The following is a 72089-nucleotide window of genomic DNA, read 5'->3' as shown; positions in this document are numbered from 1 at the left end:
GTTTTATACTTTTTAGGGAGACATGAGACATCAATCAATATATGTAAGAAATACATTGGTTTGATCTGGAAAAAGCAGAACAACTTGAAGCAAAGGCTGGAAGACCCAAAGTGGGGAGGGGGCTTCCAGGTCACAGATAGGTGATACACAGTTACATTCTTTTGAGTTTCTGATTAGCCTTTCCAATGGAGGCAATCAGATATGCATCTATCTCAGTGAGCAGAAGGGTGACTGAATAGAATGGGAGACAGGTTTGCCCTAAGCAGTTCCCAGCCCAACTTTTCCCTTTAGCTTAGTGATTTGGGGGCCCCAAGATTTATTTTCCTTTCACAAATATTACTAAGATAAAATAATAATAATCCAGATTTTCATCTCACTTTGGAAAAATGGGAGAATCTGACCTTCCGCCTGCCTTCTCACTAGGCAGCACTGCCTGGCGCGGAGCCCAGCCGTCCCCTTCGGCCTGGCCCATGCACTGCACCTTACCACTGCTCCGGCCATCCTCTCGGCCTTCCCAGGCCGGGCCTGACTTTCTGGGGGCTCATAGAGCATCTGCGTTAGGCCCTAGAAGTGTTTGCAGCAGGGAGCCTCCAGGGGAGGTGGCTTGCGTCCCATGCTGTCCCGAGTCCAGGAAGGGACAGCCTTCTGAGTATGGCTGGGCAGGACTGTCAGCAGCCTGAGTGGATTAACTCCCCGACTCAGAACTTGGGGCATTTGTTTGTGTTTTAAGCAGAAGGAGGAAGAGTAGGAAGAGTTTGGAGAGAAAGGTCAACTGAAATCGAAACATGCACACACCTTGGATTCTTCAGAAATGGGTGCAGCTTGAAACGTCTCACATTCCAAATTCTGGCAGCCAAGTGAGCGGTTTCCTACTTCTGTTCATAACGCCCCACTGAAGAGACCTTGTGCAACTGCCAGCTGCCAGATAGCTTCAAGCTAAACAGGACGGAATCCCTAATCCACTTCACTGTTCTTAGACACAATCCCTGATGACTCCTCTGGCACTTCTGACTTGCATTTTAGGGTCGTCTTTTTCTTTCCTAATCGGATGTCTGGTTGCAGGGTTCAGTTGACAAAGTGGGACGAGAGAGTCAAGCAGTGCTACCGGGACACACTGGGGCCACGCTCACACTTTGCCCCTGGGGATGTGCTCACCAGCACACACAACAGGGTACTCGCACACGCTGGGGTGCACACACAGCCGGTGCCCCAGTGAGTGAGCCCAGACACTTCCTACAGCCCCCAAGGCATGTTGGTCTCGTTTCAGGTAGGGTGGGTTTAGGGCAGCTCTGTTTCTTGTCACCAGTGTCTGCACTTCCATTTCTCCATTTACCACACTTTGCTCTTTTGATGATAAGAACAGAGCATAGGCAGACCTTGGAATCACCACACATCTGCTGTGCAACAGACTGCTGGAAGAGCTGCTAGAAGAGCCCCTGGCCACACCAACCACAGTGGCCTCCTCTGCCCGCTCAATCACTGAGGGGCAGCTATGTCAGTTGGGCACCAGGGAAAGTGGGCTAGGGGTATTGGGGTCAGGTGTACCAAGATGCGGAAGCAAAGACAAACTAAAGCTGCTGTCTCCCAGAAAGCGGGTGTCCTGGGAACATGCTTGAGAGAAGACAGAGCATCCTTGCATGGTGGCAGAACATTATCCCAGGTCTTGTGGAACCCAGACAAGTACAAGCCAACGTCCTCCCCCTTCCCCAGCTGCCTCCCCTCCTCCCTTCTGCTCCCCAAATCTACCCCTGCATGGCAAGCTCCAGTTTACAAAGTCCATCTCCAAATGCCACCTCATCTTGCAAATGCAGTGTCATCACCTCCATTGAAGGGATGAAGTCATCCAGGACCAGAAGATGCACCTGGCTGGCCAACGACAAATAATGGATTGATGGAAGGGGTTGGAGTTAACCAGAACAAGATGCCCCAAGCAAGAGCCATGTCTCCATGGACATTGCCAGGCCGGCCTTCTTTCATTTCTCCTCCTTGGAGGCAACACAGATACCCAAGGCCCTGGCACCACTTCTGTGCCCAGCACTGTGGTCAGGAAGATGCACTTGAAGGTGAGAGGTCACTCCCTGCCATGAGCGTCTTAGGGCCTCTAGCCTCATCCCTTCCAAGCCTCTCCACGGATAGAGACCCAACCTGGGATCCTGCTTTCCAGGAAGGTTTGCCTCTTTCTCCCAGTACCCAGGGTCTGGATCCTCACCTCCTGGGGTGACAGGACCCCCTTATAAGAAGGAGCTGCCTGTTAGGTGTGGCATGTCCCCAAATCTTCAGTACTCTGTGAGTCTCTTTCCCTCCCCTAATTTCCTCTAATTTCAAGAGGTGGCCCTAGTGCCACAATCTTGTCTCTTCTTCCCAAAGATGCTGTGTAGATGGTGTGAGCCCAGAATCGGGCACAGACATTTTGGGTGGATTCTAGTTCCTGTTGACCTGAAAGCAAGGGGCCAGGAGGGACATGAGTGTGGCAGGACTCAAGCCAACTCACTCTACCTATGCACAGATGGAAAAAAGGGGACTTACCAGAACTCCTCTTGGGACAACACCGTATTTGTTTGGAAGAAATAACACCTCTGGGGCTGGAACATCTCTAGGACTTGCCCAAGTCATGGAAGTTGGTTGATAAGGCCCTTCCAGGGAGGGCAAGTCCTCTTAACACAAGCATTGTGTGCATATGGGTGCCATGATAGATGCGAGAATGATTGTGAAAGTAGAGACCAGAGTGGAACTGAATTGCTCTACGTAATAGAGGGAAGTTTCTCCTAAGGATGAAGAGGAGGAAGAGGAGGAGGAAGAGGAGGAAGAGAGATAAAGAGGGCTAGTACTGCCTGGAGGGAAGAGGAAACATTTGATGGTACCGAGGGAATTAGGAAATGCTTCTAGGGATCTGAAATGAAGGTGAAGTGTTCAATATACACCTATTCCCTTCCCCCGCAAAATATGCATTTAGGCTTACATCATTTCTAGATGCTTTGTCCACTTGGTTATTCAGTGCAGTGGGCGGGGGAGATCTGAAAGGATGCTGCCTTTTCAATTTTGGTTGGGCTGCGGTTAAACCTTAAGCTGCTGATGGTCAGCCCTCTGTGTGGTCTGCAGATGAGGCTAAATCCCAGGCCTAGTGTGTGCAGCTGACCTGTGCACCGCATGCTGTCCTGGCCACACCCTGAAGGAAACTCTGTCATCTATCTGCTCTGTGACTTTGGATAACTCCCTTGCTCTCTCTGAGCCTTAGTCTACTCATTTGTAAAATGGGGAGTGCATTAGTTTCCTGTTGCTGCAATAACAAATAGCCACAAACTTAGTGGCTCCAAACAACACACATCCACTCTGTAATGATCCTGGAGGTCAGAGGTCTACGGTGGGTCTCACAGGGCTGAAATCAAGTTGTTGGCAGGGCTGAGTTCCCTCCCGGAGGCTCCGTTTCCTTCCCCTTTTCCCTTCTAGAGGTTGCCTATACTCCTTGGCTCCTGGGCCCTTCCTCCACATCACCTCATTCCCACTGACTTGCCTGCTCTGGTCTTTCATATTTAAGGACCTTGGGTCCACCCGGGTCATCGAGAATGACCTGGCTACCTTAAAGTCAGTTGATTGGCAACCTTAATGCCGCCTGCAACTTTTATCTCCCTTTGCCGTGTAAGGCGACATATTCCCAGGTGAGGGAGATCAAGACACGGACGTTGCTGGGGAGCTGTAGTCTGTTTCCCACAGGAAGGAGAAGTGAATCAACAGCAAAATGTTTCTCATACACGAGACAGAGTGCAGTGTTAGCTCGGAGAGGGCTGGACTCATCAGGCAACGCTGTGTGGAAAGGAAAAGCAGACTCCATCTACAAAGACAGCTGAAGGGAATGACGATATTGTCAGCAGATGCTGGGGCAAGGACATACCTTGGCAGTAGATAAGCCAGCTGGGACACAGGCTCAGGAAAGGGGTGGAGGTCCCTGAACTGACTGGGATTTTGGTTAAATTAAAATGGGAAATGGAGACAGATCAATTTGAGCAACAAATTGCATTTAAAATGGCATGCACACCTTTGTGGGCTAAAAGTCATCCTCACTGCATATAGGTCTTTGGTTTGTGAAAAAAAATCTAAGTTTGAAATGTGACCATCTTCTAGCTTATTATATTTTGTTTATTTTGCCTTATGTTTTGAGCACAGGGCCTGGATTTGGGGGCATTCAGCTTAGGGGTCCAGAGGGCTCATCCTAGAGAAGCTGTGGAGAGCTGGTCTTCATGGGCCTTTTCTGCTGGGGCCTTGCTTGGGAGCCCCTGGCTCTGAGAGGGGGTGACCCAGGTTGGGCTTGGTGGGAGTGAGGAGAGCACAAGAGGAGGTGACAGTGGCCACATGCTAGGGGCTGAAAAGAAAGCTCTGACAGCTTGAGGCGTGCTCTTGGAAGAAGGGTCTCAGACCCCCCAGCCCCACCTTGCCTGCCAGAGAACAGTTACTCAAGAGGCAGCAGAAAGCCCTGGGGTGTGCTGAGTTGTGTGTTGGCCAGGCCCCTGAGATGATGCAACTCCACTCTCCGTTGTGCAATGAGATGAAAGGGCCACCAGGGAGGGGGCACACACAGGGGCTTTGCATCATCCACACATTGAACTGGGTCACAGTCACAGTTATACACACAGAGAGTCTAAGATTCAGAAGAAAAGGAAGACATAAAACTCACACCCTGAGTGCCCAGGAGAGACCAGTGAAAAGGAGGAGGAGGGGGGGAGAAAGAGGAGGAGGGGGGAGAAGGAGGAGGAGGGAGGGAGGAGGGAGAGGAGAGGAGAGGAGGGAGGAGGAGGAGGAGAAAGAAGGGGGAGAAGGAGGAGGGGGAGGGGGAGGAGGAGGGAAGAAAGAAGGGGGAAGGAAGGAGAGGAGAAGGAAGATGAAGATAGGAAAGAAGGGTAGGGGAGGAGGGGGAGAAGGAGGGGAAAACAGAGAGAGGAGAAGGAGTGGGAGGAGAATAGGGAGGGAGGAAAAAGAAGGAGGACGGGGGAGAGAGAGGAAGGGGAGGAGGGAAGAAAGAGAGGGGTAGGGGGAGGAAGGGGAGGAGGGAAGATGTGGAGAAGGAAGAGGGGGAGGGAGGGGGGAGAAGAAAGGGAGGAAGAGGGAGAGGAGGGAAGAATACAGAAGGGAGGAGGTTAGGGGGGAGGAGGGGAAGGAGAAGGGGGAGGAGGAGATGGAAGAGAGAGAAGGAAGGAGGGAGAGGAGGACAAGGAGGGTTTGGGTTAAGGTTAGGCTTGGATTCGAGTTAGGAGGAGGGAAAGGAGGACAGGGAGGAGGGGAGAAGGAAGAGGGGGAGGGGGACGAGGTGAAGAGAAAGAGCGATGGGGAGGAAGAAGAGAAAGATGTGGAGAGGGAAGGGGCTAGAGGGAGGATGAGGAAGAGGAGGGAGAAGGATAGAGAGGGAGGAGGGAGATGTAGAGAGGGAAGGGGGAGGGAGAGGGAGAATAGAGGAGGGAGGAGGGAGGGGAGGAGGGAGGGAGGAGAGGAAGAGGAAGCAGATGTGGAGAGGGAAGGGGGAGGGAGAGGGAGAGGGGGAGGGGGAAGATGGAGGACAGAAGAAGAGGGGAAAAGGAGGAGGAGGAGGGAGGAGGGAGATGTGGCACTCATGCTAGGTGCTCTGCCACAACGGATGGAAACCTGGCACCTCCTGCCCCACAGTAGGTCTCCGTCCTGGATCTCCACTGTCACCCCGCGGCTGACGCTAGTGTATAAAAATAGGTATGGCTCATGCAACAAGGTCCTGAAATTCTCAGCTGAGCTAAATAAACAGCAATCTGATTGGAGGGTGGAGGAAAACCCAACTGCACTGACTTTGTGAGGCCCATCGCTCTCTGTGTGGCAAGTTATTAAGATGTTTCTCATGGTCTTGGGTTGTCTGTGCCCCATCTTAGAACCTGAGACATGGGGGCACAGCGGTATTCCCCCACCCCATCTGCAAGTTTCCAGACCAGGATTGGGGCCATCAGCAGCCCTCCACTGCCCCCCGCTGGTCAGGCTGTGGACCCCGTGCAGGACCCGAAGGCCATTAGACAGGCACCAGGATAACCCAGTCCCTGGGGTGCTTGGGGGCTGCAAGCTTTGTCCCGTCTTGGAGAAGACCCCTTTCCCCTCAGCAGATGATGCTGGGACCTGCCACTGTGAGACCAGCCAAGCCACGCCCTCCCAAGGGCCCCGTTTCTCCATGCATAAAGTGGGACTTTGGGCAAGGAGGTCTTTATGCTCTTCCAGCTCTGAGATTTGGAGTTCTGAGATTAAGAACACAAGAAAAACCTTCTCCAACCCAAGGAAAAGATGCACAAATGGCTGAATTTCCCCCTGTGTGGAGTGTGGAGGCACAGGGATCCTCAAGGCCTGTTTCTTTTTGATACCTTTTAATTTCAAAATGTAGATATCTTTGTGTATTTTTCTGGTTATTGAAGCAATATGGACAGATGAAACCACCCTCACCTTCCCCAGTACCAAGGAACTAAAACCATAAATTATATTATTGTGTCACTTGCCACTCACCTGACTGGCAAACACAGAAAAGCCCATGAGTTGTTGAGGGCAGAGGAGAGGAGGACCTGGGGCCTTTCGCACTGAGGTGCAAGTGGGAGGGGCACACGGTCTGGAGGGGGAGGGGGTGTCAGTAGCACCCATCACAGGCAATGCAGCTGCCTGGCCTCTGAGCATCTGAGCAGCTGTACTTCTACGAATCTGTCCTGCAGAACGGCTTGCCCGAGGCCGCCACGCAGGCCCCGCCAGGAGCATCCAAGTATTCTTAGAGCAAAAAATGGAAAGTGAACTGAGGAAGGGGAGCTGGCTGATGGTGCACATGAGGATAGATGAGTCACACCCACTGTGGCCACACCCTCTGCAAAGTGACTTTGCTGTCCTGCACGGGAGGCCGGGGATCTGGTTGGGATCTGGTTCCCCAACCTCCCACAGGGGCTGGCCTGGGACACACAGAATGTGCTAGAGTGGCCTTGTGCAAGTCCAGGGCTCAGGCCTCGAGGGCCCCTTCACCTTCTGAGAGCCCTGAGCCCACTGTGCTATAGCAAAGATCAGTCTGGCCTTCAGAGGGCAGGGGCCATGTGGAGAGAAATTAAGGTGCCCCAGCCGACAGCCAGCACCAACTGCCAGACACACCAGAGAGGCCATTCCAGCCTCTCTAGCCCTACTGAGCAGACAGGTGACAATAGCCATGCGAATGACCCCTGGAGGGACCAGCATAAGGCCCACCCCTGCTGGCACTCCACAGAATCATAAGCAATAATAAGTCATTGTTTTCAGTTGCTATGTTTTTGGATGGTGTGATGGTTAATTTTATGTGTCAATTTGGCTAGATTGTGGAACCCAATTTTGAGTTAAAGTCAGTCTAGCTGTTGCTGTAATATTTTTAAGATGAGATTAACATTTAAATCAGTAGACTTTAAGTAAACCAGATGACCCTTCAAAATATGGGTGGGCCCCATCCAATCAGTTGAAGGTCTTAAGAGAAAAGATTGAGGTCCCCTGAAAAGCAAGGAATTCTGCCTGCAGACTGCCCCTAAACTTGAGCTGCAACATCACCTCTTCTCTGGGCCTCTGCCTGCCACTCCGCCCTGCAGATTTCACACTTGCCTGCTCCCACAATCACATGAGCCAATTTCTTTAACTTTAGGTAGGTACATGTCTATTGATCTATACACTCACATATCCACACATACACACACACTCTCTCTCTCCACACACATACAGGCACACACACACACACACACACACCCCTATAGTTCTGTTTCTCTGGAGACCCTAACACAGATGGTTCGTTATATAGCAGAAGCTAGTGACTACAAATGCCACCCAGTCATGAAAAGGAATGAGGTACATATCTATGTGCTACTGTGATAATAGCTTCATGATATATGAAGGGGAAAAAAGAGCTACTTGTAGAATAATATGCAAGTCTTACAAAATAATCAGTGTGTGTTCATGCTTGTGTACACACGTAGCATATGTTGTGAGTGTGTATGTGCTGTAGCACATAGAAGTGGCTCCAGTAACTCACGCTGTATTGTTCCGTGTGGTGCCCTATGAGGGGTGGTAGTGATTTTGCCCTGTGACCTGCTGCAGTTTGGAGCTGAGTATGGATTCCTCTGTGATTTTCATGATAAGGCCCCACTGGGACAGAAGGGGTCTCTCTATGGCTTGGGGGCCATCAGCTCAGTGTGGGAGTACAGTGTGCAGGTTTGTGTCAGATGTGGGTTCCAATGTCGTTTGTCACCCGTGACCATGAACAGGGAGCCCCACGCCCAGCACTCAGCCCTGGTCTGCACTTTAGTCTTTGCATCTCCAATGGGGCAAAGACCCTGGCTCCAAAGGGTGTTGCAGACCTTGTGGAAAAGGGCTGGTGCCACTCCCAGAAACCAGCATGCCCACCCCACGTGGCGTGGCACTCACTCACTGTCATGGGTTTTCTCCACCACCCCTGATGCAGGGGGAAGGGCAGAGTGACACGTCCACTCCATGAGTTGAAGTCTAGCTTCCCGTGGACCACGTGGCAGCTCAGGCCCTGTGAGTTCTCACTCTGCTGCCTCCTATTACAGACTAAACATTTGTGTCCCCCCAAAACTCGTATGTTGAAATCCTCACCTCCAGTGTGATGGTGTGAGGAGGGTGCTCTGGGAAGCATCAGTCACGAGGGCAGAGCCTTTGGAGTGGGATTCGCCATGTGAGGACACAGTGAGAGGGCACTTTCTGCAAACTCGGCCTCTTCAGAGCCCTGCTGTGCGGGCACCCTGATCTCGGACTTCCAGCCTCCAGCACTGTGAGGAATCAATGTCTGGTTTTTACAAGCCATCCAGTCTACAGTAGTTTGTTACAGTAGTCTCAACGGACTGAGACATGTTCCCATCTGCGGACAGGCAGTGAGGCTGCAGGAGGAGGCTGAGAAGGTGGGAGATGCCAGGAAGGCAACTCCACAGAGATGCACCACCTACCCACAAAACCTCCCCCTCCCCAGCAGCCAGTTCCCATCAGCAGGGAGACAGGTCTTTACCTCCTCAGCCAGAGCCTCTGAAGGTATCTAGATGCTCTGCTTCCCAGATCCCGTTCCCTGTTCCCTTCTCCTCTGGCCCCAGGCCTCCTCCATCTCCTTGGTGAGCTCATTGGTCCCTCCCCATACCCGTAGCACTACTATCTTTAGTCACTACCATCCTGGCCGTTTACTGAAGCCACTCACCCAATAGTTGCAAAGTCGAACACTGGGGTCAGGAAGGCCACACACATAGCAAAGCATAAGCATTACAAACTATGGCCCCCATCAGGCAAAGACGATGGATGCCTGGCTGCAGTGTCAGGGACCCAGGAGCAGCAGAGGCAGTGGTGGACAGAGGGCAGGAGCCGGGGCACAGTGGCAGCCACACCCAGCCACTATAGGATGTGGCCCCTGGACAGTGGGAGCTGGTGGGCCACATGGGGGTCTTGGTGGGCCCCTCCACACTGCAGGCTTCTGGCACATGATCTTTAGACTAGAGAAGTCCCCCAAGCATTGGCCTTTAGTCCTTCAGAGCACTGTAGAGAGGTTTTTATCGTTGTTTTCCTCTTATCTGGTGCCACTATGCCCATATATAATTAAGGAGTTGGTAGTGCTGTGGCCTAATCTGTGACTTAGAAAGAAGAGATTTTATTCAAACTTTATTCATTGATGTCACTATCACTATTGTAAATGTACTTACTTGGTGTCAATACCCACTGGTAAGTAGCAGAACAGTGGGTTTTGTGAGGTGGGAACAAGGACCTCAGGTTATATTTTTTAAAGGTTAGAGTAGAGGTATGTTCTTATGCTGCAGTCTCATTTGTGGGGGCGGGGTGCGGGTGGCGGGAACAAAAACTGGTCTGTTCTAGGATCTGTTTCCTTAAAGTCTTAGTTTGATTACATCACATTTAGCATGAGTGACTCCATTTTGGTTTGGTCTGGTCTGTTGGAGTCTAGTGCATGAGCTCAGTCCAAAACAATGGCCTCTCATAATGTTGATTGAAAATTACTCCCTTTTGGTCAGGTTCTAACTTAGGTAAGAGTATGACTAAAACTTTGGACCTTAGCACCACTCTCAGTTACCATAATTGGGGTTTCGGCCTCAGCATGTCATAGGTTACAGTGCCTTCGTGGTCACACAGTTTTTTCAGCTCTTGTCATTCTAGTTGAAGAGAGACCATTTGACATTCTAGAGATGGCGGCATGCAAACATTTAAAACTTTTGAAAGAATACAGCACACCAGAGAGGTTACTATTATGATTATCAGAAGGATAACACCAAGAGTTTGGAGTATGCTCCTTAGCCAGGGTCCCCATAAACCAAACCAACTAAAATCAAATTGATCAAATAATGAGCTATATAAAAAGTCTACTTGCTTTAACCAAGCAGCCTGTTCATTAATCCCCTACAACTGACTCTCTATAATATCTGATTTATTCCTCCATGGGCAACAAGAAGTGCCAGCAACTGTAAAGATACTTCTCTCTTTGGCTGGTAAGAAATCTAGAGCAGTTTTTTTATTATTTAGCATAATTTTCACAAGGGAATTTAAAGCCTGCTATGTAACCATAGCCTTTACAGTAGAATCTGCTATACAGCCTATCATGAAGGATACATTTCTAATAATTTCCTAATTTACTTCAAGCCATGTAAAAAGGTACCTAACAAATGATGCCCATCTAGAAGAATGAAGACCTCCTGGCAATGTTCTCTCTAACCCATGAGCTAGGTTAAGAGGAGTAACAAATGTTCTGTTTCTGACTGATTATGAGGTAACAAATGTATCATTAAAATTTGTCACCTATGTTGGACCTTCATCGTCCATCATATCAAGGCATAGGCTCTTGATGTATAAAGCTGGCACAAAATCCCCTGCAAATAAAAGTATATTCCATAAGCGCACAAAACAGACCCCCTTTCCACGTCTAGTGTTTATAGAAGCATAAGGAAGGAACAAATGGAAAGATAAGAGTCTCATGATAGCAGAAAAATCTTGATCCCTGATCATGGGAAAAAGCTGTCCATGTCAAGGATGCTGTCTTCTTCTGGGGAGAAACATCCCTGGTTAGTTTTTCCTTAAGGTTTCCAATAGGTGTACAGTTCCAAGAGTGTGGAGGGGCCTTTCTGAGTTGTGAGATTACAAACCCAAGGTTCAAGGTCACCAAATTTTACTGCAGTATGTATGGCAAGGGCAGTCTTTCTCTAATGTTCTCAGAAGATCCAATTTTCAAGCTCTAGACTATGAAGGGGTTGGTTGTCTTCAGTGAGTGGACCATAAAAAAACATTCCTTACCTGTGAACATACACTTTGACATAATGAGCTACTGTTATAACAACAGCCCTCTTGCATGAGAAAGCTTTTATACAACCAGAAAACATGCATTGAAAATGACAATTAAATGAAATCCCTCTATAAATGTTAACATGGCCTATCAGGTAGTGAAAATATACTTGAAGTTTTTATTGTCCTCCCAGGAATATGGATTTGACAAACTAAACGTTGGTCATAAACTATTTTAGCGATTTAGAACAGTCACTATATATATATATATATATACACACACGCATGTTTAATTTGGATCATTTTGTCTCTTCCATGATGAGTCATGGAATGCAGAGCTTTTAATATAGAAAGTTTGAAGGACTCAGGAAGGACAAGGTGGCTATCTGGGTTCTCCATGAGTCCACATTTAGCATTGGACTTATGTCCTCTTAAATACCATTTTCTTCTCCTATTTAGGTGCATAGTACTGATAACTGATGGGTTATCATAGGTAATTTGACTTGGTCCATAGAGTTTATTCAAATAGTATATCAAATCAATTTTAGTACTGGCTGATTTAGCATGAAAATCTGGCAAAGGATTTTCTTGGTATTCAATTAATTTTTGTCCCACTTGGGTTAGTAGTTTTACAAACCAGTTGTGTCATCATTTGCTCAAATCAATGAAAAAAATGGTGCTCACATAAAAGTTCAGTGAAGACAAGATGGCCAGGAAAGCACCTTAGACAAAAGTATGATTTATTATGTAAATTTAAAATAATGGTAAAAGTTTCTAATGTACATAGGCAGACATCCTTAAAAACGGAGATTCCTTAATAGGTGTACATTTCTTTTACAAAAGGGTTTCAGGATAGCCAATCAAATTCCAGAAAGGTGTATTTTAGTTAAATAGGTGTTCTGTTTGACTTTGCTACTGTTTCTTGGCTAAAATTACTGAGTTCACAGTGGACTCCATTAAGGAATAGGGCAAAGAAAGCATCCTTTATGCCTGGACTCAGCAGGGAGAGATCTGAAAAAGAAGATTTTCCTTTTATAAATACTTTATCTAGGCTAGCTTTCTTTTTGCTGTTAGGGCAAGATGGTGACAAAACTAAAAGATCAGCAGATTCAATTTTTCTTATCAATTGGTCACCTAAGCTTTTTATTTGCCTTTTATAAAGAGCCTTTTAAAATATTAAGTCTCTTTAGAAGCTTCTGCATATCAATAGGCATCCCTAGATGAGACTAATTTGAAAGCCCTCATTTTCAAATGCACTTCTTCAAGTGCAGTGTTGTTCATTTGGATTATTCTACTGTAACTTATCTTTAATAAAATTTCATAATTTCTGTAAGTCTTTGTTGCTTCCAGGGCCTAATACTTATCCATCGATAAGCCAGAAGGTACTCAGTTCTTCAGAAATTAAGGATCCCATTTTTACCTCAAACACTGACTTTGGCTCTCAGGCCCCCTTGATCAACTTAGCCAATGATTTTTCCTTACCAAAGAATCCAAGAAGAAAGAAACAAAAATCTCCGTCAATTTCCAAAAGTCAAAGTTTACACCTCCTACAGCATTGCCATTTACTACTGGTTTCTTTCTGGCCCAATTAGAGGTCTCTTATAAACCGCTAACTAGATCCAAGTCAGTTAATTATTGAATCCAATCCGATTCTGAATCCAGTTCAGTTTCTGTCATGCCTTCCAAACACAGTTTGGATCATAAATTTGCTCAAAGAAACTTGAAGAGCTCAGAACACAAATCCATGGAGCTTTGGAATCCTGGAGAGAACTTACCAGGATCCCCAGTCACTGCCAGAGAACAATGAACACAATGGGCCTGGAGGGAAGCTTGCTTGGCTACTTGATGCTCCTGGGGGTCACCAGAAGCTCTACTTTGGATCTCACTTCTGACACTATCTGTTAAAAGGGAAACCTTAGCCAAATTAAATTTTATAGAGTTTAATTGACCAAAGAATTATTCACGAATCAGGCAGCCTGCCTTCCAAGTTATAGTAGGCTCAAAGACTCCAGTGAAGCCACGAGGTAGAAGATGATTTATGGACAGAAAAAGGAAGATGATATATAGAAAATGGAAATAAGGTACAGAAACAGCGGGATTGGTTACAGCTTGGCATTTGCCTCATCTGAACACTGTCTGAACAGTTGGCCTTCTTCGGTTGGCCAAAACTCAGTGATTGGCATAAAAGTAGGCTACAGTCTACCTACATCTCCATTTAGGTTATAGTTTACCATGTACAGATAAACCTTTAGGCTGAACTTAAAATATGTAAGGAAGTGACTTTAGGCTAAACTTGATTTACCAATGCCCTGCCTGGGTATCCTTTACCAAAATATACAAGAGAATATCGTCCTTTCTCAATAGGGAGCTCTACTAGCCACCATCTTGAGTGTCCACACTTGGTAGCATTATTATTGATAGTGGGGCAACTTTTACACTGAACTCAGTTAAGCCCCAAAACCTAATTTTCAGTTTACAAGAGAATGGGGGATTGGAAGGGCATATAGGAACAAGTTAAATAACCTCATTAAAGAAAGGTCAGTCAAGTTAAAATGTGAAACATTTTACAAGAAAACTGACGTGGCCTTCTTAAGAAGTCAATGCCATTAAAAACTTTTTTTTTTTTTTTTTTTTAAGAAAAGCAAGGCAACTATTCTAGACTAACAGAGACCAAAAGGCCTAATAACCAAATGCTTTGTGTGAACACAGACTAGATCCTACTTTAAGAAAAAGCTACAAAGCCATTCTTAGGATAACTGAAGAAATTTAAATAGGAATGGGATAGTAGATATATGGAATTATTGTTAATTTTATTGGTTGTGACAATGACATTGTGTCTTGTAGGAGTTTATCTTTCTTCTCAGAAGATGCAGACTTAAGTATTTAAGAGTGAAGCACCATGATGTCTGCAATTTACAACCAAATTGTAAAGCATAGGTAGATAGAGAATAAATATGACAATATTTTGACAATTGTATTGAGATAGGGGATACACAGATATACAAGAGTTTGATGTATTCTTTCAACTTTTCTGTCTGTTTGAAATCTTTCATAATAAAATGTCAGGAAATATATTTAAAATGGAATTTGTCTGTAGAAAAGAATAAGAATCAAACACTGTAAAACATTTGAAGAAATTTATTCTGAGCCAAATCCAAGCGACCATGGCCCATGATGCAGCCCTCAGGAGACCCTGAGAACATGTGCCCACGGTGATTGGGCCACAACTAGGTTTTATACATTTTAGGGGGACATAAGACATTAATCTATACATGTATGATGTACATTGGTTCTGTGTGGAAAGGTGGGACAACTGGAAGTGGGCAGGAGACTTACAAGTTATAGGCAGATTCAAATATTATGTGATTGACAACTGGTTGAAAGAGTTTATCCAAAGACCTGGAATCAATAGAAAGGAATTATGGAGACCAAGTTTCTTATTATGCAGATGAGGCCTCCAAGTAGCAGGCTTCAGAGGTAATAGATTGTACACATTTCTTACAGATTTAAAAAGATAACAGACTCTTAGTTGATTGTCTTCTGGATCAGGAAAAAGACCCAGAGAAGGGAAAGGGGATTCTGTACAGAATGTAGATTTTTCCCCACAAGAGGCAACTTTGCAGGGGAATTTCAAGATATGGCAAATAAACATATTTGAGGTTAAACTATTTTGATTTCCTTCTTTATCTGTCACGTGATGTTATGTCAGAGTCAGGTTGGAAAGTAAGCTGTGTTATACAGGGTTACCTAAATCCCCTTGGATGAGGCTTTATGGTTTGTGGGGCATGACTCCCCAAGCCCCTTAGATAGGAATTTGGGCAAGAGAAGGAAAAATGTCCGAGTTTGTCCTCAAATTAGTCTATATACATACTGTTATGCCACCTGATTTTTTAAACTTATCAACATGTCAAGTGTGTGTTTCCATGTCAGTGCATACCTCGTCCTCTTTATCCATATTGTATAAATGTCAACGGAAAGGCTTGAACTTCAAAATCCCTACTAGAGAGTTCTAACTGTTTCTCTGCAACAAACTGTTTTGCCCTAAGGTAAATAAAGAGAGAGAAAGGGAGGGCTTCAGATACTTTAAAAGGTTGATTCTTCTTTCACCTAGTTGCATTTAAAAGAAAAAAAGGAAGAAAATAAGGAAGAGAAGAGAAAAGACTTTCCACTCCACGCACTCCCGCCCCCACAGATAATGTGGCATATCTGAGCATCCTTCTTGGGCTGGTCTAGATTAATGAATAAGTGGTGAATTCTGAGTTCAAGTGATCATTGAAGCTCTGGCCCTCATGGGGCTTGTGCAAGGCTTCCCTTGTGCACTTTGACTCCTGTGATGACAGGAGCCTGCACTGTGAGCAGCTGCAGCTTCAGCCTGAACCTATGCTGACACCATCCTCCATCCTCCAGGATCCTGCCTTGAAATTTCCATGTGAAAGAGTATACGTGTGCACATTTATAATTTTCCATACGTGTGTAATTGCAAGCATATTATAGATAATTATTCTTTCTTTCTCTATTTTTAATTTTTTTTCTGGATTTCTCCCATACCTTCTCCCATTTCAACTCCACTTTATCCATTGCAGTCCCTCAAGAATCCATGATAACCAGGTTTCCACATGAATATAATATTTTCATCAATGCTCAAATAATAACAGAGCTAGAGACATTCATATATATATGTATATGCACATACGCAGTTTCCTTATCATTGCTCATTTTTTCAAAAATGGAACCATATTGCATGTATTTCTCAAAATCTTGCTTCTCATTCAACAATACTTTGTGGAAATTCTTCCAAGGCAACTGGTCAGTCCTGCTCTAATTCAGAATGTATAATTTCCATTGTGTGGCTATACTGTATTTTTTTCAACCATTCTTCCACTGATAGACAATTCTGGGTTTATTTATTGATCAAATGAGTGATGTTACAATAAAGGCTATCTATACTTACATTCATATCTATGCAACCTCTGATTGTGGCAGATGCTGAACAGATATTGCCCAATTGCTTTCTAAAGATGCTCACCCAGCACACTTCCACCAGCAATGTCTGATTGCATTATTTTCCTTGCATTGACCTATTTATGAATGTAAAATAAAATCTTGTTCATTTCATTTTCTTATCTACTAATACATCTAACCATCTTTGTATATGTTTGCTGGCCATTTGGATTTGCTCATCTGTAAATCTTCTATTCATATTCTTTACGCATTCTGTTGTGGGATTGTTCAGACTTACCACTTTGTGAAAAACACCATGTCTCTTACAGATAGGCTTCATTTTCTGTAATATAAACCTATCATTTATCTGCTGACTTCATGTAATATTTTTCACTCTACAGAAAATGATTTTCATCTTAAAAATACTTAATAATATTGATCCAGGCAGGAGACAGGGAAATACTGGGTAGAAGAAGACAACACCCTGGCAAGGGCCCCACCCTCAAGCCTGGAAACTCAAGGCCCTAAATGGGAACAGGCAGTCCTGTTTTTGGCTCAAAGGTTGCCTTTTGGCCTGCCATGCCCATCTATTTTGTACCCACATAAACCCCAAATCCTGGGCTCCAAGAGCAGATGAATGAACAGAAGAGCAGAAGAGTGGCAGAACTGAGTGGCAGAGAAGGAGAGAAGAGAAGGAGCATCTGAGTGTCAAGAGGAGTTCAGGTGGGGACAGTTGGAGAGGAGATTGGCTGCTGGATGGCCAAATTCCAGGGGAAGATCATCTTCTCACTCTATCCCCTCTCCAGCTCCCCATCCATCCCACTGAGAGCCACCTCCATCATTCAATAAAATCCCTGCATTCACTATCCTTCAAGTCTGAGTGTAACTTGATTCTTCCTGGATACCAGACAAGAACCTAGGTACCAAGAGGGCACTGATTGGTTAACACTTAAGTCACTTATGAACAGTGTTACACGAGTCCATGTGAAGAGACCACCAAACAGAATTTGTGTGAGCAATAAAACTTTTTAATCACCTGGGTTCAAGCAGACTGAGTCCAAAAAAGGAGTCAGCAAAGGGAGATAAGGGTGGGCAGTTTTACAGGATTTGGGTAGGTAGTGGAAAATTACAGTTAAAGGTGGTTATCTCTTGCAGGCAGGGACTGGGATCACAAGGTGCAGGGTGGGGAGATCATGAGACTCAGTCCAAGAGAAGGAATGTCACGAGATCAATTGATCAGCTAGGGTGGGGCAGGAACAAATTGCAATGGTGGAATGTCATCAGTTAAGGCTATTTTCACTTCTTTTGTAGTTCTTCAGTTGCTTTAGGCCATCTGGATGTATACGTGCAGGTCACAGGGGAATATGATGGCTTAGCTTGAGCTCAGAGCCCTGACATTCTTGTCTTCTTATATTAATAAGAAAAACAAAACAAAATAGTGGTGAAGTGTTGGGGCAGCAAAAAATTTTGGTGGGTGGTATGGAGAGATAATGGGCGATGTTTCTCAGGGATGCTTTGAGCAGGATTAGGGGGAGCTTGGAAACCTAGAGTGGGAGAGATTAAACTGAAGAAAGATTTTGGGGCAGGGGTGATATTGTGAGGTTGTTAGAAGGAGCATTTGTCATATAGAATGATTGGTGATGGCCTGAATGCAATTTTGTAGGAATTGAGAGATTAATTGGAAGACACAAGGCCTGAATAAGAGAAGGAGGAAGATAGGTATTAGAGAAGTAAGGATTGGAAGAAGCCAGGATACCCAGTTAGAGAGTGGCCAGGTGGGTCTAGTGTAATTAGTTGCCTGATTAGCGAGTTTTTGAGCTTTGTCTTTGAGTTTTTTGATATTATCACATGCCAGGCCCAATTGATTTAAGTAAAAACAACACTCTTCATTAAGAAAAACACAAAGTCCTCCTTTTTCAGCCGTGATAAATCGAGGCCTTGGTGGTTCTGGAGGACAACTGCAGCTAAAAAGTCAACCTGGGCTTGGAGGACAAATAAAGTTTGTGATATATCTGTAATGCTAGCAGAGAAGTCATTAGAGAGGCTGGGATGAGGGGTGCAGGGGAATTGTGAAAAAAGCATCTTTAAGATCAAGAACAGAATAGTGAGTTGTGGAAGAAGGTATTGAGGACAAAAGAGTGTACGGGTTGGGCACCACAGGGTGGATAGGCAAAACGATTTGGTTGATAAGGCGCAGATCCAGAACTAACCTGTAAAACTTGTGCAGTTTCTGGACAAGTAAAATGGGGGAATTGTAAGGAGAGTTTATAGGATTTAGAAGCACATGCTGTAGCAGGCAAGTGATAACAGGCTTTTGTCCCCTTGAAGCCTGTTGTGGGATGGGACACTGATACTGGTATTGAGTGGGGTAAGGGTGATTAGGTTTTAATGGTATAGTAATGGGCACGTGATCAGTTGCCAGGGAGGGAGTAGAGGTGTCCCATACTTGTGGATTAAGGTGGGGGAATATAAGAGGAAGACATGAAGGAGGCTTTGGGTCGGGAAGAAGAGCGGCAATGAGATGTGGCTGTAGTCCAGGAATAGTCAGGGTAGTGGAAAATTTTGTTAAAATGTCTCAACCTAATAAGTGAACTGGGCAGGTGGGGATAACTAAAAAGGAGTGCATAAAAGAATGTTGTCCAAATTGGCACCAAAGTTGGGGAGTTTTAAGAGATTTAGAAGCCTGGCCGTTAATACAACATTTAAGGCGGCAAGGGAAACAGGCCCTTGAAAAGAAGGTAATGTGGAGTGGGTAACCCTGTATCGATTAAAAAGGGGATGGACTTACCCTCCACTATGAGAGTTACCCAAAGCTCAGTATCTGTGATGGTCCAGGGGGCCTCTGAGGCAATCAGGCAGTGTCAGTCTTCAGCCACTAAGCCGAGAAGATCTTGGAAAGAGTCAGTCAGAGAGCCTTGGTCCAGAGCTCCAGGGGCTCTGGGAGTGGCTGCCAGGTGAGTTGGACAGTCTGATTTCCAGTGGGGTCCTGCACAGATGAGACATGGCTTAGGAGGAATCCCAGGCTGTGGGCATTCCTTGGCCCAGTGGCCAGATTTCCAGCACTTGAAGCAAGACCCTAGGGGAGGAGGTCCTGGAGGAACACCTGGCTGCTGTGGTTTAGGTGTTTTGAAGTTCTTGTGTGCTGGAGATGTGGCTGGGGTTTCTCTCACAGAAGAGGCAAATAATTGCAACTCAGAAATACGTTGCCACTTGGCTGCCTCTTTTCTATTATTGTACACCTTGAAAGCAAGGTTAATTAAATCCTGTTGCGGGGTTTGAGGTCCAGAATCTAGCTTTTGGAGTTTCTTTCTAATGTCGGGAGCAGACTGAGTGATAAAATGCATATTGAGAATAAGACGACCTTCTGGCCCTTCTGGGTCCAAGGCTGTAAAGCATCTCAGGGTTGCTGCCAAATGAACCGTGAGCTGGGCTGGGTTTTCATCTTATCCGTGGGTAGTTTCTTTAAGTTTGTCATAATTAACAGATTTGTATGCTGCCTTTTTAAGCCCTTCAACTGGGCAGGAAATCATGTAATCTCGCCCAGCTACACCTGGGGAATGTGCCTGATAGTTCCATTGAGGATCCTTGAGGGGAACTGCTCTAATATCTTCCTGGAGGCCTGGCTCATGAAGCTGGCAGTTGTCAGTGTGAGATTGGGCTAGAGAAAAAATTATTTCCTGTTCATCTGGGGAGAATGTAAAAGTTAGGATGACATTTAAGTCACTCCAGGTTAAATTATAGGGCAGAGTCAGATATTGGAATTCCTGTATATATTTCGTGTGGTCTGATGAGAAAGAGTCTAAATTCTGGCTGATTTGGGAAAGGTCTGATAGAGAAAAAGGCACATGTACCCTGACTAGGCCTTCAGCTCCAGCCACCTCTCTAGGAGGAAATTGTTGGGCAGGTGGGGGAGAGCTAGTCACGGAATGAAACTGTAAGCCAGACCGGGTATGGAGAGGAGAGGTGAGAGAAGGGTTGTAGGGTCAGGGAGCAGAGGCTGAAGAAGAGTTGGAGCCTGATTCAGCCTGGTAGGGAGCGACATGAGGAGAAGCAGTCTGGGGAGGAGGGGATAGGTCAAATGGGTCGGTAGAAAAGGAAGATTCAAAAGACTCAGCAGCGCTTGGGGTTGGGACTGAAGGGACAGGTGGGAGGGAAAGAAGGAAGATATGGGATGAGTTGCACTGGGAACAGAGACTAGGGAGGGAACGAAGTGTGAAAAATGCCTGAATGTAAGGCACCTCATACTATTTGCCTATGTTTCGACCAAACTTATCTAGGTCTTGTAGGATGGAGAAATCAAAAATGCCATTTTCTGGCCATTTAGAGCCGTTATCAAGTTTGTATTGGGGCCAAGCGGTGTTGCAGAAGAAAATAAGATGCTTAGGTTTTAGGTCAGGTGAGAGTTGAAGAGGTTTTAAGTTTTTTAGAACACAGGCTAAGGGAGGAGAAGAAGGAATGGAGGCTAGAAGGTTGCCCATAGTAAAAAGGTAACTTTAGAGAACAGAGAGGGTAGAGACACAGAGAGAGGGGAGGTGATACTTGCCACCCAGGGGAGGTGGTACTTGCCACCAAGGTGAAGGATCAAGGCAGGCACACCAGCTGTGATCAGACACCTCTGAAATGTGGGTGAATAATCAGGCAGGCGTCCCTGCAGTGATTAGACACCAAGGGAAGATTGTCTTCCCGAGATGATGACTGGCACTGGAGTTTTGAGTTCATGGATAAAACATGTCTCCTCTGTCTCTACCAAAAAGGGAAAGGAACCAAAATTAGGGAAGGGAGAGATCGAAAGGTGGAGGGATAGCAAGAGAGGTCGGAGAAGAGAATAAAAAGAGGCCACTTACCCATTTTAAAATTGGTGAGATGTTCCTCGGGCTGGTCTGAGGACACGGGATCATAGGTAGACCTCCTCACAGAGAGAGGGCGAGGACAGGGGACTGATCTCCCTAGGGAGGTCCCCTGTCCCGGGATTTTCAGCACCAAATATTATGAGAGTCCATGTGAAGAGATCACCAAACAGGCCTTGTGTGAGCAACAAAACTTTTTAATCACCTGGGTGCAGGCAGACTGAGTCTGCAAAAGGAGTCAGCAAAGGGAGATAGGGGTGGGGCAGTTTTATAGGATTTGGGTAGGTAATGGAAAATTACAGTTAAAGGTGGTTATCTCTTGCAGGCAGGGACTGGGGTCACAAGGTGCAGGATGGGGAGATCATGAGACTTATTGTCTAGGAGAAGGAATATCATGAGGTTAATTGATCAGTTAGGGTGGGGCAGGAACAAATCGCAATGGTGGAAAGTCATCAGTTAAGGCACGAACTGCCTATTTTCACTTCTTTTGTGGTTCTTCAGTTGCTTCAGACCATCCAGATGTATATGTGCAGGTCACAGGGGATATGATGGCTTAGCTTGGGCTCAGAGGCCTGACAGACAGCAGAGCTAAAAGAGCACTGGAGCACACCCACTGGGGCTTCAGGAGTCACAAGCACACACCCCTAGATGCCACCATGGGGTCGAAGCCCAAAAGCACTGGCCCTGGCACCTGCACCTGCCCATCTGCATGCTCCCCCCGTCATAAGGTGTTTGAGCAGTGGTGGAGGGTGAACAGACTAGCCACACCCCTGTGACATATCCTGTGAGGGGGTCAGGGAACTCTCCCATTTCATCTGGAGTCTCACCCGGGATCGACAAGGGGGAATGCAGATGCGGAACTGTCACATCTCCCTTTCCTGCAAGTAAAAAAAATACTGGCTGTTTCCCTTCACGGAGGTCTAGCTGTTGCCAGGGACTGGACTAAAACCCTGAGGCAACCGAAGGCATCTTTTGTTGCTGGAAAGCCCAAAGACTGAACTCTGTTGGCCAACCTGCAGACTTTACTGTGGTATCTCTTCTTTCATGGTTTGAACTGGCTCTATCTCTTCTTTTATAATGTTAAGGGTTTTGCTACTGACTGCAACAATGATGTTAAATAGAATGAGCATTTGGCCTAGCCATCAGAGGCGCAATTCAGAACAATGTGGTTTCCCTTTGGTGCAACCCCAAACCCCACCTCTATGGCCGCAGGGTCCTGGCACAATGGCTTCCCTTCTTACCCCCTCCCATCTCGTCTCCAGCGCCTGGGCATGTCCATAGCATACACAAGCTGCACTCAATGGCAATGAGAGGTGGGAGAAAACTATGGCTGCCGCTGGAACCCTGCACGGCCAGCTGGCTGCCTGGCGTCCCCTGCTCGCCATTGCTGTGCCAGCAGAGCATTTCCCCCGCCAGCAGAGCCCCAGTGGCTGAAGGATCCTCACTAGTCTGAACTGGGGGAAAGATACAATAATTAAAGGAACCCATTTTCACAGAGCAAGAGGTTCTTCCCCCAGCATGTCCCCCCCGCCCCCGCCTTTTGCCCCTTAAGCTTTATTTTTCCCCTCTTTTCTGTGCAAGACGCTTCTTTTCCTACCCCAGCCCTCTGCTTATGCTAGCCAAAACAACGGAGAAGCGACCCCTGCTGGCTGATAACTGCAAATCTGGCAGGGCCCTTTTGAGACAATCTAAACAGATACAGGCAGCCCCTGAAATACTTTTTTTTTTTGGTCTCAAACTTAGTTCCAAGCTTCAGACTGAGGCCCTAGAAAGGAAAACCAGATCTGAGGGATCCAAAGCCAGGCAACAGGCACAATGTAAATGGGCAGGGGCAAATTCCTGTTGACTAAAGCCCTGCTTCATGGAAGGAGGTCATGGTCCATGGCATAGGTGACCCAGGGAACCCAAAGGTTGCTGACAGTAGGGGGGATAGAGACATAGATGAGGATGGATAATTCCTGTTCTCTAGGCCCTCCCTACGTCACAGGTGCAGACCACAATAGCACCCATGGGTGGCACCTAAGGTTGCCAGAACCCAAGGATAAGAAGACAGAAGGGAAAGGGGGGATGCCCTGCTTTCTCTCTATCACATCCTAAGTTTTCATTGGAAGAAAAAAGGGAAATGAGGGATGCCTCTATTTCCCTGTCTTTCAGAATAGGCAACTAGCTCTATTCACCACCCCCAGCTTATACTCCTCTGGAGTGCATCCTGAACCACTGGGACTGCTTTGACCCTCAGAGTCTGGAAGAAAAATACCTCATAGCCCTCTGCACAAAGGTTTGGCCAAATTATGAAGGATTGGCTTGGCCTCAGGAAGGAACTATTCATTTCAATACCGTCCAGCAGTTGGAACTTTTCTGTAGATGTGAGGACAGATGGTCTGAGGCCCCATATATGCAGGCTTTCTTTACCTTGCAGGGTAATCCAGACCTTTGCCAACACTGTAGGATTGATCCAGACCTCCTGTTTGCCATCTCAGGAGAGGCTGCAAGAAACAATCCCAGGGAACTTAAGAAATGAATCCCAGAGGTGCCCCCAGCAGAGGAGCCAGCTCCCTCCAACCCTGCTCCTCTGGGTCCACCCTTATCTCGCTATCCAGCTTCAGTCTCTCACTTACCCCCTCCTACAAATCCCCACCCCAGACAAGCCCCAGTCTCACTCTTGCCCCTCCAGCAGATGCCTGGTGAATTTGACCCCAGTAAGGTCCAGGTCCCCTTCTCTCTACAAGACTTAAAGCAAATTAAGGAGGATCTTGGCAAGTTTTCAGATGACCCTGACAATATATAGAGGCTTTCCATAATTTCACCCAAATATTTGAACTCTCCTGGAGAGACATGTGTTACTTTAGAATCAGACCCTGATGGACACTAAGAAGCCGGCTGCTCTGCAAGCAGCAGAGAGATTTGGGAATGAGCTTTGCATCACATATAGCTCAGCGAATGGGGCAAACTTTATACAACTGGAAGAGGAGCAGTACTAGTGACTGACCCTGGTTGGGATGCCAGTGATGAGATGGGAGACTGAAAGAGGAGATACTTTCAGGTGTGTATAATGGAGGGCTTACATAGGACTAGGACCAAAACTTTCAATTATAACAAGCTATCCATGATAGACCATGGATTTAATGAAAATCCCACTGCCTTCTTGGAGAAGGTAATAGGGCCTTGGTAAAGCATACCTCTCTATCTCCTAATTCCGTCGAGGGACAACTAATCCTAAAGGATATATTTCTTACTCAAGCAGCCCCTGATATTAAAAGGAAGTTGCAGAAATGGGCCCTGAGACCAAATAGTACTTTAGAGGACCTCCTGAAAGTGGTCACCTCGGTTTTTCACAATGGAGGTAGGGAGACACCTCCCTAAGAGGAAAGAGGCAGAAGCTTTAATGGACACCATGCAAGTCCATAAACCCCAGAATTCCCAGGGTGCACCTGTTAACTGCTACAGATGTGGTGAGAATAGTTAGTTCTCTCATAAAGTTTAACTGCTCCCATACAAGGTTTAATTTCTTTCACCAGGGTGAGACAGATTGGGGTACAATGTTGTTAGTATATTTCATTTATTATTTCTGTAATCTTTGGCACTAGATTTTTTCCTTGTGTAGTACACATGTTTAATCCATGTATACTTAACCTTATGAAACTTGTTTTTATCTTCTCTCACTTAAAGGCCATCAAAACTCCAAATGGTCAGGCAACTGGAGCCTCGGACAATGGCTTCCTTTTGCTGGGGATCCTTACATAGACCTCTGGGAGGACTCTGACAGTCATTTTCTCCAAACAATGCCCTTGTCAGCAGGAAGTAGCTAAGAATGGTCATCATTCATATTCTAAGGGCAGTTAGGGCAGTTAGATGTGCCTCTTCAGAGTGGGGAAACGATATGGAAAGGCGACAGGGAAATACTGGGTAGAAGAGGGTGGCTCCCCAACAAAGGCCCTACCCTGAAGCCTGGAAACCCAAGGCCCTAAATGGGAACAGGCAGTCCTGTTTTCATGCCCAAAAGTTGCCTTCTGGCCTGCCATGTCCCCCTATCCAATAGCCATATAAGCCCTAAACCCTGGACTCCAAGAGCAGATGAAAACAAGAGCAGAAGAGTGGCAGAACAGCGAGGCAGAGAAGAGAGAAGAGAAGGAGCATCTGAACATCCAGAGTTCAGCTGGGGACCATCGGAGAGAAGATCAGCCACTGGATGGCCAAACTCCAGGGAAAGATCAACTTCCCACTTCATCCCCTCTCCAGCTTCCTATCCATCCCACTGAGAGCCACCTCCATCATCCAGTAAAATCCCCACGTTTACCATCCTTCAAGTGCATGTGTGACCTGATCAAGTGCATGTGTGACTGAGAGGGCACTGTGCTGGATAACACTTAAGCTGTCGCAAATGGTAGGGCTAAAAGAGCACTGTAGCATGCCCACTGGGGCTTTGAGAGTCACTCCACATGTCTAGGCAAACATCCCTAGATGCCATCCTGGCACTGAAGCCCAAAAGCACTCACCCTGGCTCCTGCACATGCCCGTCTCATGCTCCTCCTCCTATAAGGAGTCTGAGTAGTGGCAGCAGCTGAACAGATGAGCCACACCCTTGTTGCACCTTCTGCAAGTGGGTCAGGGAACTCTCTCATTCTAATACCTTTTATTTTTAATTAACCTCTTGGTTTCCAGTATTGATTAAGAAGTTCTTGCCCTCTAGGGTGGTCATGTAATCTTAGAGATTTTTCTTCCAGAATTTCCGTTATTTTGCTTTTTATGTTTAAGTCATTAGCATATTTGGAATTTAATTTTGTATATGGTATGAGAGTCCAATGTAATCGTTTTGCAAACGGACAGCCAGTTGTGCCAGTACTGTTCATGAAACAATTTCCCATTTTCCCACAAAATTGAACAACGATCTCTGTCATGTGTGAAAAATTCCACGTCTGTGTATACAAGCACACATACACACACACACATATATGTATATATGTATATTAGTATCTTACTTGCTGTTTCATTATCTTTCATTGACCCATTTGTCTATTCGTACATTAAGGCCATATTGTCTCAATGACTATGGTTTTATCCTATGCTTTGGTTCCTAGTTAGGCAAATCTTCTCATTGTTATTGATCTATTTTACAACTTTCATTTGCCATCCTTGGTATTTGTTTTTCCCCATAAACTTTAAGATCATCTTATCCAATGGAGAGAAAAATGCTGCTGGGATTCTAGTTAGAATTGCACTGAGTTTTAATATTAATTTTAGGACAATTGGCATCTTGATGCTATTCAGTCTTCCAATTCAAGAACATGGTTGTTTTCTATTAGTTCAGTTCTTGCTTTATGTCTTTCAATAAGACTTATTAATTTTCTTTATAGTTTCTATACTTTTCTTACAAGTCCCTTCCTAAATTCTTGAAATTTTTTAAGCAAAAGAGTTGCTTTATTTAATATCATATTCATCCATGTTAAATTTTCTTATTCCACCTAGAAGTTTTTTTATAACAACTTTATTGAGGCCTAATTTATCTACCAAAAAATGTACTCATTTAAAATGTACAATTCATAACTTTCAGTAAATTTACAGATTTACGCAAACATCACTCCAATCCAGTTTTCATTTCCTGATTCCCAACTCCAGTATAGACAAGCACTGATTTACTCTCTGTCTCTACAGTGTTACCTCCTTAATAGATTCTTGGTTTTCTATATATAATTGTATCATTCTGAGCAGAGGTTATTTTACCTCTGCCTCCAACATGTATTAGTCCATTTTCATGCTGCTGATAAAGACATACCCAAGACCGGGCAATTTACAAAAGAAATAGGTTTAACGGACCCACAGTTCCACATGGCTGGGGAGGCCTCACAATCATGGCAAAAGGTGAAAGGCACATCTCACATGGCGACAGACAAGAGAAGAATGAGAACCAAGTGAGAGGGGTTTCCCCTTATAAAACCATCAGCTCTCATGAGACTCACTTTCATGAGAACAGTATGGGGGAAACCACCCCATAATTCCATTATCTCCCACTGGGTCCCTCCCTTAACACGTGGGAATTATGAGAGCTACAATTTAAGATGAGATTTGGGTGGGGACACAGCCAAACCATATCACAATGTTTACTGAAATTATTCCTTGTTCTTATTTCATTGCCTTCATTACAACTTCCAAGACATTGTTAAATAATGGTGAGAATGAGTATCCCTCTGTAGTCAATGGTTTTAATTAAAATGATGTTAGTGTTTGTAGTTTAAAATAATATTTGATGTTAATTTTGGTGGGCCATGTTTATTAAGTAGTTTTCCTTAGTTCCCGGAGTTTTTATTAAAAACAACTGATGAATTTGGTTAACTGCGTTTTCAGCTTGTGCTAATAAAATAATATGTATTTTTTTCTTTAGGTTTCCTGATATTAAGCCACTTTTTCATTCTTGAAATAAATCCTGCTTGATAGTGTACCATTTTTTGAAACATTACTGATTTGTTTCACTAATATTTTATTTAGAATTTTTACATCTATATTCAGAAGTAAAATTAGTGTATAGATTTCTTATATTTCTTTTATACAATTTGGGTGTTAGAGTTCTGCTGACTTGTTATAATGAATAGGAACATTTTCCCTTTTTATATAGGTTGACATAGTTTAAATAGCACTAGAATTATTTGTTTATGGATCCTACCTGGCTCTGGTGCTTTATTCAAGGGGAGATTTCCTATCACATTCTCGGTCTCTCCTATGGTGGTTTTCTATTCAACATGTCCACTTCATTTGTATGAAGTTTTATAACTTATTTTTTTTCTAGGAAATCATTCATTTCATCTAGATTTTGAAATTTGTGCCATGGGTGTATATTTAGCTTTCACCTATAATCATTTTTCTCTCTCCTGTGACTGTCTTCTTTTATTTTTGTTTCTATTTTATGTTTTAATAATTTTATCTTTAAATTAAAATGTTTTGTAATGATAAGGTCTCACGATATTGCCCAGGCTGTTCTCAAATTCCTGGCCTCAAGTGATCCTCCCGCCTTGGACTCCAAAAGTGCTAGAATCACAGGCATGAGCCACCATGCCTGGCCTCATCTTTTATTTTTACCAATTCTCTCTTCCTTATTTCTTCTGTTTTCTGGAGTTTACAGCTGAGTCCTTCTTTACTTCCTTCATTTTCTGAGGTTGTTATGAAGTGCTCCCCTTTGGGTTGCTTTTCTTTAGTCTGCAGTCTTTATTCTGATTACCCCCATGATCCAAGGTCAACTGAGAGCATGTTTTTAATTTCTAAATATATATTACTTTTGGTCCTTTTTTATTAATTATTTCTAATATTATTGAGTCCTGATCAACATAATTTCTTTTTTATTTTTGGACACAAGTATTTCATGGTAAATTTCTATAAATGTTTAAGGGATTTAGAAAAAGTACATTCTCCACTCTAGAGATGTAAGATTATTTATATATATAATAGACACACGGGATGCAACACACGCATATGTATGTATAATCACATTTGATTCCTCTATTTTTTATTTAAAAAATTGAGATGAAATTCATATAGCATAAAATTCACCACTTTATAAAATGTACAATTCAATGGCATTTAGTATGTTTAGTACAAGTTTCAAAACATTTTCATCATCCCTAATAAAACTGTGTACCTGTGAGCAGTCACTCCTCGGCTGCCCCATACTCCCAGCACCTGGCCACAACCCATTTGCTTTCTGTCTCTATAGATTTGAATATTATACCTGATAGGTTAGGCTGTGTCCCCACTCACATCTCATCTTGAATTATAGTTCCCATAATTCCCACATGTCATGGGAGGGACCAGGTGAAAGTACTTGAATCATGGGGGAGGTTTCCCTCATCTTGTCCTTATCGTAGTGAATTAGTTCTCATGAGAGCTGATGGTTTTATAAGGGGTATTTTCCCCACCTCTGTTCTACATTTCTCCTTGCTGCCATCATGCGAAGAAGGACGTGTTTTCTTCCCCTTCCACTATGATTGTAAGTTTCCTGAGGCCTTCTCAGCCGTGTAGAATGGTGAGTCACTTAAATCTCTTTCCTTTATAAATTACCTAGTCTTGGATATGTCCTAGCAGCATGAGAACGGACTAATACAATAAATTGGTACCAGGTAATGGGGTACTGCTGTAAAGATATCTGAACATATGGAAGCAATTTTGGAACTGGGTAACAAGCAGAGGTTGGAACAGTTTGGAGGACTCAGTAGGAGACCAGAAAAATGTGGGAAAGTTTTGAACTTCCTATAGACTTGGAGGGCTTAGAAGATAGGAAAGTGTGGGAAAGTTTGGAACTTCCTAGAGACTTGTTGAACGGCTTTAACCAAAATGTTGATAGTGATATGGACAATAAAGTCCAGGCTGAGGTGGTCTCAGATGGAGATGAGGAACTTGTTGGGTACTGGAGTAAAGGTCACTGATATGGTTTGGCTATGTCCTCACCCAAATCTCATTTTGAATTTTAACTTCCATAATCCTCATGTATTGTAGAAGGGATGCAGTGGGAGCTAATTGAATCATGAGGGTGGGATTTTCCCATGCTGTTCTCATGGTAGTGAATAAGTCTCACAAGATCTGATGGTTTTATAAAGGGCAGTTTCCCTGCACATGCTCTCTTGCCGAACAGCATGTAAGATGTGACTTTGCTCCTCCTTTGCCTTCTGCCATAACTGTGAGGCCTCCCCAGCCATGTGGAACTGTGAGTCAATTAAACCTTTTTCTTTATAAATTACCCAGTCTTGGGTATTTCTTCATAGCAGTATGAAAATGGACTAATCCAGTCACTCTTGATATGCAAAGAGATGGGTAGCATTTTGCCCCTGACCTAGAGACCTGTGGAACTTTGAACTTTAGAGAGATAATTTAGGGTATCTGACAGAAGGACTTTCTAAATGTCGAAGTGTTCAAGAGGAAGCAGCCTGATGATGCAGCAGAAAAGAAAAACCAATTTTCTGGGGAGAAATTCAATCTGGCAGCAAAAATTTGCATAAATAATGAGAAGTCTAATGCTAATCATCAAGACAATGGGAAAAATGTCTTCAGGTCATGTCAGAGACTTTCATGGCAGCCCCTCCCATCACAGGCCTGGAGGCCTAAGAGGGAAAAATGGTTTCCCGGACCAGGTCTGAGGCCTCTTGCTGTGTGCAGCCTTGGGAGTTGGTGCCCTGCATCCCAGTTGCTCTAGCCATGGCTAAAAAGGGCCAATGTACAGCTCAGGCTGTGGCTTCAGAGGGTGCAAGCTTAAGTCTTGGCAGTTTACACGTGATATTGAATCTCTGAGTGCACAGAAGTCAAAGACTGAGGTTTAAGAACCTCTATGAAGATTTCAGAGGATATGTGGAAATGCCTGGATGCCCAGGCAGAAGTTTGCTGCAGGGGTATAGGCCTCATGGAGAACCTCTGCTAGGGGAGTGTGGAAGGAAAATGGGGGGGTCAGAGCCCCCACACAGAGTCCCCACTAGGGCACTGCCTGGTGGAACTGTGAGAATGGGGCCACCATCGTCCAGACCCCAGAATGGTAGATCCACTGACAGCTTGCATTGTGCACCTGTAAAAGCCACAGACACTCAAGGCCAGCCCATGAAAGCAGCCAAGAGGGGAGCTGTACCCCACAAAGACACAGGGGCAGAGCTGCTCAAAGCCATGGAAGCCCATCTCTTGCATCAGCACACCTTGGATGTGAGACATAGAGTCAAAGAAGATCATTTTGAAACTTTAAGGTTTAATGACTGTCTTACTGGATTTTGGACTTGCGTGGAGCCTGAATCTGCTTAGTTTTGGCCAATTCCTCCCATTTGGAATGGATTTATTTACACAATGCCCATACCCCCACTGTGCCTAGGAATTAACTAACTTGCTTTTGATTCTGCAGGCTCATAGGTGGAAGAGACTTGCCATGTCTCAGATGAGACTTTAAACTTGGACTTTTGGGTTAATGCTGGAATTAGTTAGGACTTTAGGGAACTGTTGGAAGGGAATGATTGTTTTGAATTGTGAGGATATGAGATTTGGGAGGAGCTGGGTGGAATTATATGGTTTGGCTCTGTGTCCCCACCAAAATCTCATCTTGAATTGTAGTTCCCATAATCCCCATGTGTCATGGGAGAAACCAAATGGAGACAATTGAATCATTGGACAGTTTCCCTCATCCTGTTCTCATGACAATGAGTTAGCTCTCATGAGATCTGATGGTTTTAAAAGAGACTTTTCTACCCTCTTCATTCTGCACTTCTCTTTGCTGCCACCTGGTGAAGAACATGTTTGCTTCCCCTTCTGCCATGATTGTAAGTTTCCTGAGGCTTTCCAAGCCCTGTGGAACTGTGAGTCAATCAAACCTCTTTTCTTTATAAATTACTCAGTACTGAATATGTCCTTATAGCAGTGTGAGAATAGACTAATACATCACCTATAAATGGAATCATACCATGTGACATTTTGTGTCTGGGTTTTTTCACCTAGCATAATGTTTTTGCTTCTTATCCACCCTGTAGCATGTACCAGTATTTCAATCATTTTTAGGCCAAATAATATTCCATTGTGTGACTATACCACAATTTGTTTGTCCATTCATCTACTGAGGGAACTCTGGATTGTTTCCACCTTTTGGCTATTGTGAATAGTGCTGCTACAAACATTTGTATATACATATTTGTTCAAGTTTCTGTTTTCAATTGTCTTGGGTATATACCTAAGGGTAGATTTGATGGGTTATATGATAGTTCTTATTTTAACTTTTTGAAGAACTACCAAAGTGTTTCCATGGTGACTGAACCATTTTTACATTTCTGCCAGCAATGCATAAGGGTTGCAATTTCTCCACATCATCAACACTTGTTACCTTCTGTGTGTGTGTGTGTCTGTTTTTTTTCAAGGTAATAGCCATCCTACTATTTATAAAGTAGTATTTCACTGTGGTTTTGATTGGCATTTCAACTAATGACTAATGATGTAGAGCATATTTTCATGTGCTTGTTAGCCATTTGTGTGTCTACTTTTGGGAAATATCTACTCAACTCATTTGCCCATTTTTTAAAAAATTTGGTTGTTTTCATGTTCATTGTTGACTTACAAGAGTTCTTTATATATTCTGAATATTAGACCCTTATTAGATATATAATTTACAAATATATTTTCCCATTTTGTAGTCATCCTTTTTTCTTTCTTGATAATGTTTCTTGATGCGCAAAATTCTCACTTACTTTTTTGACTATAACATCTGTCCTCTTGTTGGAGAAATACATTGAAGTGTTTTACTCTGCTTGTATGTTTACCAATTTGTATTAGTGAGGATTAAGTTTGGCTCATACAATAGAAAGAAACTAGATTGGGGATATATATATACACACACACATACACACACACACACACACATATATATACACACACACATATATATATACTGGAGACAGGATATTTCTCTCTTGCCAAGGCTGGAGTGCAGTAGTGTGGTCTCAGCTCATAACAGCCTTGAACTCCCAGGCTCAAGTACTCCTCCCACCTCAGCCTCCTGAGTAGTTGGGACTACAGGCATGGGCCACCATGCCCAGCTAAATTTCACAAATTCTTAATTTTTTGGTACAGACTGGATCTCACTATGTTGCCAAGGCTTGAAAATATTTTAAACACAGAATGTTTAGTACCTTACATTAAAAAATGCTTAGAGATGGAACATCACAGGCTGATGTGGTAGCACCACTAAGTTACAAGAACCAAGCTTCTTCTATCTGTTTGCACCACTATTCTTAGCATGGGTTAATCTGCGTTTCTCAAGATGGCTGGTGGAACCATTGTGTCCTATTCGGGAAGGAAGAATGAAGGCAATCAAAAGGCACATTTCTGAGATAGTCAGTGATCTTAAAGAGACCTTTTCAGAAGTTCCACAAAACATATCTGCTTACATTTTACTAGCCTGGTCCTAGCTGCATGATCATTGTGGCAGATTAAAACAAACAAACAAACAAACAAAAAACTCTGAAAAATGTGGTCTGTTAATTGGGCACATTGTACCCTGCAGCAAAATCAGGCACCTCTCAAAAATAAGAAAGGAAAATGCTATTGGGTAGAAAATGGACACAGCCTCCTGGCATTTCTAATAAATTAATTTTATGTACTAAACAGCTATATTTGGTGCATATAGGTTAACTACTGTTGTATCTTCTTTACAAGTTATAATTTGCACATGTACAAAATATACATTTTTAACAAGTTGGGGAGTTAGGGAAAATGTATTTATATTTATCTGTTTTAGTGCTTTTAATCAATGGTTTGGTGTTCCTACTGACATTGTTTCCTTTTTGCTTGTATTTGTTTATTATCTATCTGCCTCTTTATTTGTAATGTTTTCTTACCACTTCGATGAGTGTTTACACTCTTCCAAAAACAAATTATGTTTTATTTTTTAACTCGATATGGCAGGCTCTGTATTTTTTAGGGATGTTAAAAATGTAGAATACTTCATTTCATTTCAACATACCAATGTGCCCCTTCTGAAGGTGAAGCACCACAGTGTTGCGGGCTTCTTTGACAGGAGATGGGCAAGGTTCGGGTAAGCATTTATTTTTAAAATTGTCTCTTAAAAAAACTTTTTTTTAAATTGAAAAATAAAAATTTTATGTACTTATGGCATAGGAATTTAGTCCATTTTTGGTTTTTTTTTTTTGGTATGGCAACTGATATTCTTGATTGTATTCTTTCCATCTTGACTTGGCTTTATTTATTTTACATGATACTTTTTAAACATATTCTTTATTTTAATTTCCCCATTGTTTATTTAAGGTTCTACATTATTCTTTTATTCCTACTATTATTTGAGAACTCAATATCAATTTTCCCCACATTGATATGCTGAGAGGAGAGAAAATGAAATATTATAATATGCTAAGTTAAAACCACAGAAAGCTATAAAAGAACATGTGAAAAAAAGAAACAAAGAACAAGTGAAATGAATAGAAAAAAGCTGCAAACATGGTAGCATTATTCAACTATATCAATAATAACTTTAAATCTAAATGGTCCAGATACACAAATTAAAGGACAGAGATTGTCATATTGGATTAAAAATAAGACCAAACTATATATTGACTGCAAGAAATCTACTTAAATATAAAAACATAAGCAGGTTAAAAGTGAAAGGGTAGAGAAGCAAAAGTGGCACAGTAGGGAACACCAAAATTTGTCCCTCCATAAAAGCAATAAACTAACTGCAAAAACTGCCCAAATCAACTTTTTAGGAATGCTAGAAACTAATCCAAAGCTTAATGTTTAATTAAGAAAAAACAGCTGAATCTCAGTAAAATAAATTTGTGGCATTTTAACTTACCCTGTTTCTGTTCCTGGCTTCATGGTGACCTTGAGACAACAGCTGGCATTCACAGTACAGGTACCTAGTACTGGAGGAAGCACAGTAGACCTTATCTTTAGAGAATTGCATTTTTTTTTGTTTTGACCTGTATGTTGGCTCCCAAAAGGAAGGGATCAATGGGCTTGCCTTTATTTCCCCTAATTCAGAACTATACTAGGGCTTTCAACATTCTATCAGAAACTTTTAAAGGCAAATGTTAAAATCACTCCATCTCACTCAAAGGATAACAGTTAGGGGAAACAATAGACGAATCAATAAGCTTGGGAGGAAAGGCTGAGGAATGAAATGCTTTGGGGGAATAAAGTCTGAGAGTCGAGAAGCCTATGCACATTCCTAGCATGGTTGGCTGCATGCCTAAAAGAGACCTGAGAAGGCCCTAAGTTTTAACCTCTGGCTGACTTTCTGACTCTGTGTAAGCAGGATGTGAAGGCTAAGGCAGAGTTGTAAACTGCCTGGCGGAGGCACAAACACGAAACACAAACAGAGCACATCTTTAGACTGGGAGATTTTCCTCCCAGGTGTTTAAGGAAATCTCTGCTTAATTACTAGTTGACTATTAAACTAATGAAACTGAGACTTCAGTGGCTATACATGACAAAGAATATAGACTTTACAAAACCAGTTCAGAAAAGTTACTAAAGAAGAAAAAAACAAATAAAACAAGCAGCAACACTGGAGATATGGGAAACTCAGAGTTCCAAAACTTCCATATTATAATATTCAAAATGTCTGATGTTCAACAAAATATTACAAGGCATGCAAAGAAACAAGAAAGTATGGACTATGTACATTTAAAAAATGAATAGAAACCTGCACTGATGATACCTGGATATTGGCCTTATTAGACAAAGGCAGTACATCAACAATTTAAAATATATTCAAAAAACAAAAGGAAACCACATACAAATAACTAAAGGAAACCAGGAAAACAGTGTCTCACCACATAGAGAGTATCAATAAAGACATAGAAATCACATAAAGACACATAATAGAAATACTGAAGTTGAAAAGTCCAATAACTGAAATAAAAATTTATTAGAGGGGTTCAAGAACAAATTTAGTTTATAACATTGACTGCAAATATTAGAAAATTAGAAAGATCTCAAAAATAAACATCTAAGCTTTAACGTTGGGAAAGAAAAAGAAGAACAAATTAAATCCAAAGTAAGCAGAAGAAAATAATCAAAAAAATTGAGCAAACATTAATGAAATGTAAAATAAATAAAACCCAAAAAAAGAAATCCAAAAACTTACTTGAAAAGATCAATTTTATTGATCTTGGATAGTCGTGGATGTAAAGATCCTGAGAGATAGAGAAGGAGAGAAGACACAAACCACTAATACCAGAAATAAAAGATAGCCCACCATCACTACTAATACATTACTAATCCCTAATACCAAATGCAGACAAAGACTTTCCTTACAAGAAGAGAAAACTACAAACCACTATTTCTCATGAATATGGATGTAAAGATCCTCAACAAAATATTAGCAAATCAAATCCAACAGTGCACAAAACTATACACTACCGCTAAGTGGAATTTATTCCAGGTATGCAATATTGGTTTAACATTAAAAAATCAATTAATGTAATTTATCATATCAACAGATTAAAGAAAAAAAATCATGTGATCATATGCATAGATGTAAAAAAAAGCACTTGACAAAATCCAATATCCATTTATGATACAGACCCAGCAAACTAGGAATAGGAGGGAATTTCCTCAACTTAATAAAGAGAATCTACAATAAACATACAGCTAATATCACAGTTGATGGTGACAAACTTGAAGCTTTCCCACTAACATTAGGACGAAGGCAAGGATGTCCCCTCTCACCACTTCTATTCAACATACTAGGAGTTGTAGCTGGTGCAATTAGATAAGAAAGGAAAATAAAAGGTATGCAGATTCGGAAAGAAGATATATAACTGTCTTTGTTCACAGATGACATAGTTGTCTATGTAGAAAATTTTAATGAATTAACATAAAACTCCTAGAACTAATAAGTCATTATAGCAAAGATGTAAAATACAAGATTAATATAAAAAAGTCTATTGCTTTCCTATATACCTCTGTTTTTTTGCACCAGAACCATGAAATTATTAAGTATACATCTAACAAAACTTTTACAAGATTCCTAGAGGATAACTACAAAACTCTAATCAAAAAAATCAAAGATATACAGGCACGATAAAGAAATAAAAGCATTCGAATAGAAAGAGAGGAAGTCAAACAATTCCTATTTGCAGATGTCATGATCCTGTACCTAGAAAACCCCATAGTCTTTGCCCAAAAGTTTCTTGATCTGATAAATAGCTTCAGCAGTTTTAGGATATAAAATCAACATACAAAAATCAGTAGCATTCCTATATAACAACAGCATCCAAGCTGAGAGCCAAATCAAGAACCTAATCCATTTCACAATAATGCAAAAAGAATAAAATATCTAGGAATATAGTTAACCAGGAAGGCAAAAAATCTCTACAAAAATTACAAAACACTGCTCAAAGAAATCATAGATGACACAAAGGGGAAAACTTTCCACGTTCATGGATAGGAAGAATCATTATTGTCAAAATGGCCATATAGACCAAAGCAATTTATAGATTCAGTGCCATTCCTATCAAACTACCAATGACATTCTTCACAGAATTAGAAAAGACTGTCATATGGAACCACAAAAAAGCTCTAATGGCCAAAGCAATCCTAAGCAAAAATAACAAAGCTGAAGGCATCATGTTACCTGACTTCAAACTATAGGTTACAGTAACCAAAACAAGCATGGTACTTGTACAAAAACAGATGCATATATCAATGAACAGAATAGAGAGCCCAGAAATAATGCCACAAACCTACAACCACCTGATATTTGACAAAGTTGACAATAACAAGCATTGGGAAAAGGACTCCCCATTCAATAAATGGTGCTGAGATCACTGGCTAGCCATGTGCAGAAGATTGAAACTGGACCCCTACCTAACACCATGCACAAAAATCAACTCAAAATATATTAAAAACTTAAACGTAAAGCCTAAAACTATAAAAACCCTAGAAGATAATTCAGGAAATACCTTTCTGGACACAGGACTTAGAAAAGATTTCATGACAAAGACACCAAAAGCAATTGCAAAAAACAAAAAAAATTGACAAATAGGATCTTATTAAACTAAAGAGTTTCTGCACAGTAAAAGAAACTATCAATGGCATAAACAGATAACCTACAGAATAGGAGAAAGTATATGTAACCTATACATCCTTATTGATCCAGATTCTATAAGGAATTTAAACAAATGTACAAGCAATTTTTTTTGTAACAACAACAACCACATTAACAAGTGGGCAAAGGATATAAACAGACACTTTTCAAAAGAAGACATGTGGTCAAAAAACATATAAGAAAATGTTCAACATCACTAATCATTAGAGAAATACAAATCAAAACCACAATGAGATAGCATCTCACACCAGTCAAAATGGCTATTATTAGAAAGTCAAAAAATAACAGATTCTGGTGAGGTTGCAAGGAAAAGGGAATGCTTATACGCTGCTGGTGAGAGTATAAATTAGTTCAGACATTGCAGAAATCAGTGTGGTAATTCCTCAAAGAACTTAAAATAGAACTGCCATTTGACCCAGCAATCCCATTACTGGGTATATAGCCAAAGAAATATAAATCATTCTGTTATAAAGGCACATGCACAGGTATGTTCATTGAAGCACTATTCACAATAGCAAAAACATGGAATCAACCCAAATGCCTATCAATAGCAGCCATACAAAAGAAGAATGAGATCATGTCTTTGCACGAACATGGATAGAGCTGGAGGCCATTACTGTTAGCAAACTAATGCAGGAATAGAAAACCAAATACCACGTGTTCTCATAAGCAGGAGCTAAACAACTAGAACACATGGATATTGGGAGGTGAACAACATACACTGGGGCCTACTTGAAGGTGGAGGATGGGAGGAGGGAGAGGATCAGAAAAACTATCAGGTACCACGCTTATTACCTGGGTGATGAAATTATCTGTATATCAAACACCTGTGGCACACAATTTGCCTGTATAATAAACCTGCACATGTACCCTTGAACCTAAAATAAAATTTTTAAAAAATCAAAGACATAAATAAGTTGAAAGATATCTGATGTTCATGGATAGATAGGAAGATTCACTATTGTTTAAGATGTCAGTCTTTCCCAACTTAATTTTATTAGATGCAGCTCAATCAAAATCCCAGCTACCTACTTTGTGGATATCAAAGACTAATTCTAAAGTTTATACAGAAAGGCAAAAGACCTAGAATATCCAACATGACACTGAAGAGGAATGAAGTTGGAGGACAGGCCAGGCTCACACCTGTAATCCCAACACTTTGGGAGGCCGAGGCAGGTGGATCATCTAAGCTCAGGAGTTTGAGACAAGCCTGGCTAACATGGTAAAACCCCATTTCTACTAAAAATACAAAAAAATTAGCCAGGCATGGTGGTGCACATCTGTAATCCCAGCTACTTGAGAGGCTGAGGCGGGAGACTCACTTGAACCTGGGAGGCAGAGGTTGCAGCGAGCCGAGATCACACCATTTCACCCCAGCTTGGGCAATAAGAGCAAAATTCCATCTCAAAAAAAAAATAAAAAAGAAGAAGTTGGAGGACTGACACAATCCCACTTCAAAGCTTACTGCTATAAAGCTACAGTAATCAAGACAGTGTGATACTGGGAAAAGAATAGACAAAGAGATCAATGGAACAGAGTAGAGAGCCCAGAAATAGATTCACACGAATATAGTCAACTGATCTTCGACAAAAGTCAATATCAACAGTGACAAATCATGTTGATAGCATTGTAATGTTATTATGATGTGATGAGCGTTGCTTCTCTACCTGTGTGGTCTATGTATAACCCACATCTAATCATGAGAAAAATATCAGATATACATCATATAAATTTCAAAAAAGGGGCATCTTATAAAATTCTTAATCCTCAACACTGTTGAAATCTTCAAAAACAAGGAAAGTCTGAGAAGCTGCCACACCAACAGGAGCCTAAGGAGACATGACAAGTAAATGTAATGTATCCGGGACGGAATCCTGGGACAGAAAAACATGTTAGGTGAAAAATAGGAAAATCAGAATAAGCTCTAGATGTTAGTCTCAGTATTGATTCATTAATTGTAACAAATATACTATACTAATGAAAGATACTAATTTTAGGGAGAAATGGATGAAGGAGTATTTGGGTACTCTCTATATAATCTTTTAAATCTTTTTGACAACTTAAGCTGTTCTAAAAGGTAAAGTTAATTTAAAAAAAAAAAAAAAACAGTAACTGCAGCAAGTGTTTACGTCTTAGATGAAAAGAAGACTTTTTTGAGGACTATTGTATCACTAATGTTGTTGAGTATTGCCAGTCCATTGTAATCATAGAAAACCAACTCTTTTTTAGTTGGTTTTCTAAATTATCTCCTGACAAGGCACACATGATTGTCTGAGCTGAGGGTGGACACTCCCACTGTCTCATCCTTGGTATGCACCGCTCCACACCCTTATATATTTGTTTATGATAATTTCTGTCTTATTTGATACATTTGCTATCTTATTTGATACATTTCTGTCTTCTTTGATATATTTGCTATCTTTTGAGATATTATTGCAATAAGTAGTACATTTTCAGAATGCTAATTCTAATTCAGGTTTCAACAGTGTCTCTTTTCTCTTATAACTCACCCACTGAATTTTTGGAGCAGAAAATTGTGTTTATTTTTAGCTCCAGAAACTCTTTTGTACCACTCTTGCGTGAATTTAAATGTCTCTTCCCTCTTCACCTCCTCCAATTTTCTTCCAGCTGCACCCTTGTCCTTTAGCAGCTCTCTTTCTCCAGGTGTGAGTTCTATTTTTTGTGAGCTAACCTTGCCCTCTGGCTGCCATGATCCTGTGGGCTAGGTGTTGGCTCATCAGGGCTCAAGTCTGGTTGTTGGTGTTCCCTGCATGGCAGCAGCTCTACAGGTGGTAGAAGGTGCAGAGGTTTCTGCCTCCATGCTCTGGTGACACTGCAGCAGGCTGACTACAGGTCATGTGCTGAAACCCCTGTTCCTCCATCCTCTTTGCATTTCCCTAGCTGCAGGGTCAGGAGGACTCAGCCCACATTTAGTATCTTCTTGACCAGGGAAACCAGGCAGGCTCATGGGGCTGATGGGAACTTCCCCCAGCGCTTCCCAGGATTTTCCTGGCAGCTCACCAGTGCTGACTTCCAGGCATCTGCCACTAAGCTACTGGGGAGAAGGCAACACTGAAGTCTTCTTTTTGAGATGCTCATAGAAGCTCAGGCTGCATGAGCACCCAGATAGATGCCCAGAGTCTCAGCAGCTAATTGGTCCAGAAAAGGTACATGTGGGAATGAAGGAAATGGATCTGGGCTCAGGTTACCATATTCCCAGAATTCTCCCTGAAAGATGGTGTTCGCTCTGCATTGTAAATTTATTATTTCTTTCTGGCCTCCCATCTCTGGCATCAAGTATTCTCCCACTTCAAATACTCAAATACACCAGTCATATTGGATCAGGGCCCACCCTAATGCCTCATATGAGGCACTTAATTACTTTTGAAAAGATCCCATTTCCAAATAAGGTCACATTCTGAGGTACTGGGGTTAGGAGTGCAACAGATATTTTTTGAGGAGCACAATTCAATGATTACACCCTCTGTGATCAGTTTAGTTGTGAATACTTTTACCTGTGACTTCCTCTTTTAAGATTTTTGGTGTTTTTTTTTTTTTTTTACCATAAAAATTATATATTTTTACATGGTTAAATGAGTCAAATTGTTTCTTTTGGACGTCTGAGAATGAAAACACTTTCTATTCCAAGGTTTTAGGATTACTCTTCTATATCTTATTGAAATAATTTTATTGATGTTTCATGTTTAAAAGTTTAGTCTATTTGGAAATTAATCTGTGCATGGTACAGAGTGTCTGTTGACTTAAGCACAAACATGTCTTTCTTAAGGACAAACATTAGTTCTTGCCACTGCAAGGAAGAAAACATCTCCTAACTGACTCTTAATTAGAAAGAACACATTTCCTCCCATGGAATCAGTAAATCACACCATTATCCATGGTGGTACTTAGTTCTTTGTTCTTTTTCTGCTTCCCTTTCAGGCTTAGCAGAGTAAGAAAGCAGCCACAAACCTGCTTTAAATGCCTCTCCCTTAGCAACACAATTAGAGCCTCAGAAATGCACAGTCTAGAAAAGACTGGATTAAATTATTTGTCAAGAACAGTTACTCTCTCCTCAATCTCCATCTGGGTGAAAAGAAGGGTGTTACCCATTCTTACATACATGCACAAACATACATACATGTTCGCACACATTTATATGTATGTATATAGAAAATATTGAATTAAAAAACACTCTAAAATCTAGTTTTCTGTACTTTCTTATTTTCTGGAAATGGACAATTAATGTAATGACAATTTTGTCTCTTTTCTTTCCAATGTTTTTAAGCTTATTTTTTGTCCTATTGCATTGTCTAGAATTTTATGAACAACTTTGATTGATAGTTATAGGTTTACAGCACTTCATCTGCAATTCCTAAATGCCAAAAAACTCTGAAATCTAAGGTCTGTGGCAAACTCTTTGGGTAATAAAATCTGACCTGAACCAATGTGGACTATTTGCACTCTTTAAGTATACAACTTGGGGCAAGTGCATTTGGTGGCCTAGGCAGTAATGTGCTTGATTATGGACTGCTCTCCCAATCCTCACTGGGGTTGTTTTCCAAGGTATAATATATGTAGGACATTGTCTTTGAGAAATCTGAAAAAAAAAAAAAAAAAAAAAAAAAAAAACCTGATTGTGAGATTTAATTGATCCCAAGGATTTTAAAGGGTTTCTGGAATCTTAGATCATGGATTATGCATATGTTTTTCTCTAGTGTTTAATCATTCAACTCGTCCTAAGTTGTTGGCTTGTGACAGATACTTTTTAAGTTAAAGTGGTTTTCCATGCCATGAATATTTATTGATATATTTACTTTTTCTACTACTTATTGGTCATTTATATTTCCTGTGAAAAGTATCAACTGTATTTAGACTTTAAAATGTTTGGAGACTTCTGGTTTTTGGCCTGAAATATGAGGAGCTTGGTCTTCACTCCTATCCTTGTAATAAGAAGAAAACAAAACCAAACTGAAAATTAACAACTCTTCTTAGATCCATAAAGAACTGAGACCACAGGGAAAACAACTGCCTCCAAAATTGGAAAGACAGGTGTATACAGAGGATCACAACTTACTGGAGCAGAAATTAAATAATTCAAATATAAAGCTGTTGGCCTTTGGATTATTTGAGAGAAATGAGACTATATGGCCTGAGTCATGAAGCATGCAGCTATAACTTCTGCTTCTCCAGTTATGGATTAACTCCCTCCCTTATTCTTGTACTGTAGAGAATTAGAAAAGACTGAAAAGGTGCCAAGGATAAGACCCCCTTGAGCTCACTACCCTCCTTTACAGAGTAATAAGTAATTCTCCCTGGAATGCAGCAATCTTTAACCAACCGCATCTCTGTAAGGTATGCATTGGTCTTGTATGGAAAATGTCATAATCCTCCTGAACCTCTGTCTCTGCCTATATCAAGGAAGCCCAAACTTCTCCACTTTGGAACACTGACTCATTTATTTGGAGCCTGTGATTCTCAGTTGACATCCTTAAACTTTGCATTCAAATAAACTCTATACTTAATCATATTTTCTGAGTCTCATTATTTAAGATTGACACCTATGAGCAGAAACCTTCCCAGAAACCGGTACTGGGGTAGAAAATCCTGAACTGTAATTGATGAGTTTCTGGAGGCTCAGTGTGGTGTGGATGAGCTTAAAAGTTAAAAACTTCAGGTGGCCCAGTCTTGAGGGGGTGGGAGCACACTTAATTATTGAGTTTTACTTCCAGAAACTACCAGGTTCTCATAGTGGGGACTGAAATAAATCCCCTTCTGCTTCCAGTAGGGTGATATAGTTTGAATCTGTGTCCCTGCCCAAGTCTCATGTTGAACTGTAATCCACAATGTTGGAGGTGGAACCTGGTGAGAGATGATTGGATCATGGTGGTGTATCCTTAAGGAATGAATGGTTTGTCACCATCCCCTTGGTGCTATTCTTATGATTGAGTTCTCATGAGATCTGGTTGTTAAAAAGTGTGTAGCACCTCTGGGAAAACTAGCTAGCCATATGTAGAAAGCTGAAACTGGATCCCTTCCTTACACCTTATACAAAAATTAATTCAAGATAGATTAAAGACTTGAATGTTAGACCTAAAACCATAAAAACCCTAGAAGAAAACCTAGGCAATACCATTCAGGACATAGGCATGGGCAAGGACTTCATGACTAAAATACCAAAAGCAATGGCAACAAAAGCCAAAATAGACAAATGGGATCTAATTAAACTAAAGAGCTTCTGCACAGCAAAAGAAACTACCATCAGAGTGAACAGGCAACCTACAGAATGGGAGAAAATTTTTGCAATCTACCCGTCTGACAAAGGGCTAATATCCAGAATCTACAAAGGACTTAAACAAATATACAAGAAAAAAAACAAACAGCCCCATCAAAAAGTGGGCAAAGGATATGAACAGACACTTCTCAAAAGAAGACATTTATGCAGCCAACAGACACATGAAAAAATGCTCATCACCACTGGCCATCAGAGAAATGCAAATCAAAACCACAATGAGTTACCATCTCACGCCGGTTAGAATGTCAATCATTAAAAAGTGAGGAAACAACAGATGCTGGAGAGGATGTGGAGAAATAGGAACGCTTTTACACTGTTGGTGGGAGTGTAAATTAGTTGAACCACTGTGGAAGACAGTGTGGCTATTCCTCAAGGATCTAGAACTAGAAATACCATTTGACCCAGCAATCCCATTACTGGGTATATACCCAAAGGATTAAAAGTCATGCTACTATAAAGACATATGCACACTTATGTTTATTGCAGCACTGTTCACAATAGCAAAGACTTGGAACCAACCCAAATGTCTATCAATGATAGACTGGATTAAGAAAATGTAACACATATACACCATGGAATACTATGCAGCCATAAAAAAGGATGAGTTCATGTCCTTTGCAGGGACATGGGTGAAGCCAGAAACCGTCATCCTCAGCAAACTATCACAAGGACAGAAAACCAAACACCACATGTTCTCACTCATAAGTGGGCACTGAACAATGAGAACACTTGGACACAGGGCAGGGAACATCACACACTGGGGCTTGTCAGGGGGTGGGAGGCTGGGGGAGGGATAGCACTGAGAGAAATACCTAATGTAAATGACAAGCTGATGGGTGCAGCAAGCCAACATGGCACATGTATACCTATGTCACAAACCTGCACATTGTGCACATGTACCCTAGAACTTAAAGTGTAAGAAAAAAAGTGTGTAGCACCTCTCCCCTTGCTCTCTGTCTTGCTCCTGCTCCCACCATGTAACACATCTGCTCCCCCTTTGCCTTCTGCCATGAATCAAAGCTTCCTGAGGCCTTCCCAGAAGCAAATGCCACTATGTTTTCTGTACAGCCTGCAGAACCATGAACCAAATAAACCTCTTTTCTTTATAAATTACCTAGTCTCAGGTATTTCTTTATGGCAAGATGAGAACAGATTAATACACAAGCGGCAGAGAAAAGAAGTTATTTTGAAGTACTCCAGAGCATTCTATTTTAACAAGCCCTGCCATTAAGGGAAACTGTTTGCCAGAGCCTAACAGACTGAGGTTTTACCAGAGCTTAACTGGGAGAAGAAAATAGCCAACTCCAGCCCCTTCTAGCTTTCTCAACTCATGAAAGGCATATAGGGGGAGAAAAGCAACTGAGAAGCACTTGTGAAATTCACAGGCCAGGCTCATAGACTTACTGAAATACTGAGACCTTTACAGAACTATAGAAAGCTTCCCCTCCCCAACACCTTACCACCACATCAGTAGGGCTCCTGTAAAACAGGGTAGGCAAAATCATAGACACCCAAGGAAATTTTGTCTTCCTACACCTACAGCTACAGCAAACAGTAAACACTAGTCAAATGAGCATACAAATCTCACACTAAAGGCCTATCAATCTCAGTTCCTTTTACCCAATATATCATGAAATGCTTTCAACAAAAAATTACAAGGCATACTAAAAGACAAAAAACACAATTTGAAGAGACAGAAGAGAAAGCATCAGAATGAGACTCAGATATGACAGGAATGTTGGAATGATTAGACAAGGAATTTAAAACAACTATGAATAATACACTATGTGGCCTAATGGAAAAAGTGGACAGCATGCAAGAACAGATGAGTCATGTAAGCAGAGAGAAGGAAACTACAAAAACCTCCATCTTTTGCCTATAACTACACAGACCCACCAGCAATTAATTAACAATTAATTGTTAATTCTATTTACAGCTATAATTGTCTCACTTTCTCATACTTCATACTTTCATTCTATTTCTCACTCTTTCTGTCTTGCTTGTCAGACTTGCCAGAAACTTATCTATTTTACTGATCTTTGCAAAGAAACAATTCTTGATCCCTTTTCTCAATTGTGCCTACTAGTTGCTTTCTAATTAATTAACTTCTGCTTTTATCTCTATTAATTCCTTTTCTGCTTCATGCTGTTATTTTATTTTATTTTTTTATTCAAGGTTTCTATTTTTATTCAACTATAAGCAAACAGCAGAATTACCACAACATTCAGCAACTCCAGACCAGCTTTTCTTACCCCCATGAAGGATGATCAATTTAATAGACACAGATTTAAGGATTCCTGATAAGCTGTCAGCTGGCACTGCTATGGGTCTAGACGATCATGCTCCAACAACAGCAAAGTCACTCTCTCTACTGCTTTTTCCAGGAATGCTCTTTAAAGGGACCAGAATGAGACACTGACACCTATTAAGGCATCTGCGATGTGCCATGTTGGGGTTTAGCCTCAGTGCCAGCCTCTGGTTGTCAAGGTGAATGACAGCACCATAAAAACACACTGTGTACAATTCTGGACTCAGGATCACAAAGGCAGAGGCAACCAATTCTTTTTTTTTTTTTAACCTCCAAAAAAGATTCGTTGATGCTTTCCTTTATTACTATAGACGTGGTCTTTTTCCCCCCAATTTTTCTTCCTCTAAATTCTGGGTTGCTATTTTTTTGTTATTATTATTCTACTTTAAGTTCTAGAGTACATGTGAAGAACGTGCAGGTTTGTTACACAGGTATATATGTGCCATGGTGGTTTGCTGCACCCATCAACCCATCATCTAGATTAGATATTTCTCTTAATGCTACCTCTCCCCAAGCCCTCCACGCCCCAACAGGCCCTGGTGTGTGATGTTTCCCTCCCTGTGTCCATGTGTCCTTGTTGTTCGACTCCCACTTAAGAGTGAGAACATACAGTGTTCAGTTTTCTGTTCTTGTGTTAGTTTGCTGAGAATGATGGTTTCCAGCTTCATCCATGTCCCTGCAAAGGACATTAACTCATCCTTTTTTATGGCTGCATAGTATTCCATGATGTATATGTGTCACATTTTCTTTACCAGTCTACCATTGATGGACATTTGGGTTGGTTCCAAGTCTTTGCTGTTGTGAACAGTGCCACAATAAACATACGTGTGCAAGTGTCTTTATAGTAGAATGACATATGAAAAAAATGTTTGTCATCACTGGTCATTAGAGAAATGCAAATCTAAACTGCAATGAGACACCATCTCATGCCAGTTAGAATGGCAACCATTAAAAAGCCAGGAAACAACAAATGCTAGAGAGAATGTGGAGAAATAGAAAAGCTTTTATGCTGTTGGTGGGAGTGTAAATTAGTTCAACCATTGAGGAAGACAGTGTGGCAATTCCTCAATGATCTAGAACTAGAAATACCATTTGATCCAGCGATCTCATTACTGGGTTGCTATTTTTACATTAACAATTTGATGACCCTACAACAGTCATCCAAAATATCTCCCATATGGAGTTCAAATTTGATCAAAACATAAACCTGACTGAGTGAATGAGTGACTAGAATTATAAAGCACAGGCAGTAGGAAAAGTCACCATAAACCGCCATCTGAATGCTTAGGTCTTGCCTGTGCAAAAGGGAGCGGGAAGAGGAGAAATCTGCACACAACACTGAACTGGGGAACACGGCTTGGGACCTCCAGGACAGTTCAGGTCTCTGAGCTGCCCCCTACTTCCTAGATAGCTGTTCCTACAGTTTAGGCATTTAGTAGTCCCACTCAGCCTGGAAACATGTGCTGCCCACCAGGACCTGGAGCTCGTACTTTTTATGGACGGACGCCACCTTGAATTTGCCACGGTGGTCTCCAGATCGGTTGCTTAGGATGGACTCTTCACACCTCAGTGGTCTGTCCTGCTGGTAAACCAGCCAGACATAGCATTGGAGGCCTGTAGTCTTGGAAGGCCCCGAACCTAGGTAATTGGAGAGGACTGTGCCACTGTTGATGTCATTATCCTTCATGTTGACCACCAGGATATGATGCCATTCACTGTATTTGGGATCCTTCCCTGTGGGAGCACCCGGGGCTGTCAGGACCAAGGTACAGGGTTTCTCCAAATCAAGAGCATCCCACAAAATGCTGGTGGGTCTGTTCTTAACCTGGGTGGGCGTCAGCACTCTGCCCAGCTTGTGCACCTCTGCCTCGCCATAGGTGACATGCAGCGGGTGCTGCGGTTGCTCATCCACTTTCTGCAGGCTCAAGGGCCAGATCGCTTGCTAAGGTCCACCTGCATGGGGCGGGGACGAGTGGAGCGTGCAGCCGGGAAGTGCCACTGTAGGTGTAGGCCAGGCGCAGGCAGCAGCAGCGACTCAGAGGCCTCAGTCTGGTTTTATTTTATAGTTATCTTTTTAATCCCATGAAAGTAGTTATTGTTCATTTATTTTCATTATTTTTTACTGGTTAATAAAGCCATTTAGATCCTGAGTCCAGTGTAACTGCCACTGTAGTGAGGAGGTGGCCTCATAGGAGTTGGGACTGGCAGGGGAAGAATGACCAATCCCTGTACAGTAGTGGAGTGGAAGGGTAGAACAAGAAGGGTAGAATGAGCCTCCTGTTTTCCTGGCCATAGATATTCCTTTATTGTATCTATTTTAATGGCAGAAAATCGTTCATCATGGGGATGTATTACAATTTGTGACCACAATCTCCAAATACTGAATATTTAGGTTCATTCGAAGGTCAGTTTATGAAATATCTATCGGGCACCAGGCCTTGCATGAGGGGCTGAGTATATGATAATGAGCAACGGACATACATTCTGTTCTTAGAATATTTTACTGATGAAAATGATGCAACAGATAAGTCTTAGCAACATCTATTACTGCGTCTTTAGAATAAATTCCCAGAATTAGCCTTGTTAGGTCAAAAGGTGTGCACATTTTTGCAGCTTTGTTGCATCCAATCAGCCAGTCTTCGCATATTAGAGTCATTAGTACTGAACACTGCCCACCTTCTGAATGATCACTATTATATTTAAAAATATTACTTGCCAGTTTAAGTGTAAAATTATGTCACACGTTTGTTTTTATTTTCATTTACGGCCAGTATTGCTTGTCCATTCTATAGTTTGTGAACCACTCACCCATGTCCTCTGATCATTGCTATATTATTAGTGTTTTGTCTTTTATATTTTGGTTTTTATCGTATACATATGAAGAACATCATATATATGTCTTTCTCTGATAATTGCATTGCTAACATGAAATCCATATCTTTGTACTTTGCCTTTAATTTAGTTTATGACACTTTATGACATATAAATATTTTAAACTTTAAGTGGTTGAGTCTGTAAATTCTATACTGATTTTCCTTTGTAGTGATGTATAGAAGGGGTTCTATATCCTAGTGATTAGACAAAGGTTTCTATTTTCCTCATGCTATTTTTATTCTTCCATGCAAGGCTAGGGCCTTTTCAAGGGGCCTTGTCCAAAAGTGGGAGCAGAATACTCATTTGATAAATTTATCAAGTGCCCCTCTGTGCTGGGGAGATGCAATCCTTAGCTTTCCTGATGACAAGCCTAGAAGAGCTGGTCTGAACTTTGCCTGGTGTTCCTCAGAGGTGGGGGTTGCTGCTGGGGAAGGAAGGAAAGCCATGACATGTGACAGGGTTCATTTGTAATCTGACTTATTTCTAGGCATTTTTGGTTATGCAAATTAGGTGAATCTTTGGTTTCAAGACCCTTGTGGATGCTGCTGAGAAATAACAAAGACTTTAGTCCAGAAACTCACTGGAAGTGGAGTTTGGGGTTAGTCAACTCTGCTCAGTAGCTTTTCAAGGTTGGAAGGAGGGCTTCTTCAGGCTGGAGTCAAAAGTGGTAATCCTGGTTGATTTCTCTGCGAGCTGGAATTTACACACACCTGGGAACACAATGCCAACTCTAAAAGTGAAACCTTGGCCCCCTGCCATTTGCTGCTGACCTTGCAAGACATAACAACAGCTAGATGTTATGGGTTGAAATGTGTCCTCTCCCCCATTCAAATGTTAAAGTTCTAATCCCTAGAACCTCAGATTTTGACCTTATTTGTAAATAGAGTTATTACATGATTAGTTAAAATGAGATCATACTGGTGTAGGATGAGCGCACAATAAAATGTGACTGGCATCCTTATGAAAAGAATGCCAATCTTGCTGGGCGCAGTGGCTCACACCTGTAATCCCAGCACTTTGGGAGGCCAAGGCGGGGTGGATCACGAGCTCAGGAGATCAAGACCATCCTGGCTAACATGGTGAAACCCCGTCTCTACTAAAAATACAAAAAAAATTAGCTGGGCGTGGTGGCGGGCGCCTATAGTCCCAGCTACTCGGGAGGCTGAGGCAGGAGAATGGCATGAACCTGGGAGGCGGAGCTTGCAGTGAGCCGAGATTGCACCATTGCACTCCAGCCTGGATGACAGAGCGAGACTCTGTCTCAAAACAAAACAAAACAAAACAAAAAAAGAATGCCAATCCTGCTGACACCTTAATCTTGAACTTCAGCCTTGAAAACGAGGAGACAATATATTTCTCTTCTTTAAGGGAGTGGTGCTTTGTTATGGCAGCTCTAGCAAACTGATACACTAGGGCTTATATGACACTTCATGCCAGATACTGTCCCAAGTCTTGTAGAGTGTTAAGCCATTATATCCCCTCCACAGTTTTATTGGGTAAGAGCTATGAATGCCCCCACTCTGAACTTGAGAAGACTGAAATATAGACATGTTTAATAATTTGACCAAGATCTATCTCACAGCTAGTAAGTGGCAGAGCCACAACCCCCATGTCTGGTTCCAGAGCCACCAAACTGTTTCCTTTGTGCATTTGAGAATGTGATAAGAATTCATCTTGGAGAGTCTTAGAGAATCCTGCTGTTCTTAACATTATTTAACCCCAATCTAGCTGAATTCTGTTTTCCCTGATGTACTTTGTAAATTTTGATTAGGTTCATAGAGAGTTTTTCTTTCTGAAAACACGATAGATAAATACTGATATACAATATAATAACACTTAAATATTGTTCACTTATGTATAAGGCTTATCTGTGCATTTAAAACAAAGTTGTGGGATATTTTGTGGACCAAACTTGAAATGCTGGTTATGGTGGAACCAGAGATGGGGATAGGAAGGAAGCCTGGGGGACTGTGTGTGACGATGGGACCCTCCCCTTTACAGAGATACATCACACACACACACACACACACACACACACACACACACACACAATTGTGGTTAAAAAAAGAATACCTAGCACAAAATGTACCATCTTAATAACTTTTAAGTGTAGAGTTCTGAGGTGTCACATCTATTCACATTGTTGTGAAACAGATCTCTCTGGAGCTTTTTCAAGTTGCAAGTCTATGCCCATTAAACAGCAACTCCCCTTCTCTCCTTCCCTTCTTGCCTTGGTCACCATCGTTCTACTTTCTGTTGCTATGAATCCGGCTACTTTAGATAGCCCTCAAAGCAGAATCATACAGTAAAGATACTTCTCGAACTACATTGGAATTATGTTGATAAACCTGTGGTTAGTCAAAAATACATTTAATACACCTAATCTATCGAACATCACGGCTTGGGCTAGCCTATCTTAAACATGCTCAGAATACTTACATTAGCCCACAGTTGGGCAAAATTAACTGGCAAGTGTGGAAACTGTGGCTCGTAGCTACTGCCCAGCGTTGAAAGAGACCATGGTACTGAATAGCCTTAGCCTGAGAAAAGATCCAAACCTAAAATTAAAATATGGTTTTTACTAAATGGATATTGCTTTTGCACCATTGTAAAGTGGAAAAATTGTAAATCAAACCATCATAAGTCAGTGATGACCTGTACTTATCTTTTTTCTGACAGGCTTCTTTCACTTAGCAGAGTGTCCTCAAAGTTCACTTACGTTGTTGCACAAAACAAAATTTTCTTCCTCTTTAAGGCTAAATAATATTTCCTTGTATGCACATACCACATTTTGTTTATTTATTCATCCATAAAGGGACATTTGTGTTGCTTTCACCTATCAGCTGTTGTGAATAATGCTGCTATGAACATGGGTGTGCAAATATCTCTTTGAGGGACTGCTTCCAATTCATTTGGGCATTTACACAGAAGTGGAATTGCTGGATCATATGGTAACTCTATTTTTAATTTTTTGAAGAACTGCCCTATTGTTTTCCATGATGGCTGAACCATTTTATATTCCTACTAACACTGTACATGAGGTCCTTCACATCCTTTCCAACTTTTTCTTTTTTTTTTCTTTTTTCTTTAAATACTAGTCATTGTAATAAGTATGAGGTGATAGCTCCATGTGATTTTTATTTGAATTTCTCTGATGATTAGAGATGTTGCCATCTTTTCATTTGTTTCTTGGCCATTGATACATAATCTTAGGGGAAATATCTATTCAAGCCTTTTGCCCATTTTAAAATCTGGTTGTTTGATTTATTGTTGTTGAGCTATAACAGTTCTTTGTAAATTCTGGCTATTAACCCCTCATCAGATACATAATTTGCCTGTCCACTCTGTTGATCTTGTCCTTTGATAAACATTTGTAAAGTTCAACATAGTCCCATTTGTCTATTTTTGCTTTTGTTTCCTGTACTTTTGGTGTCATTATTCAAGAAATCATGCCAAGTACAATGTCATGAAGATTTCCCCTATAGTTTAGGAGTTTTATAGTTTTAGGTATTACATCTTTAATCCATTTTTAGTTAATTTTTGTATATGGTATAAGTGTCCAAATTTATTATTTTGCATATGGATATCCAGTTTCTTTTCCCCAACACAATTTCTTGAAAATACTGTCCCCTCTCCATCGAATGATCTTGGTACCCTTGCTGAAGTTCATTTGACCATACACACGAGTGTTCATTTGGGGTCCTCTCTTCTATTCCATTGGTCTATTTGTCTGTTTTTATACTGATAACACACAGTTTTGATTACTGTAGCTTTGCAGTATGTTTTAACATCAGGAATATCAGGGCTTGTGAGTTCAACTTTGTTCTTCTTTTAAAATATTTTCCAGCTATCTGGAATCTCTTGAGATTTCACATTAATTTTAGAATAACTTTTTCTATTTCTGCAAACAATGCCATTGGGATTTTTATAAGGGTTGCATTGAATCTGTAGATCACTTTGGGTAGTACAGACATCTTAACAATATTGTCTTCCAACTTAAGAACACAAAATATCTTTCTATTTATTTAGTCTTCCTTAATTTCTTCCAGCAATATTTTACTGTTTTTAGTGTACAAGTCTTTCTCATCTTTAGAGTAGATTTGTTACTAAATATGTTATTCTTTCTATGCTATTTCAAATAGGATTGTTTTTTAATTTCCTTTTTCAGATTGTTCACTGTTGCTGTATAGAAATGCAAGCTTTTTGTTTGCTGATTTTAAATCCTGCAACCTTGCTGAATTTGTCTATTAATTCTAATAGTTTTTCTGTGTGTGAAAGCTTCTGGGTTTTCTACATAAAAAAAATCATGTCATCTGTGAGCAGAGATAATTTTATTTCTTCCTTTTCAATTGAACGCCCTTTATATATTTTTACTATCCAATTGCTCTAGCTAAGACTTCCAATGCCATATTTAATAGAAGTGGTGAGAGGGGAGATCTTTGCCTCATTCCTGATCTTAGAGGGAAAGCTTTCCGTTTTTCACTGTTGAGTATGATGTTAGCTGTGGGCTTGTATTAACTGCCTTTAGTGTGTTGAGGTGGTTTACTTCTATTCCTATATTGTGCAGTGTTTTTGTCACCAAGGAATGTTGACTCTTGTTAAATGCTGTTTCTGCAACAGTTGAAATGATCATGTGACTTTTGTTCTTCATTCTGTTAATGTATTATAACTTTGATTCATTTTCATAAGTTAAATTATCCTTACATTCTAGGAATAAAACCCACTTTATTTAGGCCATGGTATATAATCTTAATGTGCTCTGAATACTGTTTGCTAGTATTTTGTTGAGGATTTTGGCATCTACATTCATCAAGGACACTGGTCTGCAGTTTTCTTTTCTCATAGTGTCTTTCTCTGGATTTGGTATCAGGGTCACGCTGACATATAAAATAACCTAAGTATTCCCTCCTCTTTAATCTTTTGGAATAGTTTCAGGAGGATTGGTGTTAGTTATTTTTAAATATTTGGTAGAATTCTCCAGTGAAGCCATCTGGTCCTGGACTTTTCTTTGTTGGAAGGTATTTTATTACTGATTCAATTTCCTTACTTGTTATTGGTCTGTTCAGACTTTTCGTTTCTTCATGGTTCAGGCTTGGTAGGTTGTGTGTTTCTAGGAGTGTGTCCATTTCTTTAGGTTATCAAGTTTGTGGAAATATAATTGTTCTTAGTATTCCCTTATCCTTTCTATTTCTCTGGCATCAGTTGTAATGTCCTTTCTGTTACTTCTGCTTTTAGTTAGTTGAGTCATCTCTCTTTCTTTCTTAATTTATCTAAGGGGTTGTCCATTTTGTTGACTTTTTTCTTGAAACCCAATCTGGTTTCATTGATTTTACTTCTATTCTCTATTATAATCATTTCTGCTATAATCTTTATTTCCTTTCTTCTCCTAACTTCAGCTTTAGTTTGTTCTTTTTCTGCTTTCTTGAGATGTAAAGTTAGGTTCTTTGTTTGAGATATTTCTTCTTTTTAATATATTATTGCATTTATTGCTATCAGCTTCCCTCTTAGCACTGCTATTGCCATAGCCCAGAAGTTTTGGTATGTTGTGTTTTCATTTTCACTTGTCCCAAGGTATTTTTTAATTTCCACTGTGACCTCTTCTTTGACCTATCGGCTGTTCAAGAGTATGCTAATTTATTTACACACGTTTGTGGAGTTTCCAATTTTCCTTGTGCTATTGATTTCTAGTTTCATCTCATTGTGATCAAAACCTTTTTGAATTTGTTAAGAGTTATTTTGTGACCTCATATGTTGTCTTTCCTGGAAAATGTTCCCTGTGCACTTGAGAAGATTGTATACTCTGCTGTTGTTGGGTGGAATGTTCTGTGTATGTCTGTTAGGTCCAATTGGTGTAAATGTTTCAGTCTTCTCATTATTGATCTTCTGCTTAGTTATTCTATCCATTATTGAATGTGAGGTATGGAAGTCTTCTACTATTATTGTGTTCTGTCTATCTCCCTTCAGTTCTGTTAGTTTGCTTTATATGTTTAGGACCTCTCTGGTTTGGTACACAAATATTTTTTGTCATTATATATTTTTGGTAAATTGACCCTTTTACCATTATACAAAGTCTTTCTTTGTCTCCTGTAACAGTTTTTTATTTAAAGTGTCTTTTGCCAGATATTGGTGTAGGAATTCCTGTTGTCTTTTGATTATCACTTCTATGAAATATTTTTTCTATCCTTTCACTTTTAGGCTATTGTATTTTCAGATCTAAAGTGAGTTTCTTGTAGACAGCATATAATTGGATCCTATTTTTGAATCCATTTAGCAAATCTTTTTTATTTTATTTTATTTTATTTTTTTTTTTTTTTTGAGACAGGATCTTGTTGCCCAGGCTGGAGTGCAGTGGTAAGACTGTGGCTCACTGCAGCCTGAATCTCCCAGGCTTAAGCAACCCTCACACCTCAGCCTCCCCAGTAGCTGTGACTACAAGTGTGCACCACCACACCTGACTAATTATTAAAAATTTTTAGAGAGATGGGGGCCTCACTGTGTTGCCAGGGCTGGTCTCAAACTCCTGGGCTCAACTCCCCAGTAGCTGTGACCACAAGTGTGTGCCACCACACCTGGCTAATTTTTAAAAATTTTTATAGTGATGAGGGGTCTCACTATGTTGCCAGGGCTGGTCTCAAATTCCTGGGCTCAAGCAATCCTCCTGCCTTGGCCTCCCTAAGTGCTGACATTACAGGCATGAGCTACTGCACCCAGCCCAATCTGTATCTTTTGCTTGTGGAGTTTGTTTACATTTAAAGTAATTATTTATAGGGAAGGACTTAGTATTGATATTTTAGTTGTTTTATTGATCTTATAACTTTTTTGTCCCTTCTTTCCTCTCTTAGTGGCTTCCTTTGTGTTTTATTGGTTTTTCACAGAAGACATAAAATTGAAAAGGTTTTACAACCAATTTAACACAGACTACAGTCAATAATAATAGATCCTGGTTGTTTACCATCATACTATTGTACTGGTGTGCTCTTTAAAAAAAAAAAAACTAAATGCTGCATTAATTTGCATTTCTTTGATTACTTCTAAAATTGAGTATTGCTTCATTTCCTTCCTTCTTTCTGTCCTTTCTTCCTATTTCTGAGAATTGCCTTTTCATATTCTATGCTTATCTGGTGTTGATTGTCCATTTATTAATTTGAAACATTTTTTGTAAATTAGCAATATTTACTTTGTCATATTTTACAAATATTTTTCCTAGTTTGAAATTATCTTTCAGTTTGTTTATGTCATATGAAAGATATATACAAATTTATCATTATACATATTTAACATATGGAAGTTTTATAATATCATATAATCAAATCTATTCCTCTTTTCTTTATGGTTTCTGCCTCTAGTATTCTGTTATCTAGTGCTAGAATTACTTGTCAGGAGTCACATTTTCTTTTGAACCAATACTTCCAAGTATTACTTGCACTTTATTCTGTTCGTAACAGTTTCAATGTTCAATCCATTGAATGTTCTATATCTTATGATAGTCCTTGAGATGAGCTGTATATTTTTAATTAGTTTTTGATTGATCAAGACATACGTTCAAGTAAAATTTTCCTTTAGGTTTTATTGTCTATTTTTGAACCATTGTATTTCTGACAGTGTCTTTCTGTTGTTTTCTCATCTGAATAAAACCTGAACAAGAGCTCTTGATTTATAGACTTTTTCAGCAATGCTTTCTATAGGTTTTTCTCTATTGGCTTTTAAAGTTGCAAAAACTGTTAGGGATTTTTTAATTTATTTGAATTTTTTTTCTTTTTAAGATAATTTGTATTCTTTATTGTCCACCCAACCCCTGCAGACGGGAATTTTTTTAAAAAAGAGAATATGTGTGTGTTACCTGGATGCTTATACTTTCTTTAATCTTGAAATTAAAAAATTGCACATAGTTGTGTGTAAACATAAGTGCTCCAAATTTTAATTCAGGTATTTTGTAGCTCAGGGAAGTTTTCTGTTATGACTGTATTATTGTATATACTGCGTGTGTTTTCTTCAGAACATTAATTACCCATATGTTAGATCTGCCATTTTCTTCCTCCATGTCTACTATCTTTTTTCTCATGTTTTAAAATTCTTTGTCCCTATTTAATTGTTTACTTGTTTTGCTACTGGAAAAGTTTCTTAAATGACCAATGTTTAAGTTTTCCATTTATTTTTGTTTTGCTGTATTGATTTTTTTTTTTCTTTTACTGATACATTGCATATTTTATTCCTGGTATTGCACTTTTAATTTCCTCACCATTTTGCCTATAACTTCTTTATTTTCTTTCTTAGTTCAGCTATTTTTCAGGCACATTGGAATCTTGTTCTATACCACTTTACCTTCCCTTATTTCTTGCTTTAAAGAGCCTATGTATGGTTGAGACTTATGGTTACCACAAAGCAGTTGCTCTCAAAAATTTCCCCCCTTCTTGGTAATAAAACAATGTTGAAAAAATATACCTCCCTGCCTTTTTAATACCATGAACACTTACACCTTATAAATTATAAAATATTTTTATAGGTCCTTTTTACTGTTGTTTACAACCTTGAACAAGGCAAGATCTATTCAGGCTAGACATTTGCCCACAGCAGGCTATAGACACTCTCTTGATTCCTAGCACCGTCTCTCTGGTTGCTGTTAGTATTTATTCTGGCTGATGTAAAATTTCATGCCCAGTGAAATTATTAAATAAAACTGTGGGACCAGGAAGGGAAAATTAACACTTTGTGGTTGCATCATTTTTCACTATCTTGCTGGTGTCAGGATGAGGAATCTGGGAAGCAGGGTCTGTCCATTGTCTGTTCAGCCTTCAGGTTGGTAGGAATAACACCATAACCTGTGTCTCCCTTTGTCATGATGAGCCAAAAGGATCTATTTTTAAAACCTCACCTCTATGTACTAGCACCTCCAGGAAGTTTGTGGTGTCCAATAAGCAAGGGTCTAGGGAAGCAGCCTTGGCTCCTGCTGCTGAGTGGTGAAAATTGGCTTGGCTCCTGCTGCTGAGTGGTGAAAATTGGAGTAGGTTTAAGGCTACCTTGCTACTTGGCTTTATTCTGATAACTGAGCTCCCATCTCTCTCCAGATAATCCGAACCCCAAGGGCTTACATCTAGTCTTTGGAGCTATTTCTGTTCTTCATTTTTATTTCCTTATCAGTCTTCCTTTAATGTTATGCCTGCGTTGCTCACTCTTTCATGCCTACAGCATTGATTCACAGTACAAGAATTTGAAGATATTTCAAATTATTCAGTGATGGATCACCTAAAATTTTAAGGTATTTGCCTGTTTGCTGAAGATTCCTTCCAGCAATTTAAAACTTTGCTCATTCTCAATGGCCTCTTGGTCACTTCAGCCTACCAAATCTGACATTTGAAATAGATGCCATCAGGTGGTGTGGTTTGTGAGATGGCTCTGCCTTACCCCAGAAGGATGCAACTTCAGGGGCTCTACCACTATGCTCACTTTTCTAGAAAATGGAAAGAAACACCTCTACTTGGAAACCTTGAGACCATTTTTTATGTTTGGGGACAAAAGTGATTTGCCAGTGTTTCATAGGTGGCCAGCGAGGGGACTGGGGTTAGAACCCAGGCAGTCTTCCTGGCCCCAAGCTCTCATCTCCCCACTGCACTGTCCTAGTTGTGCACCTCAACATAGGGCTGGGTTCAAAATTATTGCACCATTTTGCCACCTCTTGTTTTCTGGTAATCCCAAATGCTAGGAAATTCCAGTGCCAAGAGCCAAGAGTTCACAGTAGGAAAGGAAGCATCCCAAGAAAAGGGCCTTGTAGTTCCAACTGTACCAGCATAGGTTACCCAGCACTGGCAGTGGGCAAACACCTACACAGAATGTTGTCACTGAGAAAAAAAATGGCATGCAGAGCTGGCTGAAACTGAGAGTGCAGGAGGCGACCACTTCCCCTCTGCTGTAATGTCACCCCAGGGGCCACCACAATGGGTTCCACCGAATGTAGACATAGGACACTTGGCAGTCTGATGCTAAATGTGCTGCTACCTGGCCAAGGCCAAGAACAAGCTCAGGGGACCAAAAGGACAATTATTCCTCTGTCAAGCTCCTACACATCCATTTTAGTCAGGATAGGGCATGTTACGCTGTGGTAATTAACCACTCTGAAACAGCATTGGCTTAATATAGTTAAGGTGTATACTCCCTCATCCAAAGTCCACTGCAGGTCCAAGCAACTCTTCATGCAAGGATTCAGCTGTCAGCACTTGATCTTGGGACTTCAGAGGGATTGCCACAGTGGGAAGGTAGGACTGGAGGACCTGGCACTGGCAACTAAAAGCTTCAGCCTGGAATTGACATCCATCATTTCCCCTCACATCCCATTGGCCAGAACTGGTGCCAGGGTCTCAGCTGCCAAGCGGGGAGGTACTGGCTGTGGTCAGTACTAGAAGTTTCTACCACAGCTCTGAAACCTGATCATTTTGAGGAGAAAGGTGAAGGGTAAAGTTTGGCATATTTTTCTTTTCTTTTTCCTGAGAGATAATGTAAGTTCACAAGTCTTAGGTGCACAGGTTGATGAATTTTCACAGAGTATGCACTCCAAGCAGGATGCAGCTCAAGATATGCAGCGCTCACAGCTCCCCACCCAGTATCCTGGTGCCCAAGCAACTACCTCCAAACTTCTCTTCTGACCTCTAACACTGTAGATCAGTCTTGCCTGGATTTTGTATTTTATATAATGGAATCCTTAGTTATACACTCTATTGTATCTTTTCATTCAATACTTTGAGATTTATCCGTGTTGCTGCAAGTATTACCAGTTTGTTTTTGTTGTTGTTGTTGCTGTGCAGTATACCATTGCATTCTTAAAACACCACCATTTAATTAATATTTCCACTGTTTAAAGACATTTGTTAGGGGATTAAAATAAATACGTAAAGTTGCTGTAGGCGATCTTGACCATCATCAGGAACCTAGCACTCGGTTCCCTTGGGTATACACAGGGGTAGAGTCGCTGGTTCCTATGGCAGGTGTTTGCTTACCTTGATTAGATGTTTCCATGTGGTTGCTCCAATCCACTCTCCCATCAGCAGGGGATGAGATTCCAGTTGGTTGTTCCACATTCTCATCAGCACTGGCCTTGCTGTTTCAGTCATCCAGTGGCTGTGATATGGAATCTAATGTCACTGATTTGCAGTTCCCTGATGCTAAGTACCCTTTCGTGTGTGGATTGACTATCTGGATCTCTCCTTTTGTGAAATATCTTTTCAAGTCTTTTGTCAATTTTTAACTGAGCTATCTATATTTTTCTTGTTGTAGGGGTTCTTCATATTTTCTAGTCCTAAGTCGTTTATTGAACAAAAGGCAACTTTTTTTCTTTTTGCTCTTAATGGTGTCTTTTGAAGTTCATTTTAATAAAGTTCAAGGTTTTCCTATTTCTTTTCCGTTTAGTATTTGACAGTATTTTGATATTATTGTCAAAATATACACAGCCAGGTCTCCTCGTGCGTTATCCTCTGCTCAGGGGGCTTTCAAGGGGACTAGATGGAGAGAAGGGGAGGGGAGCAAACTTGAACCCTGAGTTCCCTGATTAATAAATAGGGACCGGCGGGAATCCTTACCACAGCAGGGGGCGAGGCATTGGAAGCCTGGGAAGGGAGACTAGACTCCCCTGCCTGGAGGCCCGGGCAGCAAGTAGGGAATGGAAGCAGAGGCGTGGGTCATGAATGCTGCCCCCCGTGAAGCCCATGGTCCTGCCCTCCACAGTCAAGGGCTGACCAAGTCTCACCCTCAAGTCAAGCAAGTAGACCACTCCCGGTGCAGGGGGATCCAGGAAGGTCCCTGAAGAGTCCTCTGCTGTCCTTCCCTTCTGGTGACCGCACCTGCGTCCACAAGAGGAGTGGCTGCCCCTCAGGGGAGGGGACAGCAGCGCCCAGTGTCCCTCCTCGCCTCCGCGCGGCTGTTCTCCGTGTCCTTCCCTCTGTGCCTGCTGAAACACGAACATGGACGGCCCGTCTGCCTCCTCCGCTTCAGACTATAACAGGACTTCGCCCCAAAGTGCCGGGAAACGGCAGTTCCACTACCAAACAGGTCTACACCCAAGAGAAACGTGTGTGCACGTTCACCAAAACCACATGAGAACGCTCACAGCAACCCTATCCCTTCTAGCCCCAGACGAGTGTCCATCAACAAAAGAAGGGGTAAAGCGGGGCTCACCCTCGCAGTGACCTGGACACGGCAGCGAGAGCGCACTGCGTGCACGCAGATGACACACAGCGCCGCGTGGAAGACGCCAAGCTCGGGGAGCGGGCGGTGTGATCCCGTAGCTCCAAAGCGGCGCAAAGGCCCCAGGCGCCAGGCCCTGCGGGGCCCGGGCAGCGTGCGATGCGCTGTCTCTCCACTTGGGGACTGCTGCTCCGGCGAGTCCAGTAAAGCTCAGTAAGCTGTAGCTCGCTGGGCACGTCAGGACGCGCACTACAAGCCAAAAAGTTAAAAGAGGTCTGCGCCAGGGAGGCGCGCGGGCGGGAGACCTCGACTCTCAAAGCGCCTCCTTCAAACCCTTCGCCGCGTCTGCTGGGGCTGGGGCGGAATCCTCTCATCCCCGCCGGGGCTCCTTCCGGGCCGCGGGGCTCCCTCCGGGCCGCGGGGCTCCGAGCCGAGGGGCCGCTTCCGTGGAGACGGCCCTTTTGAGCTCGGACAAAACACTCTGGCTGCGGCGAAGGGCCCTGGCCGCCGGGCGGCGCCTTCTGATGGCGCAGGGCGGACTGGGAGGCCGCAAAGGACGCGGGGAGGGCTGGGAGGCGAGAGGCCGGGCCTCCGCCTTGCCGTTCGCTGCGGGACGAGCTCCCTGTCCTGTCCCTTCCTGGGGGCGCCCCTGCAGTGAGAAGCAGAGCTGGCGGCGGGGCCCAGCCCCTCCCAAGGGCGACTCCCCTCCCCCCACAGGGGGCCGGGGCCTGAAGCCGTCACAGCGGAGTTCGCTGCTTCCTATTCAGGCTGTGCTGGCCCGAGGCTCGGCGTGGTCTCGCTCTCTTCTCAATTAATTCATTTTAGGGGGACAGGCAATACATTTACATGGTTCAAACACAAAAATGATTAAAAAGTTTGCTTTGAAATACTTGCTTTCCCCCAGCCCTGTCGATCCTGTTCTTCTGTGCCCCCTAAAGGCACCTTCTGCTCTTTGCCTATCACAGGCTTATGCCAAAAGCCAGCAAAAGAATGTAGCGGGGCCACTCCGCTTCTTTGTCACAGCAAAGGGAGCCTAGGCTGCCCTTGTTCTTGTTCGTCTCCCTCCATCCTTCCATCCTTCCTTCCTTCCTTCCCTTCTTCCCGCATTCTCGCTTTCCCTCCCTTCTCCCTTCCCTCCTTCCCTCCTTCCTTCCTTTTTCCTTCTCTCCCTCTTTCTTTCCTCTCTCCCTCCCTTCTTTTTTCCCTTTCTCCTTCCCTCTTTCCTTCCTTCTTCCTTCCCTACTCCTATCCTCTCTTCCTCCCTCCCTTCCTCCCTCCTCCTTCTTCCTTCCCTCCTTCCTTCCTTTCTCTCTCCTTCTCTCCTTCCTTCCTTCCTCCCCTTCTTCCTCCCCTTCTCCCTCCCTCCTTCCCTCCCTTCCTATCTCCCTTCCTTCCTTCCTTCCTTCCTCATTCCCTCCCTTCCTCCCTTCCCCCTCTCCTTCTTCCTTCCTCAGTCCTGGAGCCCTTTCCTTAGGCCTGCACAGAGCTTTTTCATTCTTTCTGACGTCCACCTCAAGTGCTTCCAGGTGTACCCATGATCTTTTCAACGGACACCCTGTGGATAGGAACTTGGGCTGTGTGCGTTCCATTTTGTGCTCATGCAGGTGTATCTATAGGATCAATCTCCCCTGTTTTCGACATCCCTAACTACTGCCTGCTGACCCTCCAGCCCCACCATGGCTGTGTACCCAGTGTCAACTACCTGGAGACTTGCCAGGACTATAAGTCCTGTGGCCCTGATTTCCTGGCTCTGCAGCCCTGAGTCTCTGCCTGCAGGGGACTCCTGCTGAGGGAGGACTTGACTGACCAGATCTGCCTCCTGAGCAGGCCCCTTAGATGGGACCTCATGTGAGCCTTTGGTGTCCAAGGACCAAACCATGGAAGGCTCAGAGTGACTAAGAGGTTCAAAGACTCTTAGGCAGTGAGGCCCACAGGAGGTAGGACCCCCAGCGGTGTGATGTGGGAGCCAGGTCAGATGCAGAGGCCCAGGCCCGGTGTGGATAGGGGCAGGCTGGAGGGGCTTAGCAGGGGGACCCCACACACTGGGCTGCCAGCCTGCAGCCTCTAAGGCCAAGTGTGAGGCCTGTGGGGGTGGGGATCCTGTGTGTAAGGCCTTTGACTTCGCCTGTGTGAGAAATGAATATCTTGGCCAGTGGGTGAGCTCTGTGTGCCACCCAAGCACGAAGTCCACTTTCTAACCTTCATGTGAACTTCGTGATCCATGATGGAAGCTGATCATGATGGAAGCTGCCTGTGACACTTTATTCCTGTCAGTATCCAATTAGTATCCGTCAAGCACTGTGGGAGGCTGTGCAGTTATTCCCAAGTTGTCTCCTGAAGACGGAGCTTCCTGGCCCTGGTGACTCAGTCTCTACCATGGGCGAGGAACGGTGTGGCAGGTGTGGCAGCTCCAGGCACCATCGGTGGCTGCACTGTCGCTCTTTCTCCCCTGGTACCAGGCTAGCATGTCCGGTAGGGGCTGCTGCATCAGCCTTGATTCTGGAATGAAGCTGACATGGAACAGACACCCAGCCATGCTGAGAGAGGCATAAATACACGAGAGAAATAAACCTTTGTTATTTGAAGTCCCTAGGACATGGAGTCATTTGTTCTTTGGTATGACAGCTTAAGCTGGCCCATACAAGCTCTTACTCCTACCATAGAGCAGGGAATGGGACAGACGTGGTCTCTGCCCCTGTGGAAACATAAGGACCTGAGAAATAGCCACTCTCCCTGACAGAGAAGCCGGGGGAAAGCAGGGTTAGGACAAAGGTCTGGAGTTCTGTCTTCAGCGTTCTAAGCTGAGGCATCCACAAGATAGCCAAAGGGAATTGCCAAGTGTGTGGTCAGGTGCACACATCTGCAGCTCAGGAGAGAGGCTTGGTGTGTAAATCTGGGCATCATTGGAACATGGATTGCCAGAGAGGAGTTAGGCACTGTGGTGAAGGTGGTAGTTCACACCCCTCAACACCCACCACACCACGGTTTGGCCATTTGTTCATTCCTGAAAAACATGAACCTTTTGGAAATCCACAAAAGTCTCATAAGGGAAGAAGGAACGGGTGGGAGGAGACTTGCCATCATGTATGGAACGTGAATTCAGGCTGCTTGTGTTTTAAATTATGAAATAGAAACCTCTGATAATTGAAGGACTTGGGGACATCGGAGTTGGAGGTATTTGAGTTCGTATCCCAGCCCCCTTAAAGTAGTGTTTCCAAAATTGGGTGTACATATCATTGGTAGTATACAAGTTGATTTTAGGGGACATATGAATTCTGTTATTTTATAGTTGTGCTATTTTGTTTAGTTAGCCTTTGTTTATGGCATGTGATACTGGTTTTCCATCTTCAGTGATGATACGTGCAAGTTGAAGAAAGATATTTAAACAAAGGCAATAATTTGATTTAAAGGAAACTTTTAATAATCGCACATATAGTGTATAAATATGCCATGAAAACTGAGTGACTCAAGTTTGAGAAACACTTCCTTAAAGGTAAATACTGATGCCTGCATGCAACAGATGACAAGGGGGATACAGTGTAGTTTAGTGGCCTGGCCAAGGGCCCTGGCTGCTCCATGGTGCCAATGGGATACACAGCCAAGCCTGGGAAGATGGTCCATGTCCTCCAAGGCCAGCAGGAAGGGCTTGCCCAGTGAGGCAGCCACAGGGCTGGGCCTGGAGCCCAGGGTTTCCCAGTGGACGCTACTGCTCAGCCCTCCTGGCCCACATCTCTTAACTCACTTGGAGGGGGTCCCTCCTGGAGGCAGGATGCCCCTTCACACCCTATCCTCCCTGCTCATTTTCTAACATGACCAGCAAGTGCTTTGACCTCTCTTGGAAATGTCTCTGGCCTCCTGATTTTGGAAATGAAAAATGTCCACACCGTGGCCTGGTGGGGGTGGAGGATGGGTGTTAAAAATCAGTCTTCCAAGTGGAAAAATATATGATGGGAATTTTGACAAACAGTTGGGGAAGGATTAGGATAAGAATGAAGAGATTTATGGAAATGAAACTATGGCCGAAAAGTTCAAAAAAATTTTTTTTTTTTTTTGTCAACATGCCGAATGATAAAATTACTTCATCACTCGCCGAGGCTTTCTGAAAGTTGAATACCAATAGGTCTTCCAGGGGCCAGCTGACGCCCTGCACCAAGAATAGGGATGGACAGGGAAGGATGTGACCCAGCAGAGACAGTTTCAGTTTGTGAGCAAACACCTGTCATGTCCAGGAGGCCTGGAGACCTTGTGGCTCTTGTCACATAATGAAGGGGTTGAAGAATTTCTTCTACAGGCTGTGGAACCCGGACTCAGCCCTGGACCATGACTTTCCCTCTGTCATTCATTGGCTGTGACACTGGGTGATCAATTTCCCCTCTGAGCCTCAGTTTTTCCATTTGCAGAATGTGGGGAGGAACCCCCCCCCCTTGGGTTTGTCGTGCGAAGGCAATGAGGTGTTTCTCATGCACAGCTGTCAACACCGTGAGAAAATGTGCCGCTCCCCATCTTCCCAGGAGCCTCGATGCCTTCTGCATGGGCATTTCTTCCATTGCAAGCAGTCTGGTTGACTGGAGCAAGACTTGGAGAGGATGTGGGTAGCTCTCAGAATCAAAGAAAAAGTGAAAAATCAATCCGTAAGGGCCAGTGTGCAGACAGTCCCCTCTCAGGAACTGAGGGACACTCCTCAGGGAGCCATGGCAGCAGCACAACAGGTCAGCTGTTTCCATCTTGGCATGACTCCACTAAGACTCAGCGTCCTGGGGGAACCAGAGTCTGATTGGCTTGGCCTGTGTCCCAGCTCCTAGCCCAGGAAATGCCTCAATTGATTGTTACACCAGGACTACATGCAACATAGACTTGTGCCCCAGAGCCAAATCAGTGAGTGCCATCAGAAGGACCGGGCATGGGGAATGAAAATAAACCACCAACAACAACAAAAAAATGGGGGAACCAACCACAAATTCCTTCCACTGAATGCTGGAGCCCATATTTTCATTTGCGTGGTCCACCCTCGCCATTCTGTGTCTTCCAGTCGCAGCTACTCTTCAAGGATCACTAAAGACCATCCACCTACTGAACAGTGATCACAGCATCAGTGTGTTAACTTCTGCTATGAGCACCAATCTTCACACTCTCCAAAGTGCTTTATGATTGCAGTTCCTATCATATCCACTCCTGTTGGCTTTTCACACATACTGATGAGCTGTCAAGGCAGGGGATCCCCCATTTCCAGGGCCCTTCAGAGGTTCAGATGAGAGAAGAGAGAGGAAGTGAGTGACCTAAGCTCATAAGGCTTGTACGTGATGGAGCTAGGGCTTTACTTACTAATTTTAGGAATTTTTCTGTTTATTCTCTTGAGACCTCTGCAGATCAAAATCATTGTATCTAAAAATAGTAATATTTTATTTCTTCCCTCTTAATAATTATGTATTCTGTTTTGTTTTTATTTAATTGCACTACTTAAAAAATTTTACAATAAAAAAGTGACAGCTGATACCTCTATTTATTTCCTGGACTTGATGAGCATGTTTCTCAGGTTCTGCTGTAAAGCACAATGTGTAAAGTATGTAAAATGGTGTTTGGCATACAGTAAGTGCTACATAGGTGTTAATATTTTCATCACTCTGTAGTTCTGAACTCATCTGCCTAACAAGCATAACCCGCCCCCACTATCCCTCCTATACCCTAGACGTGAGTATAGCTGAAGAGGGCCTTGGTTTGGTTTGATTCCATCACGTATGCACTCAGTGGAAACTCAGTAAGTATTTATTAACTTAAAATGCATGCCTGAGTGAACGAATCAGTCCAACGAGTTCTAGCAGCCCTCACCTGGGTCACACTGGCCTCATGGCCAAGGAAAAGGAGCTTGCAGAACCAGGTGATGGTTTTTCAAGCTTGTATGGATAGTCTCCAAAGACAGTCACCATCAATTCCTTTCCTCCGTGTATGTGCTGGATGATTCTTACACCAAGTACTGGAATCTTGCCTTTGTCTTACTAACAAAGTCTGGACTAACCTTAGTGACTTGCTTAACCAATGGATTGTGATGGAAGTAACATTCTAGGACTTCTGAGGCTGGGCTTGTAAGACACCTGGATCTCTTGATAATGTTCCCTCCTGGAATCTAGCTGTCAGGCTGTGAGAATCCCAAGCCACATGGAGATGCCACATGTGAGTGCTTCAGTGAAGAGCCCCCACTGAGGCTCCAGGTGACAGTCAGAATCCACTGCCCACTGTGTGACTGGGCCATTTTGGACATCCAGCCCAGCTGAGCCTTCAGATGGCATGCAGCCCCAGCCAGAAACTGACTACAACCTCATAAGAAACCCAAGAAAGAACTACTGAACCCAGACCACAGGGTCATTAGATCATAAACCATTACTTTAAGCCACTCTGTATGGGGACTTTTTTTTTTTTTTTTTTTTTTTTGTGAGACAGAGTCTCTCTCTGTCACCCAGGCTGGCGTGCAGTGGCGCGATCTCGGCTCACTGCAAGTTCCGCTTCCCGGGTTCACGCCATTCTCCTGCCTCAGTCTCCTGAGTAGCTGGGACTACAGGTGCCCGCCACCACACCTGGCTAAATTTTTTGCATTTTTGGTAGAGATGGGGTTTCACTGTGTTAGCCAGGATGGTCTCGATCTACTGACCTCGTGATCTGCCCACCTTGGCCTCCCAAAGTGCTGGGATTACTGTGTGATGGTTTTAAAAGCAGTAATAGATACCCAGAGAGCTTCTGCTTAGAAGGCACACATCACTTCCCTGCTCAGAATCCAGCACTGAACTCCCAATATATTGGTCAAGAAGTGATGTCCACAGGGCAGAAAAATATGGGCGTTCCTCAAAGAGGTAGCAAGTATTTAGGAATAACAGTAAGAGAATAAAGTGGCTGGATATAAAATAAACACAGTGATAAGTTGCATTTATATATACTTGCAATAACCCTGTACAAAATAAAGTGAACAAAGATCTATTTTACAATCACGATAACAATAAAATATCTAGAAAAAACATTAGTGCCTTGGATACATATAGTTCCTAGGACAGTCCCCTAGGGAGGCTGTGAGAAGTTTTGTAATGAGCTCATTAGCAGAGATTGCATATTGGGAAATTTCCAGCAAAGTTGCAAATTGGCATACTGCTTCTGCCAAATGACTAAAAATGTTATTTTGAACTGCTAAAACTTCCCTGTGTATGTGCTGAGGTTGGGATAAAATGGCAAAGTAGGATGGCTGGTCTGATTGGACTCCAATGTAAACATTCTCTCAAGTATGTGCTAAAGCAAAAAGCATGAGGTCAGCTGCAAGTGAACAAGTTGTCAGGCTTCTGCCTCAGCTTCCATGAAAGCAGTTAGCAGAGGCAGCCCTGCCGACCTCTGAGCTTTGCATACCCTGGGTGTCCAGCATAGATCTGGGTATGATCTCCAGGAGCGCCTTCAGGGCTGCAAGCTTCCATTATAAGCTTAGCAAGTGTCTCTGACCATCACTTCCTCTGGAAGTGTATTCTTTAATAAACCATTGCATTCATGAGTGAAACTGAATAAACATCCCAGGATTCTCAATCTTTGGGAAAAAGCTTAATCTACAGTCACAAATTGTCTCACTAGAGAAAATGCCACTGTACACAGTACACACACGTGGTTACATACTGCTTCTAATGGTTACTGACTCTATGAACCTTGTCCCCAAGCCCCAAGTTGAGAAAAGATTGTATTTTAGAGGTTTGAATGACAAAGGGAGGGAAAGGATGGGGAGATGACACAATCCCTCCCCAAGATGAACCCTTTCCACAGGTGTGTCCATCTCCTAGGTGCACCCTTTCCCCAGGTGCACCCACTTCCCAGTGTACCTTTCTCCCAGGTATACCCTTCCCCCAGGTATACCCACTCCCCAGGTGCACCCCTCCCCTAGGCACACCCTTCCCCTTTGTGTACCCTTTCTAGGTGCACCTTTCCCACAGGTACACTCTTTCCCCAGGTGCACCCACATCCCAGGAACACCCTTTCTCTGAGTGCACCCACTCTCCAGGTACACCCTCTTCCCAGGTGCACCCACTCCTCAGGTACACCCTTCCACCAGGTGCACCCTCTCCCCAGGTGTACGTTTCCCCCAGGTGCACCATTTTCCCAGGTATACCCACTCCTTAGGTGCACCCTTCCCTCAGGTGTATCCTCTCCTCAGGTACACCCATTTCCCAGGTGTGCTCTCTTCCCAGATGTACCCTCTCCCCAAGTTTACCCAATCCCCAGGTGAACCTTCCCCCAGGTGTACCCACTTGCCAGGTGTACCCTTTCCCCAGGTGCTCCCTCTCCCCAGGTGCACCTTTTCCTGAGGTACACCCACTCCCCGGTACACCCTTCCCCCAGATGTACTTTTCATCTAGGTGTGCCCTTCCCACCAGATGCTCCTCCCCTTGGTGTGCTCTTCCCCTGGGTGTACTTGACTCCCTTTCCTTCAGTAGGGTTCTGCTCAGTGATTACTCTGTCATAAAGCCTCCCTCACCACTCTGTTTAAAATGCAACCTCCCTCAACTCTCCTTCTCCTCTCCCCTACTTTATTTTTCTCCATTTCATATAGCTGATAATTCCCATCTTTATTTTGCTTATTGTCTGTTCCCAGTCATGTAAGTCTTATGTGGTGTTTTTTTTTTTTTTTTTTTGAAATTTTGTTCTTTGCTATATCTCAGTGTCTGGGACAGTGTCCAACACATCCTAGGTGCTCAGTACACATTTATCAAGAGAATGAATGGACTGAACACATCCATCTCCCTTCCCTGACTCTGAACTTCTGGAGCACAGGGACTCTGCCTTTTACATCCAGGCCAATAGATAGCAAGTGCTTGTTTAAATGTTGGTTGAACTCAGTGGCCCACCCATTATAGCATGAAGACACCAATAATTTCATGAAACTTCAGTGAAAAACCCTTATAGAAAAAACTCTCCCAGGTGTACGCCCTCTGCACCAATTGCAAAGCTCTCAACGTCATGAATAAGCATTTCTTTAGAAGCTGACTGATATGGTTTGGATTTGTGTCCCTGCCTGAATCTCACCTCAAATTGTAATCCCCAATATTGGAGGAAAGGCCTGGTGTGGGGTGATTGGATCATGTGGGCAGATCCCCCTTGTTGCTCTTGGTATAGTGAGTTCTCCATGATATCTGGTTGTTTAAAAGTGTGTGGCACCTCCTGCCTCTCTTTCCTCTTCTTCCTTCTCTGGCCATGTAAGATGTGCCTGCTTTCCCTTTGCCTTCCACCACGATTGAAAGTTTCCTGAGACCTTCCCAGCTATGCTTCCTGTGGAACCTTGAGCCAATTAAAACCTCTTTTCTTACAAGTTACGCAGTCTCAGGTAGTTTTTTATACAATGTGAGAACAGACTAATACAGTGACCTCACTGGGATTTATGCAATCTTATCAGAAATGAAATTTCACAAGTCCACAGTGTCAGTGCCATGGGGAACCTAAGAATCCCGGAAGTCAAGGGTAGCTCTTTGCCAGTCCTGAACCCTCAGCACAGGGAATCAGTGTTGTACTCACTGGAGCAACCCTACAAATGGAGAGACGGCCACGTGTGAGTCTAAGCAGACCTGGACTTGGCAGGGAGGACCCAGGCAGCCCAGGGACACAGTGCCCGTGTTCATGTTTCCTGTAGAACTTTACAAGCATGATACCCATCTCCAGCATGAGCCATCAGGGCCCTAGCCTGGACCTGAAATCAGAGCCTGCAACCCCTGTGTCTCCCTTTCCCTTCCTCAGCCTACACCCCTGCTTCCTTAGCCAGCAGGACCTGCTAGGGAGGCTGTCCTAGCCCCACCTGGCCTGACCTTTGGGGCCTGAGAGGGTAAGTCTAGGCTAGGTGTATGTGTGTGGATGTGGGGTAGACAGCAGCCCACTACCTTAGGAGCAGGTTCCCTGTACACAGACCCCTGCTCCCTGAAGGTGGCGGAGGGATATCCAAGGATGTGTATGTGTTTGCCTATTCACTTGCTCACTAAGCCCCGCCTTCTGCAGACACCCTGGCGATGCTGGGTGTACAAGGATGAGACAATAGACCTCCCCTTCTGCACCTGAAGAGGGCCTGCTGCATGCATCCACCAAGAGTGGAAATACCAAACACATTAATAAGTGCTTCCAAATAATACACTTGCACAGCTATTGCCCAATGAGTAATTTCTGATATGGCCTTGGAGCGTGTGTCAGGACAGATGAAGATTTATTCCTTGTGCCAGTCCCATTCTCTGCATTTTCCCTTTCTTCCCAACTCTCCAATCTCCCAGTATGGATGTAGTAAAATATTGATAAATTTTACAATCTATTATACATTAGTAGTCTATTAAGACTATGTACTACACTGCAAACACAATAGTAGCATATGGTGGGTTTTTTTCCTAGTCCAACTTTTTGTTTTGCTTAGAGTTAATGATTACCTCATTTTAAAATTTGCTTCATTTTGGTGCACTGATCTTTATTTATTTTTTCAAAACGCTGCATTACATCTGTCAAGTACATGGCCATATCCTTTACAAGGTGCCTCATCCTCATCCTGCAGGCTCAACCCCACTGTGCCCCAGCACTTCTGCCCTGCTGCACAGGGACTCCGGCTGCCCAGGCTGCAGGCATCCTGAGAGTGACTATTGCCCATGTCCTGTACCAGTTCCCTGCTGTTTGGACGAACGGAGGCAAGATGGCGCAGTTCCGGCTTCTTCACCGTCAGCTTTCCCGCGCCCGGGAAAGACACAGGTCAACTGCGCAGGCGCAACCCGACCTCTGACGGAGAAAAACCAGAACCCGCCTAGCCACGCCTACTGCCCCGCCCCTGACCCG

The 72089-nt window shown here is 42.7% G+C and overlaps 1 protein-coding gene, 1 long non-coding RNA gene and 1 pseudogene across 2 annotated transcripts; all 3 read right to left on the bottom strand.

Annotated features, from left to right (window-relative positions):
• Positions 1–47625: 47625 nt before the first annotated feature.
• On the bottom strand, positions 47626–48188 carry LOC111544662 (annotated as a pseudogene).
• Positions 48189–60895: 12707 nt separating this feature from the next.
• On the bottom strand, positions 60896–63741 carry LOC111542318. Its single transcript, XM_026456374.1, has 3 exons — positions 63693–63741; positions 61266–61923; positions 60896–61038 (listed from the first exon to the last, which is right to left on the bottom strand). Exons 1-3 carry the CDS (start codon positions 63739–63741, stop codon positions 60960–60962), a joined length of 786 nt encoding a protein of 261 aa, XP_026312159.1. The 3' UTR covers positions 60896–60959.
• Positions 63742–64675: 934 nt separating this feature from the next.
• LOC111544657 lies at positions 64676–67577 on the bottom strand. The gene is made up of 4 exons (XR_002732237.2): positions 67288–67577; positions 66769–66813; positions 66597–66656; positions 64676–66508 (listed from the first exon to the last, which is right to left on the bottom strand). It is a non-coding gene; the product is annotated as an uncharacterized LOC111544657 (long non-coding RNA).
• Positions 67578–72089: the final 4512 nt, after the last annotated feature.

The sequence above is a fragment of the Piliocolobus tephrosceles genome, chromosome 2 (assembly GCF_002776525.5).
Source record: "Piliocolobus tephrosceles isolate RC106 chromosome 2, ASM277652v3, whole genome shotgun sequence".
Lineage (NCBI taxonomy): Eukaryota > Metazoa > Chordata > Mammalia > Primates > Cercopithecidae > Piliocolobus > Piliocolobus tephrosceles.
This window is presented reverse-complemented; position numbering and strand designations above follow the sequence as displayed.

Coding starts and splice junctions, on each gene's coding strand:
- LOC111542318 (XM_026456374.1), bottom strand. CDS start 63,741: ATGCTAGCCTGGTACCAGGGGAGAAAGAGCGACAGTGCAGCCACCGAT. Junction 61,924..63,692: donor CGACAGTGCAGCCACCGATG/GTGCCTGGAGCT, acceptor TTCTCACTGCAG/GGGCGCCCCCAGGAAGGGAC. Junction 61,039..61,265: donor GTGTCCAGGTCACTGCGAGG/GTGAGCCCCGCT, acceptor TTCGTGTTTCAG/CAGGCACAGAGGGAAGGACA.